At 37.3% G+C, this 72089-nt stretch overlaps 1 protein-coding gene across 1 annotated transcript; it reads left to right on the plus strand.

Annotated features, from left to right (window-relative positions):
* Positions 1-18423: 18423 nt before the first annotated feature.
* Positions 18424-43136, plus strand: LOC107874243 (peptide methionine sulfoxide reductase). Its single transcript, XM_016721077.2, has 2 exons — positions 18424-18927; positions 42578-43136. Exons 1-2 carry the CDS (start codon positions 18541-18543, stop codon positions 42827-42829), a joined length of 639 nt encoding a protein of 212 aa, XP_016576563.2. The 5' UTR covers positions 18424-18540; the 3' UTR covers positions 42830-43136.
* The last annotated feature ends 28953 nt before the right edge of the window (positions 43137-72089 follow it).

Below are 72089 nucleotides of genomic sequence, written 5' to 3' on the forward strand. Positions count from 1 at the left end.
TTTTGATGAAGTATAGAAAGATTTGACCTCTTGGTCACAACAGAGTTAAAATCCACTTTATGAAACGAGTTACGAATTTTATCATTTATTTAACTTAAGAAATATGAGATTACCCTTAAAGTAGATTTTTCTTGAGATTTTTGAGCATAGTATTGGGAGTAGTATTTAGCACCGAGTTGGGTATGCTACTACGGTTTCATACCCCAGAACTATAAGCCACCGTAGGTTGAGACATTGACTTCCACTATATATGGAAAATTGAGATAGTAATCACTGAGATGAGATTGTTCTACACCGATGGCAAGGGTAGGACAGCCCTAACCTTATGGGGGCAAGTCGTGGTACGTCATGGGTGCTCACATGGTGTACATGTCGGTTAGAAGAATCTCCCAAAGAGTTGTCCCTCATTCTTAGATTGATTTTACTTATTTAAAAGACATTTGAAATGCAGATTTATGATGTATTCAATATTCCAGATTTCACTAAGATTGCTTGATGAGAGAATAAGAAAAGAATCTTGATATTTGGATTAAGTTAATGGCTCATGATATCCAGATTGGCATGTTTTACCATTCATTGTGTATGATTTCAGATTTTATATTTCTTTCAAGCTTTATGAGCCATTTACAAATGCCCTGCATGATTTGGAAAGAAAACTTATGACATGATCGTTTAAATATATGTATGTATATATATATATGTATGCATATAAATATGTTTATTTCATGCACCCCCATGTACTTGGTACATATTCTATGGCACTGACCCATATGTTCGCATGTGGGCTACATTTTCCCTATAATGTAGGCTCAGGTGCTCATTCCCAGGTTTGACCGTGATTATCCGAGTACGTTGATCTACATCCTCTGCAGTGGTGAGTCCTCATGGTCCGAGGACTAGTTATGCTGATTTCCTCATTTACTTTAAGTCGTTCATATTATTTCCTGAGTTCGGGTCAGTTGGGGTTTGTCCCAATGGCTCATGGATATATAGTTTAGTAGAGGCTTGTCAGTCTAGATGGATAGATTGATCAGATTTGTCAGAGATGTCATATTTTGTTACTTTCCGTATTTCATTTGTATTGCAGTATGGTATTATGGAGGATGTTTAGATGTTTTGATTACGATGACTTTGATTATAAGTGTTAAATGGTAGAAAAGCAGCTAAAAGGGTTAGCTTGGGGCTACTTGTAGCCTTAAGCACCGTGTGATGCCTCAGGGCCCGTTTTCGGGGTGTTACAAACTTGGTATCAGAGCCTAAGGTTATTGGAGTCCTAAGGAATCTGACAAGCCGCGTTAAGTAGAGTCTTGATCGTTGGTGTGTAGCGCGCCACATCTATGAGTAAGAGGCTACGAAATGTTTTAAAAAAAAAAGGTGGTTTCATTCTTTCAGAAGTCTATCATGCTTACAGTTGTTCCTTTTCAGCTATTAATTCGTTCTCTCTTCTTTCGGAATATGCCTCTTCGCCTAGCTGGAAGAAATAATGTGGGTCAGCAACCTCAACCTGCTGATCCCCCGAATAAGAATGTATCCAACGCTGAGTTCAGGGCAGTCTTTCAGGCGCTTGCCTAAGCTGTTACCGCTAACATTCAGGCCAACCAGACCCCGGCTCCATAACAATAGGGAGGTGACTTAGCTGCTGCAAAAATACATGACTTTATGCGGATGAATCCACCAGAGTTTTATGGGTCCAAGGTAGGTGAGGATCCGCAGTTGTATCTGGAGGAGATAAAAAAGATCACACAGGTAATACACGTGTTTGAGGAGAAGAGAGTTGACTTATCATTCTACAGATTGAAAGACCTTGCGTATGACTGGGTGGTTGCATGGAGAAAGGGTAGAGTAGAGGGTGCTGCTCCTATGACTTGGCAGGAGTTCCAGGATGTATTCCTGGATAAATTTTTTCCGCTAGAGTTGAGAGAGGCGAAAATAGAAGAGTTTATGAACTTACGGCAAGGCTCCATGACTGTTAAGGAGTATTTCTTGAAGTTCAATCAGTTAGCAAAATATGCCCCAAATCTGATAGCCAACAACCGAACCAGTATGGGTAAGTTCTTGACAGGGGTGTCAAGCTATATGGTTAAGGAGTGTAGATCAGCTATACTTAATAGTGAGATGAATCTTTCCAGATTGATGACCCATGCCTAACAGATCGAATCAGATAAGATAAAAGAGAGCGATAGAGTAAGGGAGAATAAGAGAGCCAGATCGGAGCAACCTACTTATGGTCCGAACAGATTGCAAGGAGGGAAACGCCCTTAGTTTCAGAGTCGCTCATCTATTCCAGCACCATCATCAGCTAGTGCTCCAGCACTTAGAGGTAGGCAAGAATAGGGAAATAGGTTTTCTATGTCCGGATCTCAGAATACTGTGAGTAACCGGCCTAACTATCTACCTTGCACCAGGTGTGGTAGGGATCACAGGGGTAAGTGTTTTTGGGGTCAGAAGGGCTACTATGGATGTGGCCAGGAGGGCCACAGTTTTAGAGATTGTCCTCATACTAGACAGGGGAATCGTGATGTTCGCCTCCAAGCTCAGACTACTAGTGCTCCAGCTCCTGTATCTCGTCCAGCTCCTACTTATGGTGCTTCTTCCAGCACTGCTAGCGGTCAGCGCCAGAACAGATTCTATACTTTGCCTTCCTGTTAGGAGCAGGAGGACTCCGCCGATGTTGTTACTATTATGCTTTGTGTGTTTCAGTTTGATGTTTATACGTTGTTGGACCCTGGGTCTATTTTTTCATATGCGACACCTCTGTTTGCTGTAAATTTTAAAGTGAGTCCCGAGATTGTCTCTGAGCCCGTCCTAGTTTCTACCCCTGTGGGTGAGTCCATTGTTGCCTGAAAAGTGTATAAAAAGTGTCCTATTTATATTCTTCATAGAGTTATATTTGCTAATCTGATAGAGTTAGACATGGTAGATTTTGATGTTATTCTGGGTATGGACTGGATTCACTCTTATTATGCATCCATAGACTATCGTACCCGTGTAGTCAAGTTTCAGTTCCCTGGTAAGTCTGTTAACGAATGGTCTGATAATTCCATATCTCCCAAGAGTCATTTTATCTTATATCTCAAGGCTAGGAAGCTTATTTCCAAAGGGTGCATTTATCACCTAGTCAGAGTTAAAGACACTAAGTCTGAGACTCCAACTCTCTAGTCAGTTGACGTTGTTAATGAGTTTCCCGGTGTCTTTCCAGAAGATCTTCCAGGGGTACCTCTCGATAGAGAGATAGAATTCGAGATTGATCTTCTTTTCGATACTCAGCCCATTTTCATTCTTCCATATCGTATGGCACCCGCAGAACTTAAGGAGTTGAAAGAGCAACTTAAAGATCTCTTAAATAAAGGTTTTATAAGACCAAGTGTGTCTCCTTGGGGTGCACCTTTCCTATTCGTTCGGAAGAAAGATGGCTCTTTGTGCATGTACATTGACTATCGCCAGCTTAACAAAGTCACTATCAAAAACAAGTATCCCCTTCCAAGAATAGATGATTTGTTTGATCAATTGCAAGGTGCAAGTTACTTCTCAAAGATAGACCTTCGCTCTGGCTATCATCAACTCAGAGTTAGGGATGTGATATCCCGAAGACAGCCTTCCGAACACGTTATGGTCATTTTGAGTTTCTTGTTATGTCATTTGGGCTAACTAATGCCCCAGCAGCTTTCATGGACCTCATGAATTGAGTGTTCAGGCCATATCTTTATATGTTTGTCATAGTGTTTATAGACGACATTCTGGTATACTCCTGTAGTGAGAATGAACATACATATCATCTCCATATCATCTTGCAAACCCTTAGAGATCATCACTTATTCTCCAAATTTAGCAAGTGTGAATTTTAGCTAAGGTCAATTGATTTTCTAGGTTATATTATTTCTTCCGAAGGTGTTAGAGTTGATCCCCAGAAAACAGAAGCTGTTAGAAACTGGCCTAGACCTGTCTCTCCGCCCGACATTAGAAGTTTCTTGGGTCTAGCTATCTATTACCGCCTTTTTGTTGAAGGTTTCTCCTCTATAGCATCTCTTATGACCCGGTTGACCCAAAAGAAAGTGAAGTTCTTGTGGTCCGACTCACTACAGCCCCTTTTTTGACTCTACCTGATGGCGTTGATGGTTTTGTGGTATATTTTGATGCTTCTATAGTTTGTTTGGGTTGTGTACTGATGCAAAGAGGTAAGGTTATAGCCTATGCCTCTAGACAGCTGAAACCCCATGAAAAGAATTACCCCATCCATGATCTTGAGTTAGCTATTGTTGTGTTTGCTCTGAAAATCTGGAGACACTACTTGTATGGTGTTCATGTTGATGTTTTCACTGATCATAAGAGTCTGTAGTATATTTTTACCCAGAGAGAGTTGAATCTTAGGCAGAGAAGGTGGTTAGAGTTATTGAAAGACTACGATATGAGTGTGTTGTATTACCCGAGAAAGGCCAATGTAGTGGCAGATGCCCTTAGCAGGATGTCTATGGGTAGTGTTTTGCATATTGAAGAGGGTAAGAAGGAGTTGGCTCGTAATGTACATCGGTTGGCTAGGTTGGGAATTAGGTTGCTTGACTCCGCTGAAAGGAGTATGTTAGTACAGAGTAGCTCCGAATCCTCCTTGGTTTCATAAGTAAAGGAGAAGCAAAACTTAGATGCTAGTTTGGTCAGACTGAAAGAATCAGTCAAGGACCAAAAGGTGGAGGTTTTCTTCCAAGGGGTGGATGGTGTGCTGAGATTGTGGGATAGATTATGTATTCCGAATGTCGAAGATCTGAGGCAGAGAATTATGGCTGAAACGCATGGTGCACGATATTTTATTCATCCTGATGCCACCAAGATGTACTGCGACTTGCGAGAAATGTATTGGTGGAGTGGCATGAAGAAGGATATAGCAGCATTTGTGGCTAAGTGTGCAATGTGCCAACAGGTTAAGGTAGAACACCAAAGACCTGGTGGTATGATGTAGGAGTTCGGTATTTCCACTTGGAAGTGGAAAGAGATAAACATGGATTTTGTGACTGGTTTACCTCCTTCTCGATGTCATCATGATTCCATTTGGGTTGTTATGGATAGATTGACTAAGTCTGTGCACTTTTTGCCTGTGCATACTTCTTATACTACTGAGGATTACGCTAGATTGTACATCCGGGAATTAGTCAGATTGCATGGAGTTTCTTTGTCCATCATTTTAGATAGGGGTACTCAATTCACTTCGCAGTTTTGGAAAGCTTCTCAGAAGGGTCTTGGTACCCAAGTACATTTGAGTTCTGCTTTCCATCCACAGACAGATGGTCAGGCTGAGAGGACCATCCAGACCTTAGAGGATATGTTGAGAGCGTGTGCTCTTGACTTTAAGGGGAGTTGGGATGAGCATTTACCGTTGATAGAGTTTGCTTACAATAACAGTTTTCACTCTAGCATTGGCATGGCTCCATTTGAGGCTTTGTATGGGAGGAAATGTAGGTCACCCATAGGTTGGTTTGAAGTGGGTGAAGCGGCCGTGAGTGGTCCTGATTCGGTCTTTGAAGCTATGGAAAAGTCAAAGTAATTAGAGAAAGTTTAAAAACCGCACAGAGTCGCCAGAAATCGTATGCTGATATGAGGAGAAGAGACCTTGAATTTGAAGTTTGTGACTTGGTGTATTTGAAGATTTCACCCATGAAGGGAGTGAAGAGATTCAGAAAGAAGGGGAAACTTAGTCCCTGTTATGTTGGCCCCTACATAGTTCTTAGCCATGTTGGTAAGGTAGCGTATGAGGTTGAGTTGCCTTCAGAGTTATCTTCCGTTCACTCTGTCTTCTATGTATCTATGCTTAGGAAACATATTAGTGATTGTGTTGTTGTAGATCCATCAGAAAACCCTGATGTGCAAGATAGTCTTTCTTTTGAGGAGGTTCCTGTTGAGAATTTAGATAACCAAGTTCGAAGACTAACGAACAAAGAAGTTCCCTTGGTCAAGGAGTTGTGGCGAAACCAATCCGTTGAGGGAGCAAAATGGGAAGCTGAGGCGGACATGCGATCCAAGTACCCGCACCTATTTTCCATAAGCTCCGATCAAGCCGAAGGTACCATTCTGCTTTAAATCATTCCTTTTCTATGTAGAGTTGCAGTAGTTCAGCAGTTATTTTATACTATTCAGCTGTGATTTCATGAGTGATGCACCCCTTGTTGTATGCGAAATGTAGAATGAAATAGAGGCAAGATTAGCAAGTTGCTTCAGTTGTGTACCCTTCATTTTTACTTTACTCTTAGTATACCCAGCATCATTCGAGGATAAATGTCCCCGGGGGGGGAGGGGGGGGAGATATTGTAATGCCCCACACTTTCCTAAGCTAGAAAATGAATTGTTGTTCGTTTATGTGAAAACCCCAATTTTGTAAGCCATATTTGGACACCTAAATTACCAAGAGTACCCTAGTTACAAGAGAGCTTATGATGTGTTAAGTGTGGTTATATGATTCACTAAAGGTAGTACAAGCTAAGAGTTTCGAAATCCATCAAGTTTTAGTGTTTGAATTCACAGGGGTCATCTTTGAATGAGCATAACTTGATAAATATGTAGTATTTCTGCATATTTCTACCCGCAAAATTATAGAGAATCGAATTAGCTTTCCAACGATACCAATTTTACCAAAATCTGACACCTGAGCTAGGAGTTATGACTTTGCGAAGTAGAGTGCGTCATCTAACCATCGCACATGGCCACTGGAAAGCATATGCGATAGCATATGCGGTGCCTATGTAAATATAGGCGATATCATATGCGGCACCTATGTAAATATAGGCGATATCATATGCAGCGCCTATGTGAATATATACGATATCATATGTGGCGTATATCTTATGGTTTCAAGTGACTTAAACACTCCATTTTTGGGTTATTTTGAGGGCAATTAAGTCTTTTGGCACTCCTTACATACCCCTAAACTTAACCTTACGAATTTAATAGATTCTAAACACATCATAACCCTATTATCATTCTAAGTTCATCATCCAAGAGCACTAAAGAAGAAAAAAAACTAGGGTTATACAATCAACATTGAGGGTCCAATCTTTCAACAAATCCGTTACCATAAAGGTATGTGGAGTTATGAACAAGAACACCCTTTCGTTCTTGTGCCCAAAGTTTGCATTATTTTACAAAGATACATGATTTTTACATGTTTTATCACGAATTTGAAGTGATAAATCTTATCCTATATTGTTGTTCGAGATACTATGATTATTTTGAATGTTTACAAAATAAACTCCATGAGTTTGAGATTATTGTTATGATTAAAGGCTGAAATTTTTCAGATTTCCATATAAATTATGCATGCTTGTGATATAAAGCATAAATGTTGAAATGTTTTGATTAAGTATCGCTATATGGGTCATTAACCCAAATTGAGATTGTTGTTTTGAGAATTTATGTGCTACATGCACCCATGTTTAGACTATTTTTGATGAAGTATAGAAAGATTTGACCTTTTGGTCACAACAGAGTTAAAATCCACTTTATGAAATGAGTTACGGATTTTATCATTTATTTAACTTAAGAAATATGAGATTACCCTTAAAGTGAATTTCTCTTGAGATTTTTTAGCATAGTATTGGGAGTAGTATTTAGCACCGAGTTGGGTATGTTACTACGATTTCATATCCTAGAACTACGTGCCACCGTAGGTTGAGACATTGACCTCCACTAAATGTGAAAAATTAAGATAGTGATCACTGAGATGAGATTGTTCTACACCGATGGCAAGGGTAGGACAGCCCTAACCTTACGGGGGCAAGTCGTGGGACATCATGGGTGCTCACATGGTGTACATGTCGGTTAGAAGAACCTCCCAAAGAGTCGTCCCTCATTCTTAGATTGATTTTACTGATTTAAAAGACATTTGAAATGCAGATTTATGATGTATTCAATATTCCAAATTTCACTAAGATTGCTTGATGAGAGAATAAGAATAGAATCTTGATATTTGGATTAAGTGTAATAGCTAATGATATCCAGATTGGCATGTTTTACCATTCATTGTGTATGATTTCAGATTTTAGATTTCTTTCAAGCTTTATGAGCCATTTACAAATGTCCTGCATGATTTGAAAAGAAAACTTATGACATGATCGTTTAAATATATGTATGTATATATATATATATATGTATGCATATAAATATGTTTATTTCATGCACCCCCATGTACTTGATACATAGTCCATGGTACTGACCCACATGTTCGCATTTGGGCTATATTTTCCCTATAATGTAGGTCCAGGTGCTCATTTCCAGGTTTGACCGTGATTATCCGAGCACGTTGTTCTACATCCTCTGCAGTGGTGAGTCCTCATGGTCCAAGGACTAGTTATTCAGATTTCCTCATTTACTTTGAGTTGTTTAGTTTATTTCCTGAGTTCGGGTCATCTGGGGTTTGTCCCAATGGCTCATGGATATACAGTTTAGTAGAGGCTTGTCAGACTAGATGGATAGATTGATCAGATTTGTCAGAGATGTCGTATTTTGTTACTTTTCGTATTTCATTCGTATTGCAGTTTGATATTATAGAGGATGTTTAGATGTTTTGATTATGATGACTTTGATTATAAGTGTTGAATGGTAGAAAAATGGCTAAAAGGGTTAACTTGGGGCTACTTGTAGCCTTAAGCACCGTGTGACGCCTCGGGACCTATTTTTGGGGCGTTACACTACTTGTACTGATGAGGACAGTTAGTCTAATGATATTCCATCCTTAATCATCACTCATCTATAAAATGAAAGAGACATTTCTTCATCAAATGGTTTTGTCAAATTACAAAGAGTAAAGAGAGGCAGAAAAAACCCTATTTCAACACTACTCAAGTTCTTTTCTATTTATGTGAGCTTAAATAGAAATTGTTCTTGAGTGAGTATTGATTTGTAATTGAACTACTCATGCTATAGGCGTAGTGTTTTATTTTGTGTAGAGAGTGCTTAGGTAGAGTTAACTAAGTTTAATAATAATTAGAGTTAATTAGTGAAGAGAGTCCTTGACAGAGTTACCAAGATGAGCTTGTAGTAGAGTTATTACAAGCGAAAGGAACCTAGAGTTAGGTTCATTGAAGGCTGTAATCAAGATTTTAATTATAATGTATTTGGAGTTTCTTATGAGGGCAAGACATGGTTTTTCCCTTCCTTGAGCAAGGGGGTTTTCGCGTTAAAAATATTATGTTCTTTACTCTTCCTGCACTGTGTTTTCATTCCAGGATACTTTACTGTGTTTTGCCTGTGATTTACCTTAAGGAACCCGGCCCCTTATTGTGTGGTGATACCCCCAGGGTTCCTACAATTGGTATCAGAGCTAGGTCACTCTAAAAGGTTCACACCTAGAGAGTCTAGGTTAGCATGGCTGCTCCACCTAATCAAGAAGAAGGGCAATCTACCACTAGACCACCCAGATTTAATAGACAGTATTATGGGTGGTGGAAAACCAAGATGTTTGACTTCATTATGGCTGAAGATGGTGAATTGATGGACGTAATCCTTGATGGACCTCATGTTCCTGTTGAAGAAGTCAAAGAAGGAGAAATGACTAGAATGGTTGTTAAAAGCAGGAGAGATCATGATGATGAAGATAGAAAGAAAATTGAGAAAAATTACAAAGCCAAGAAATTTCTAGTTTGTGGTATAGGGCTTGATAAATATAATAGGATCTCAGCTTATGAAAATGACAAAGAGATCTAGAATTGCCTGAGGACTGCACATGAAGGTACTACTAATGTGAAGGATTCAAAAGTAGACATGTTGACTACTCAGTCTGAAACCTTCACCCTAAAAGAAAAAGAAACTATCTAAGAAATGCATACAAGATCCACTTCAATCACAAATGAGCTTCTTTGCTTAGGAGAGGTGATTTCAGTGTATAAGCAAGTAAGAAAGATTCTTGGTGTTCTTTCTAATTCTTGGGAAAGAAAAATGGATGCTATAACTAAAGCTAGGAACCTGAAGACCCTCTTTATGGATGAACTCATTGGATATCTAAAGACTCATGAGCTCAAGAAGAAGCAAGGGATGGAAAATAAGGAAGCAAAAAGAGTAAATTCCCCGGCATTGAAGGTTTCTAAATATTATCCAGTTGATGATGAAGAAACTGATGTTTCCTATTTTGAAAATAGGATTGTTAGAGCCATGAAAAATAGTGGCCAGTTCCAAACGAGAGGAAGAAATGTTAAAGTGTGTCACAAATGTGGAAGTCTTGAGAATTTCATCAAGGACTATCCTATGCACAGAATGGATCATCATAATTACCTCAAGGTTCCAGGTGATAAAAGAAAAATTAGGGACCAGGTCCCTAATAATTCAAGAAGGAAGGCTGAAGATGATTATGCAGCAAAGCAAGCTCTGGCAGCATGGGGAGATTCCTCCAATGAATCAAATGAGGATAAGTACTCTGAGATATGTCTATGCTAGCAGTGAAAGATAGTCCAGTTATCTATGATTCCTTATTTTCATGGAAAATACAGATGATGAAGAAAAAGATAAGGTAACACTCTATGATAATAAAGAAGATCTAGATAACTATTCAGCTAGAAAGATAAAGAAGTTTACTAGTGTGCTGATTGATTCTGTATGTGAATTAAATGCAGAGAAAATTGCTCTTGAGGAGAAAGTAGAGAATCAAGAATTCAAATTGATTTTCTCAACTCTCCAGATATTAGAACCTGAAGAAATGGTCACTAAATTAAAATATGAAAATCTAAGTTATATGGGAAAACTAGAAAAGGTGGGTGACATATGTGGCAAGGGAAAGAAAGAAGATTCAAATTGATCTTTAAATGAAAGTGAAAGATTCTCAAAAATACCTTATGTCTGCACTTCACAAAAATGAAGAGTTAGTTAGGGACCTGGTCTATCTAAGAGAAGAACTTAACAACTCTCTTAAATGGACTGCTTCTTCATAGATTTTTTCTAATCTGATTAGTCAGGGTGTTATTAAAGGTAAAAGACTAGGATACCAAGGAAAATTCCAACCTTTTAGGTGGTAAGAAAAGACTGCCAATGATGCTAAAAACAAGGCTTTCAATCCCTATGTATACTCATGGTGAAAATGATGGGCACATTGAGGAAAATTGTCAATACTGGATAAGAGCTAGAATAAATGATTTCAGATGTGTTCAGCAAGAAAGTATACTGCATAAGAGGTTTAAATCTCTGAAAAAGGTAAGGAAGAATTATCTACCTAAATGGGACAAAAAATCTTTGATCACACCACTATTGTCTTATTGGGAACTCAAACTCAAGTGGGTTCCCAAATCTAACTTGTGATCATAGTCCAGGTTTTGAGAAAGGGGTAGAAGTTAGGATTTGTTCTATGATAATGTATGAGCAAGGCTCAATTTTTGAAAGTTTGAATGTGTTATATCTCAAGGAACTTCAGGTGAAGGTGTCTTACTATGAGAAATTTCTCTCAGGGACCTGGTACTTGGCTTATCTGAATGAGAAAGCTATAGAATCTTGTAGATTGAAGAAAGAGGGGTAATGTTACTGAAGATAAGAGGCAAAAGGTTGAAGAATTCAGATGGAATAATGATGAATCAAAGGTACAATCATTATTGTTAGCTTAAGTAGAAGATCAATAGGAAGGGTGTGCAGAGGAAAAATGCTAAAGCAGGATAGATCTAATCAACCTGACCTATCTTGTGATTCAGTTCTTTCACTCTAAATTAGCTATATTTAAGAGATAGGTATCCTTGATAAGGTAAGTATAGGTTGGTCTAACTCAGTATCATGCCCTCGCAGGTATCCACCCATGGGGACAGCTTTGGGAGAAATCAGTTGAAACAAACATAAGTTGAGAATTCACTCAAGAAAGAGACAGGCCTGGTCCTATCTATCAGGTTAGTACCATTTCAGGATACTTCAACAATCTTAAAATACTATCTGAAAGGCCATGTATTTTCCCATCTCTATGTATAAGCCATCAAATCCTATGAAAAATTAATAGTCATAATTATTAAATCAGAAATGTCATTTGATTTAAGGTGGATTTATGCACCTCAGTGTTGTTATCCTTGCTTATTTAGCTTTGTTTTAAGGAAAACGTGAGGGATTAGTGTGTTAATGATGATAAAAGTGAGAATCTAAGTGTTTAATTATATGATTACAATATTTATGGTGTCTTTCAAACAAGTTTATACTTAAATTGGTCACTTAGAGTTAAAATGAGAAAACTAGTGTTACTAGCTTGAGCTAGTTGTTGGTCTAGTTGATATTGATGGATTCTAGTGAGTGTAATGAATTCCTAAGGTTATTAATGTGTAATTATGTGTGAAAAAACTTTGTTTGAGTGTTCACTCTTCAATCAAATCAAGCCAAGAGTCAAAACACTAAGCTAAAGATTAATAGGACGAAACTAGTTCTTAGCTTAAGTTTCTAGTTCGCCATTATGGATTGTGTATCATTTTGAGCTCTAATCCGTGGTATTTTATATTATAGGATGCTTAGTGAGTTTATTATTATGATATATGTCTTATGAACTAGCTGGAAATCAAGTGGAAACAACACCACAAGGTTTGGGATAGAAGAAAAAATGCATAAGACGAGTTTAGGAGTCAAGATGGAGTTTCCAGTGTGTCCTCGCAATTGAGGGGAGGCGCGACCCCCATTCAAGTGGACTAACCATTATGGATATACCCCAATTATAGTGGAATAATAATGGTTGTCTGACACCTACTACCATGGACTGACCATTGCGCCGCACACCCTATTCCCAATACGGCCAAAACCGTTGTCCTATGAATTGGACACTTAAACTTGATGTGAGACACCTTGGACGACTTTGAAACTTAGAGAGGGGATGGAAAACACTTAAATTAGGGTTTTTATTATTTTAATTTAGTTTATTTATGGGTTTTATCTTGTATTCATCTATGATGATTATGGTTATGTCCATGAGTGGCTAAAAGCCCCCTTTCCGGGGTTAGGGCCAAAAACATGATTACTATTACTTTGAATTTACTTGGTTTTGATTGTTTATCATATTTGGTTATTTATTTATCCTTGTTATAACTATTTTGAGGTTATATACCCTTAGAATACATCCATTGTCATCTTTATGAGCTCGGGAGGGGGAACAAGGTGATAGAACGTGGGGGTAAATAGAGTAAGGTTCTTATGCTTTTATAAGATTAGGGATTTGAATTGGAGTCTAGGATAAGAATATACCTAGAAGGCTTATTTAGTTCACTTGTAGGATGACATCTTAATGCATCTAAATAGATTATTGCATCCCCACTCAATGATGTAGTTGTATTGTCTAGTTAGGTAGAAGATTAGAGGTCGGGAGACCATGATCGTACTATAAACCCTGCGAGTCAATAACTAAGATAAGTAATCTAACCAATGAAGTTCAATAGCTTAGTATGATTGTTCGTAGTGATTTAATCCCGAATTTTTCTTTATTGATTGTCCAAGCTCTTACTTTTCAGATTGTTTATTTAATTTTAATTTACAACTTAAAAACTTTTTTTGTTCCGTTTGCACCGATTAATCTCAATATTTGAACTAGAATTGGATAAGTTGTCAACACAAGTCCCTATGGGATCGATACTTGGTTTCTAAACGGCCACTTGACTACATGGTTAGACCACGTACACTTGTGTGGGCAATAATTTTGGCGTTGTTGCTGTGGACTTGTAAATTGGAAACTATTTTAGTTTTAGTTTTACTTTTTAGATTTTTTTGGTGTTTTACGCTTGGTATTGGTACTGAATTTGGAGGAAATAGGTTTATAAACTAATAGCTGGCAAAGGATAGAGAATTGGTTGAACTAAGCCTCAAACTCGAGTAATGTTTTCACCAATTAATGAGAGAAGCAGTCCTTCTCTACTGCATCCTGCAAATTCAAGAGGAACAGGACAATCCTGCTTTCATGGCTGAAGATCTACTACCCCGCAGGACAATTCACAAAGTGGAAATCTCACTTCCGACGAATTTGACCTCTCCTATTTCAAAAATTGGCTACTGGAGGTAACTTCAAGCTAAAACAGAACAAGGTATTGCTTTTGATCAGCAGTGGATAATTTATAGGGCTTTCACATAAACCTGGTCTCTATCCCCTTTTTTTTTCTCTTTTCCTCCTTAAGACCTCTTAACTCTTCATCCACACATTCATCCACGACACTCACAATCTCTACACCTCCATTAATAGACTCTACACCTAAATCTACAACAGATTCAACTTTACCAGTCTCTCTCTTAACTTTGTGAAAATTCATTAATAACAGGAGAACTAGTAGGAACAATAGTAGAACTAGTAGGAACAACAGTAGAAGGTACAGTAATGGGAGGACTAGTAGGAGCAGTAGTAGAACTAGTAGGAACAATAGTAGAAGATACAGTAGGAGCAGAATGATAAAGAGAAGGGACAAGGGGAGGAGGAGAACTATGAGCAGTAGGTTGAACAAAAGGAGGGGCATCTAAACTATTTTTAGATGCCCTGTCAACACTCCCAATGTCATTTTCCTTTTCTTTATCAAAAGACACACCACTTTTCCCCTCCACATGCCCTTTTTCATCACTTGCATATTCCAATAATGGTAAAAGTGGGACCACCAGAGGGTCAACAACCATGTGATGTACAAAAGCTTCCAAAATATTTCCATTACACAATTTCTGTGAAATCACAATTGTGCCCTTGTCTGACCTAATTTCTTTTAAAGTAGAACACTTATGCAGTCTAACATATAGTAAGCATTGCCCAGGATCATATCCTAAATACTTTACATAATCCTTAAATTCAAAATAAAATAGCCTATCTACATCAACATCTAAAAATTCAGTAACTTGTCCACCATCATATCTTTTTCCTTTTTTCCCCTTCACTTTACCCCTATTAAGAACTCCACCATGGTAAATTCTCAAAGTAATCAGTTGAAAACTAATTTTAAAAACCTGAAATCACTGACCACGAAAACACAATAAAGTAAGATCCTTGAACAACATTCCTACAATACAAGAACAAAAAATATAGAATTTATGGCACAATTACAAGCGTCACAACCCATTTTATTACATATTGAACCACATACACAAACTACAGAATATTAATTTTGAAGGTAAATTAAAAACGACAAAAAACCTAACTCAGAAACCCTAGTTCAAATCAGAACTACAAATTTATAATATGGAACAATTACAAGCCTTACAACTCATTAATTACATATTGAATCATATACACAGACTACAACACATTAATTTTGAAGATAAATTTAAGACGGCAAAAACCCTTAACTTAAAAACCCTAGTTCAAATCACAAATAAAAATTCATACAAATAAAAAATAAATTAACTTAGACAAATTAAAGACGGTAAAAAACCCTAACTCAAAAACCCTAGATCGAATTTAGGAATGAAAACAGAGGTGGGGCTAACCTTTTAATTGAAAATCAGTAGCTCCTAGATTATCAACAATGAAAAATACAGAAAATTAGGTGTTTATCTCTTCTATCGGGTAGAAATTTGGTTAATAAACTTGAAAAGAAAAGAAAAAAATGGTTTTGAAATTTCCCCTTTCTTCGTCGGTTATTGGTCTTCAAATGCTTTCCTTTTTCCCTTTGCCGATTGATATTCTACCCAATGGATTGAGTAAGATGAAATAATTGGGTTGGGTCGGGTCGAGTTAGGGTAATATAATTGGGTCGGGTTTAGATTTATTTTAAGAGTCCGTTATTTTAATTAATAGGAAAATTAAATTAAACATGTGGTATCACCACAGGGCGAGTGGAGTACACTCCACTCATTAAACTTGGGCATGAGTGTTGCGGGGAGGTATTAAATTTACTTTTATATAGTATATGTGTGTAATAAATCACGTTAACAGTTTAAGTGTACCTTACACTTTTCGTGTATAGTTTGAGTGAAAACGATGACTTTTCAATAAAATTAAAACAAAATAACATTTGTCATAATCGTCACATCACACTCTGATGCTCCTTGGGCGCAATATTTTACCCATGTAACCAACCCGTCTCAGCACGAAAAAGAGAAATGCTCATTCTCAAGACCCCCACCATAAAAAACCCTCGCTGTTGAAGTTTGTTTTGAAGAAAAAAATCCCACATCAGAAATTTACTTTGGTTGGGAGGAGGTTGGGAGTTATAAATAAACTCCACATCCTTCATTGTTTAATACACACAAAAATATTCTTTTCCTTGTTTACTATTAAAGAGGTTTAGAGATAATTCTCTTGGAGATCTCTTAGAGAATAGTATTTTAGGAAGTGAGGGTGTGTGAGAAAAATATTATGTATTTTATGGTGTAATAATTTTCATATAGTGAATATTTTTCTAGGAGGCCCGTGGTTTTTCTCCAATTGGGTAGTTTTCCACGTTAAATCTTTGTGTTGTTATTCTCTTTAATTTCTCTGTTATTTTCTGCTTGAAAGCGGTCCGAAAGGAGCGGGAAAAATAGTTCAATTTTTCCAACAAGTGGTATTAGAGCCTTCGATGTGGAATAATTCTTTTGAAATTTTAGTATGCTCTGTGGTTACAGCTTTGTATGATCTTCCACATCAAAAAAAATTTCTAAATTAGAATTAGTGTTCTCAAGCAGAAGTTTCGTCTCGGTAGAGAAGCAAGTGGAGTCTAATTCCGATGGAGTTTGCTATTTTCTAGTGGAGTTACTTTGGGGTACTTGTATATTTGGTAATAGTGGGAATAAGTACAATCTAAAGAAGTTCTGGCTAAGGAATGACTTGGTACTTAAGTGTATCCCTTGTGATCCACCTCTTTTTCCTGAGAACTAATTTAGTGAGTACTTTACATTACTATTGTCCATTTATTAGTACTGATAAACAAGATGGGGACAAAATTTGAGATTGAGAAATTTGATGGGAGAATTAATTTTGGCTTATGGCAAGTGTTAATCCAATCTGGATTACACAAGGCATTGAAAGAGAGACTAACTAGCGAAAAAGGTGATAAGGATTCAGAAAAATCTGAAAGTAGTAAGGACTTAGAAAAATCCAGAATTAGTGATGAAGAATGGGAAGAGCTAAATATGAAAGCGGTAAGTCAAATTCGCTTGTGTTTAGCTAAAAATGTTCTTGCTAATATGATTGAATTGTCTACAACAAAGAAGTTGTGGGAGAAACTTGAAGAATTGTACCAAACCAAAAGTATTTCAAATAGGTTATATTTGAAGGAGCAATTTCATAAATTGCAAATGGCTGAAGGTACAACTATTTATGATCATCTGAGTGTCTTGAATGAGATTGTTTCTGAATTGGAATCTATTGGAGTTAAAATTGATGATGAAGATAAGGCACTTCGACTCATCTGGTCTCTTCCATCTTCCTAAAAGCACATGCAACCCATTTTAATGTATGGGAAGAAAACTATGATTTTCTCATAAGTGACAAGCAAATTGATTTCTGAGGAAAAAAGATTGAAGAATGGAGATGAAAAATCTCTAGAAGATTCAGCTCTTGTTGTTAAAGGAAAATAGAAGCAAAACTCTATGAAGAAGGTTATCTGCTTGAATTGTAAACAACCGGGACATGTTAAGAATAAATGTCCATATAATGGGGCTAGTTCGGCTGGAAGCTCTAAAAAAAATGCGGTCAATGTTGTCTCCCTAGAACAGGGGATGATATTTCTTTGTAAGAAAGATGAAAATCCTTATGGCATGAATACTACCTTTAGAATTGTTATGGAAGAGGATGTTTAATTGGTAGCTGGTCTATAAGTTTGTACATGGGCATTGATTGATAGGTGATGCAAGGTGTATGGTGGAAAGGATATCGATGGCTAATGAACTCTAAAGAAATCAATAAGAGAGTTGCACCATAAGTTATTAGCAGTTTTTCAACATGTGCCGAAAATCAAATTCTTGAAATTAGGAAGCGATTTCAAGTGAAAATTCTTTGATTGATTTTTCAATCTGAGTGGATGTACTCTTTATGGTGGGGGTATGATAATTCTTGAATTTAGAATTATAATTCTCAGTAGCAGACAATGTGAAAGTTGCAGTTATACATGATTGGCTGAGTTTAGAGTCAGGTGGAGAACTGAATTTGTTATGTGTAGCTGAACAACTATAAAGGACCAACAGATTGTATTTTCTTCTCTTCAAAGGCGGAGATTTGTTGAAGTTTGTTTTGAAAAAAGAAAATCCTATATTGGAAATTTACTTTGGCTGGGAGGAGATTGGGAGTTATAAATAAACTCCACCTCCTTTATTGTTTAATATATACAAAAATATTATTTTCCTTGTTTTACTATAAAGAGGTTTAAAGATAATTCTTTTGGAGATTTATTTGATAATAATATTTTAGAAAGTGAGAGTGTGTGAGAAAAATATTATGTATTATATAATATAATAATTTTCATATATTAAATATTTTTCTGGAAGGCCATGAGGAGTTTTTCATATTAAATCTTTGTGTTTTTATTCTCTTTAATTTTTATAATTTAAAACAGTCCCAAAAAGGCGGAAAGTAGTCCATTTTTCCCAACACTCCTTCTTTCCCTCTCTAAAATTCCCCCACTTCCCTTCATCAAAATCATCCCAATCTCACCATTTCCTTCAGCTTTTCCAAAAATGAATTCCCCAAAGATGAGTAATTGGCTCAACAAACTTGGTTTCGGACATGCTCGAACTGATCAATCTTCCATTGATTCTTCTTCTTCTGCAATTCCTCAAGGACCCGACGATGATCTCCCTTCCCCGGGTCAACAGTTTGCCCAATTCGGGGCGGGTTGTTTCTGGGGCGTTGAATTGGCGTATCAGAGAGTACCGGGGGTTACAAAGAATGAAGTTGGGTACTCACAGGGTTATGTACATAATCCTAGATATGAACATGTCTGTTCTGGTACTAGTTATCATTCTGAGATTGTTAGAGTCCACTATGATCCTAACGAATGTAGTTATGAGTCCTTGCTTTACGTTTTCTGGGCTCGTCATGACCCTACCACCCTCAATCGACAGGTAGGTTTTCAAATTTCAGTCTTTTTTTTGGGGGTGGGGGTGGGTTTCATGTTTACTCTTTGGTCTGTTATTATATGCGTAAGTTTATCTTTAAAATTCTCACTGCTTAACTTTCAGTTTGCCTTTGACCATCAAATGAAATCTGAATAACCGGTCCACCGCTTCCGGTTCAGTTAGTGCTTAAAACAATTTTGTCTTCTCCATATATTTTATATGTCGAACTACTGCTTAAGTTTCAATTTGCCTTTGACGATCAAATGAAATCTAAAATAACCGGTCCTCCGCTTCCGGTTCAGTCAGTACTTGAAACAATTTTGTCTTCTCCATATATTTTATATGCCGAACTGCTTAACTCAAATCACTTGCTACTGTGGTGGTGGAACCAACCAAGATGTTTGTCGTCCGACCCGGCCTCAGACTCTTTCTTCCCAACCTATTTGACTCTGTGGCCATATTTAGTTAGAGCTGAAAACAGAGAAGAAGATAAAGCTGAAAACAGAGATATGAGTATGAACTCAGAGCTAAAGGAAAATATCTCGTATTGATTCGAGCTGAATGAATGATTACACTCCTTCCACTACATTATATAGTATTACACCGACTCCACTCAGCTAATGATTAAAATACCTCTAACAGTACAACTAATTACTGCAACCAACTCCTAAGCTTTCTGTTAGTATTGTTTACATAATGTGTCCACTCTTTTCACACTTAGCCCCTGTTTGCATCATTTAACCATGGTCAATTCTCTCAACACTCTCCCTCAAGCTAGTTGTAGTGAAAATGTTGAACGCTCCTAGCTTGGACATAATCAATCATGTTGTGGCCTTCCTAGTCCCTTGGTCATGATATCTGCTTGTTGGTCTTTAGTGCTCAGAAATTGGGTCTTGATCAATCCATTTTGAATATTCTCTCTGGTAAAATGACAGTCTATTTATATATGTTTTGTCCTCTCATGGTATACTGGATTAGCAGCTATATACAGTGCTGCTTTGCTGTCACAAATGAGATCTACCGGTAAATTAACTTGTTCTTCTAGTTCATTGAACAAACTTGTTATCCACACAATTACTGAAACTGTAGAGGTCATACTTCTATATTCTGCTTCTGCTGAACTTCTTGACGTAGTTGATTGTTTCTTTCATTTCCAAGATATCAAGCCGTCTCCATGTTTTACTGGAAAAACCAGTTCCTGACCTTCTTGTATTTGGACAGGCTTTCCAATATGCATCACAATGAGCTTGCAAGTTATTGGATTGCTTGCTACTCATAAGAATTCCAGCCCTGGTTAGTTCTTGATATAGTTCACAATCCTCAAACCTGCTTCGTATGTGATTTCTTTGGCTGCTGCATGAATTGTCTTAGTGTTTGCACACCATAATATATGTCTGGCATGGTAAGTGTTAGTATGGAAAGTTTCCCTACAAGTTTCTGATAACTTTCTCTGTCTGCCAGCTCTTCATCACCACTTATCCCACTGATTTTATCATGCTCCAATAAGGTCAGTTTTAGGTTCAAATTTAGTGGAGTCCTTGCAGGCTTTGCTCCACTCAACCCTATCTCGCTAATCAACCCCAGGATATGCTCCCTCTGATTTACAAGAATTCCTTTATCTGGCCTGTTGGGCTCCTAGCCTAAAAAGAATTTCAATGTTCCCAGATCCTTGACCTTAAGAGCTTGTTGAAGTTTATTCTTGGTATCCTATATAAGAGGTAAATCATTTTCAGCTATCAACATGTCTGTCATCCACATATATCAAAATTACCACAATGCTTGTGTGTTCTCTTCTGATGAACAAGAAATGGTCAAAACCACTGAACAAAACTAGAATGAAGCAAAGCTTCTGATAACTTCACATTCCACTGTCTGCTTACCTGCTTTAATGCATTCAAGGATTGGAGAAGCCTACACGCTGACCTGTCTCCCCCGGATTGAAAATCCCTCGGGATGAGTCATTTATACCTCATCATTTAGATCACCTTGTAGGAAGGCATTGTATACATCCATCTAATGGATATGTCGACCTGCCTGAGTAGCAACAGACAAAACAAACCTGATAGTCACTATCTTCACCACAGGAGAAAAGGTCTCTTGATAATCTAGGCCTTCTTGTTGATTGTAACTTTTAGCATCAAGCCTAACCTTGAACCTTTCTACATTACATTGGATTTAAACTTTACTTTAAACATCCAGCCTATAGTTGTCTTCCCAGTTCGTAAAGGAACTAACTTCCAAGTTCCATTGTCCTGCAGAGCTTGAATTTCATCTTGCATTATAGCAACCCACCTTAGAAATGTATGGTTTCATGATAAGTAGTAGGTTCTTTGATACCGGAAGAAGTTAGAAGACAAGATTTGTATGATGGAGACCTACGTTGTGCGGACTCTTTACTCGGACTCTTTACTTTTGATGCCGCACCCGAGTCGGATTCTCCAAAAATACACTACTTTGGAGAATCCGACACGCATCCGCTAAAATTTTTGGAGAGTCCGAGCAACATAGATGGAGACAAATTATGATATGAGATGTAGTTATCCATGGGATAAGCACACTGAGTATGTGAGGGGCTGGTGATGAAGTCAGTCATCCAAGAAGGATTGTTTCTTGGTCTGGTTGATCTTCTAGTAGGAACAAATGAGGGAGTTGGCTCCTAGTTACACTAGGATCTGTGTTCACTACATGTGGCTCTGTCAGAAACATTGTCAAGTGCCAAAGTTGGAGTTGGTGCAGAGCTAGTAGAGTCAACCAATTCATGATCAAGATCAAAACTGAAGTCATAGTGTGACACTTTAGCAGGTGTAGCAAGAGAAGAATGATTGAGTGGGAAGATACGTTCCCTAAAAATAACATCTCTAGAAATGAAGAAGGTCTTGTTCTGTAGGTCATAAAGAACGTATCGCTTGGTGACTACAGAAAATCCCACGTGAATGGCCTCAATAGACCTGGGATCAAGTTTGTGAGCAGGAGGCAACCTTTTTGCAAAACCTAAGCATCCCAATGTCCTAATATGAGCAAGTGAACTTGGTTTACCATGAAAGACTTCATAAGGTGTTTTCCCAGCTAATACAGTAGAGGGAAGTTTGTTGATTAAATAAACAGCTCCCCATACATCCTTGAAACCTTATGTCCCTAACTAGTTCAAGTATGTGTCTATATTTTCTCTCAGCCACCCATTCTGCTGGGGTGTATACACACGGGTTCTTTGATGTATAATACCATGAGTCTGGAAAAAATCTAAAACATGCATCATTGACAAACTCATATACCAGCGTTTAAGAATGCACTTCCATCATCGCATTATGCGATGATGCGAAGCGATGCGAGCCTCTCTCGCTGCGCATCGTCGATGCGAGCCAACCTTATAGAAGCTGGCTCATCATAGGGTTATGCAACATGCGAGCCTATGTGAGAAGCGATCCGATGTGAGCGCATCATGTTAATTTTACTTTTAGTGTCAATTTTAAACAAAAAGAATCGCTTCATGTTGTTTTATATTTAGGGTCAATTTTAAATTAAAAAAAGAGTCCACTGCTGCGACTACTACTATAGAATTTTCTAGGATTAACTTTGAATCCCCTTTGGCTACTTTTTCTTCCCTGCTACGACTACCACTGTTGCGACTTCTTCTTTAGAAGAACAAAGATTAGATGTTGAAATATTATTAATTTAGACTCGATTTTTCTTCTTTTTTCTTGTTTGTTTTGCTATTTTGTTGAATTGTTTTGCTATTGTGGTCTGTGTCGTTTTTCTGGTCAGTTATGCAACAGGTGTTTTGGTGATCAAAATGTGATTTTGGCGTTTAATTTAGGACCCATTTGGCCATAAGAATTTTTTATTTTTTTTCGAAAAATTATTTCACTTTAGTGAAAAATTAAGGTATTTTGGCCATGACTACCAAATCCAATTCCAAATTGTTTATGAAAAAGTGAAAACAAGTTTCACTTTTTTCACTTTTTTCACTTTTTTTCAACTTCAATTTCAACTTTATTTATTGTTACAAATGGCCCCATTTTTTTTATTTTTACAAAAACATCCTATTAATTTCATCCAACAACTGGAGTTAAATATCTAACTACCACATTGCCCATTTCTTCCTACTTCCATCGATAAAAGTCCTCAAAATTGAAGACAACTTCAATTTTTTTCTTCTTCCTCAAAATCTCCGGAGTTAAATATCTAACTACCACATTGCCCACTTCTTCCTACTTCCATCGATAAAAGTCCTCAAAATTGAAGACAACTTCAATTTTTTTCTTCTTCCTCAAAATCTCCTCATGATACAACGGAACCTTAATCCGTCCATTCTTGCGACTCTTTATGCAACACCAACAACAAAGGCAACATTATTGTCTTCTCGCACATTTGGTTGTATCTTGTAGGTAAGTTAGTTAAGTTGGGTGATTTTGATAGTTATTAAAAATTGGGGATATAAAATTATATTTAAAAAAGTCTTTCCAAAAGTTTAAAAAAAAAAATTCCAAAAGACATGGCCAAACAAAACTCAATCTCCAACTTCAACTCCAAGTTTTATTCCAACTCCAAAAAAATTGTAGTTTTCATGGCCAAACGCCTACTTAAACTTCTTCTTATATACATTGTCTTTAGTGTTGATTATATAGTTGTTGTGGCCTTTTCAACCCTGTCTTGTTGATTGGAATTTGGATGCTCTATTTAGTCTTTTTTCTTTCACTTTAATGATGCGTAGCTTCACACTTCGCGTAATGCGTGATGCGGAGCCTTGTCGCTTTTTCACGCGTCACGCTTCCCTGAACACTGCATCTAACTGTGTTCACTGTTTTATTGAATAGAGTTTGCACCATTACAAAAAAATGTTGTAAAACAACTACAACATCAGTTTTGATTTTTAACAAAAACACCCAAGTCATCCTATAGAAATAATCAACCACAGTGAGAAAGAATCTATATCCTTCCACAATAGTTACTTTGAAAGGACCCCATACATCTAGGTGCAGTAACTGAAATACATGTGATCTTCTATTATTGCTGGAAGGAAAAGAGGACCTGACTTGTCTGGCCAGTGGACAAACCCTACATTTTTCAGTAACTACGTTGCATTCTTCATTTTAAGATTGAAGCGGTTGTTTCAAGATCCCAATTGCATGTCCCATTCTTCTATGCTACAATTCTGCTTCTTCATTTGTCTTTCCTGCATAACAACCTGCCATGTGTGCTGCTCTCTCTACTGCATTTTCTTTATTTAATCTCTTCATGATTTGGTTAAACTGATCCAGTGTGAATCTAGGAGCAGGAGTGAAAGATGGAATAACACCTGCTCTGAATGCATGAGAATCATCCTTTATTCCACTTTCTCCTTTCTCTCCCTTGTCACAACTCCTTGTATAAGCATTTACATTTCTACTGTCTCCTGAATTCTGTTGCTCAGGGTAGTTGAGCTGATATGAAAATCCTTGAGCAGTGTAATGTTGATATCTGTTGTCTTCTGCAGTGGCATTATGAGCATTATATTCTGTCTTATTTCCAAACTGAAAAGCTGATGGATATCCATTCACTCTATGACAATCCTCTTTAATTTGTCCCTGCAAATGACAATAATCACAAATCTGATCCCACTTCTTCTTTCTCTGATAATTTCCTTGAAAATTTCATCTTCCATGAAAATTTCTTCTTCTTGATAATTGCCTCTTCCTTGAAAATTTCCTCTTCCATGGAAACTGACTCTACCTTGAAAATTTCCCCTTCTTCTATATTGTCCTCGTCTAGCTCCCATCATAGCTGAGAATTCATTTGTTACCATGTTCAGTGGGGAATCAGACACTATCTTCTGGCTCTCCCTATCTATTACTAGTGAATAAGCTTGATTTAGGGCTGGAATTGGATGCATCAACAGAATTTGACCCCTAGTTTGTTCGTATGTTTCATTCAGTCCCATTAGAAATTGCATCATCCTCTAAATGCTCAAGTGTTCAACAAACTCTTTAGTTTTTGCTCAAGTACAACCAGGTGATGGAATTAGGCAATGAAATTCATCCCAATAACTTCTCAAATTCGAGTAATATTCAGATATAGTCTTTGTACCTTGCGACATTGTACCAATTCCTTTATGCAATTGATAAACTCACGATTCATTGACATCTGCTGCTGTTGTTGCATAAACAATTTCACTATAATTTTTTTTTGATACTGATCCCATTATTCAATTCAGAACCACTGCATTGCATCTCTCCCATAAATTTTCATTCGTTGGTTAATCCTCCTTCTTGCATGTGCCGTCAATGAACCCTAGCTTGTTCTTCTCCAGAATTACTAGCTTGACGGATTGACTCCACATTATTGCATAATTCTTCGAGCCAGTGAACTCAATCGAGATAATTGGAACTCCTGATGGGTCCGATGATGAATGAAAAATGGATGAGTTTGATCAATTTTGTTCGTTGCCATTGTTGCTTCCTAGATCTAGCAATATCTCTATCAAGGTCGCTCAGACCTGCTCTAATACGATGTTGAAACTAGCAACAACAAACCCAGTGTATTCCCACCTAGTGGGGTCTGGGGGGTAAGATGTACGCAGTCCATACCTCTATCTCTGAAGAAGTAGAAAGGCTGTTTCCGATAGACCCTCGGCACAAGGCACGAGATACCACACAAACACATAGTAAAGCACATCACAAGATTACATAACATAAATACGGCACCCATAAGTAATATAAAACAGAGGAAAGCACACAGATTCGTAATAAAACATAGAACACGGACTCATAACAGGAATAAAACCCCCCACCAAGTAATTCCCTACACTAGCGACTCAAACTGGCCCTAGTCCTCTGCACTAATTCGCGTCCTCCAGACCTTCCTATCTAGGATCATGTCCTCGGTGAGCTGTAACTGCTCCATGTCCCGCCTAATCACCTCACCCCAGTACTTCTTCGGCCTACCCCTACCCCGCCTAAAACCATCCAACGCTAGCCTCTCACACCTACGGACCGGGGCATCCATGCCCCTCCTCTTCACGTGTCCGAACCATCTCAATCGGGCTTTCCGCATCTTGCACTCCACTGGAGTCACACCAACCTTCTCCCGGATAGTCTCATTCCGAACTCTATCCCCTCTAGTCAGCCCACACATCCAGCACAACATCCGCATTTCTGCCACCCTCATTTTTTGGATGTGGGAGTTCTTAACTGGCCAACACTCCGCTCCATACAACATGGACGATGTGGAAACTAGAGAAGAAGATAAAGCTGAAAATAGAGATATGAGTTTGAACTCTGAGTTAAAGGAAAATATTTGAGATTGATTCTAACTGGATGAATGATTACACACCTTCCACTACATTATATAGTACTACCACTGACTTTATTCAGCTAATTATTAAAATGTTAACTACCTCTAACTGTGTAACTAATTACTGTACCCAACTCCTAAGTTATCTGGTAATATTGTCTGCATAATGTGTCCTCTTTTTTTCACACTTAGCCACTGTTCCTAAGTTACTTGGACTCTTTACTTTTAGTGTCGCACCCGTGTCGACATGACATGGGTGTGGAATCCGTACCCGATCTGGTCAATCGATTTTGGGTACTTTGACCAAAATCGACTGGGAAAGTCCCCACAGATTTAAGAAATTCTGTAATCAAACCAAAAGCTAAGGTGAAATTGAAATGGAATACCTTGTATATAAAAATTTCTATGTTATTGCTTTTCTCTTCATCTCCTTTCAAGATTTTCTTCTTGAACAATATTTTTTCCTCAAGTTTTCCATATAATATCTCAGTTTATGTTTTATAACTCTATTTTTAGATATTTAAAGTATTTTTTTGCCGAATCCCCGCATCTGTATCTATACATATTCCTAGATCCATATCCCTAAATCTTTAAATTGAGACCGCGAAGGACCTCTAGATCCGTACACGTATCGGACACCCGAACCCGAGTCCGAGCAACTTAGACTGTTTGCATTATTTAGCCACGATCAATACTCTCAACAGTATGTGAGATCGAATTCCTCCTAGGAATACATGAAACAAAGATATGAGCTAAATGAAAATGGTAAAGAAATGTTCCTATTTCATGTAATTTATAAGCTTTTTCTACATCCATATGATCTCACACCTTTCTAACTGCGTCCAAGGCAAGGACCCTTTAATTGATGTGTTCCGTCATCAGCAAGTGGTTGGTGGACACGGCCCTTTCTCTAAATACCTTGGGAAGTGAAGAGGATAAGTTGAAACTCATTGAATAATCTTCTCTTGAAGGTAGGTGTCACGGCCCACATTCGGGACCGTGATGACACCTATTTCATCCTCCGTGATAGGTAAGCCAAATACTCAATTCCAAGAACAACATCCAAACTCACATAAGCGGAAGATAATAAGAATATAACCAACCCTGAATAATCTCATAAGTGGATTAATAGACTAGAACAAAAAAACAAATCACAGATAATCCCAGGTCTGGAAGTAACTAATACAAGCCACTAAATACAGAACCAAAAGAAAGTTTTGAGTTTTTCAAAATGTGGAAAATGCATAAGAACAAGGCTGAAGGAGATTTCCAGTAGTCTCTAAAGTCAGCAGCAGCTACCTCGAATCTCCAATGATGCTAGCAAAAAAGAAACCACGGAGTCAATATCCGAAGGTTGTCAGATCGGTACCTGCATGTAGGGTGCAGAAAAGGCAAGGGTGATTACGGAACCACGTGTACTCAGCTAGCATCGTCGACCGACCCTAATTCAAAGTGGTGACGAGTGACACCACGTAAATCATCTAAAAACAAACATATAACCTGCACTCAGGAAAAACCATCCTAATCTAACTGAATAGTCAAGTTTAACAGTCATAAGGATATCATACACAATCCAAGAAATCCTCAATCCAGTGAAATAAATAACACATATACAGTAAGTACCAGATCAGCAAATACACTTTAACCAATCAGAACCAAATGAATCAATGCGATGCGATGCAATGCAAATGCATATATTGTGCAGGCGTGCAATCCGATCCCAATATGTATATTGTGCAGGCATGCACTCCGCTCCCAGTATATTTATACTGTGCAGGCATGCACTCAATCCCAATAAATATACTGTGCAGGCGTGCACTCCGATCCTAATAAATATATATTATATTGTGCAGGCGTGCATTCCGATCCCAATAAATAATGTGCAGGCGTGCTCATCGATCCCAATGAATATACTGTGCAGGCATGAACTCCGATCCCGATAAATATATATAATATTGTGCAGGCGTGCATTCCGATCCCAATAAATATATATATAATATTGTGCAGGCGTGCACTCCGATCCCATATGAAATGCAATGCATGATGTGCAGACGTGCAACTCCGACCCCAAATCATCAATAAAGTCAAGCAAAGCACTCTGTGTCTTAAACCAGATCAGACAGCAATTTCAAAGTCAACTCAACTTATCAAATAAGAATATTCTCAAAACGGTTCAAACATACAATTAACTTATTTTATCCCCTCAAACAACACCGGTACCCGTATAGATGCTCGTCACACTCACTCTATACGGGACCCCCAATTCCCATTACTCCCATTACACATAACTAACAAATATTCAAATAAGCACTTTGAAAAAGAGTCTAGGAAAAGTCTCAACTTGCCTGAACTCGAAGCCAAACGTCAATTTATAAACTTGCCCTTTTGTAAGGTCTCCAAATAATCAAAGTCTGTTCAAATACATAATTCCCATAAGAGTAGGAATTTAATAACGCCCATATTGTTATAATAATCTCATTCTAAGTTGTTGTCCAAAATATAAAAATTAAAATACAGAATGGAACTCGAATTCACGGACAATTCATAGAAATTATACGAACAGTAGTTGCAGGCCAAAAGTTGCGACAACTAAATGTAATGCTCCTTAATGGTAATTACTTTGCCATCATTATAAGGCAATGATTAAGTAATCAATGTACCTTTATATGAAAAGCAACAAAATTAAAAATTATATTACCTAAAATATACTATTTTTCCACTAACTAAATGAATCCAAGGAACATTGGCAATAACCTTACTCTACCTACGGACAATCCTATTGGCAACATTATGGTAGTAACAAAAAAAAAAGACTGACCAATTCCTTTATTATTAATCTGTTTCAATATACGTCGACAGTTTCCCATTTTTAATTAGAAAAACAACATTCTTCTCTCACTGCTCACTCCCTCACGGCCTAAGCCCCTATAAACATAGTAGAGAATTGCTTAAAGTTTCTAACTTGAGATGTCGCGAAACCTTTTTCCACAGCCACAAATGGAAAAATATAGTACTGTTAACTGCTGTGCCCTCTTCTGAAACTTTCTCTGATTTTATTATTGATTATTAATATATATAATAAACCCTTCCACTTAAAATTTATTTTATACATAGGTCTCAAGACTTATGAAAATATTAGTTTGACCCATAATTATAAAATAATGACAAAGTTACGAGATGGGTTAAAATGGGACAAATTTATTAAATAAATTAGTAGGGTCGTTACATCATCCACCACTAAAACAAACGTTCGTCTTCGAACGTAAAGAGAAAGAAGGTATCTGGACTATCAAAGAGATGCGGATATCTACTCTGTATGTCGGACTCAACCTCCCAAGTAGATTCAGCAACAGGATGATGCCTCCATTGCACTTTCAGAGAGGCTATCTCCTTGGATCTCAACTTCCTAACCTGCCTATCCAAGATAGCTATAGGCTCCTCCTCAAATGTCAGATTCTAATCCAGACTCACTGAGTTCCATTGAATCACATGCGAATCAGCTGGATGGTACCTCTTCAACATAGAAACATGAAAAACAGGATGTACGGCTGAAAGACTCGGTGGCAAAGCCAACTCATAAGCAATTGGACCAACACGCTGAAGAATCTCAAAAGGGCCAATAAACCTCGTCTCACTTGGTCCATGGAATCTCTCAACAAATCAGTACCCCAAGGTCTAACCTCAAAAGAATCAAACCATCCAACTGGGGACCTACACTTCCTACCATACAAGGCCTCAAATGGAGCCATCTGAATACTAGAGTGGTAGCTATTATTATAAGAAAACTCCACTAAGGGCAAAAACTGATCCCAATGACCCCCAAAATCCATCACACAAGCTCGCAACATGTCCACCAACACCTGAATAGTCCGCTATGACTGACCATTTATTTGGGGATGAAATGTTGTACTCATATCCAATTGAGTACCCAACTCCCGCTATAAAGTACGCCAAAATTTTGAAGTGAACTTAGTACTTCTATCTGAAATAATGGAAACAAGCACGCCATGCAATCGAACTATCTCACGAATGTAAATCTTAGCCAATTTCTCTACATTATAACTCATTTTCACAGGCACAAAATGGACTGATTTGGTCAATCTGTCCACAATCACCCAAACCGAATCAAACTTCCCCAAGGTCTGAGGCAACCCAACTACAAAATCCATAGTGATACGCTCCCACTTACTTCCACTCGGGAATGGGCATCCTCTGAAGCAAATCACCCGGTTTCCTGTGCTTATATTTCACCTGTTGGCAATTCAAACACTTAGCCACAAACTCTGCAATATCTCTCTTCATCCCACATCACCAGTAATGCCGTTTAAGGTCATGATGCATCTTCACCGCACCTGCATGAATGGAATAGCGCGAACAATGGGCCTCCTCCATAATAGGTTTAGTCAAATCACCCACTCAAGGAACTCACCCACTCAAGGAACACAAATCTGCCCCTTAATCTTCAAAACACCCTCCTGGTCCAAAATCGCCTCCTTAGCCTCACCTCGCATCACTTTATCCCTAATAATACACAACTTTTCATCCTCAAACTGACAAATCTCGAATATGCTCTATAACAAGGACCTCGCCTCCACATATGCCAAAACTGTACCTGACTCAGAAATATCAAGACGCACAAAACTGTTAGCCAACCGTTGAACCTCCCTGTCTAATGGTTGCTCTTTCACACTCAACAATGCGAGACTACCCATACTAACTGCCTTCCTACTCAAGGCATCCGCCACTACATAGGCCTTGCCCGGATGATACAGGATAGTCATCATAATCTTTCAACAACTCCATCCATCTACGTTGCCTCAAATTCAATTCCTTCGGTTTGAAGATATACCTAAGGCTACGACGATCAGTGTACACCTCACAATAAACTTCATACAAATAGTGTCGCCACAATTTCAATACAAACACTACCGCTAGTAACTCTAAATCATAAGTAGGATAATTTCTCTCATGTGGCTTCAACTGCCTTGAAGCATATGCTATCACCTTATTTCTCTACATCAACACACCACCCAAGCCAATACCAGAGGCATCACAAACACAGTAAAACCCTCACCTTCAATAGGTAAGGTCAAGATAGGAGCTGAAGTCAATAAAGCCTTAAGCTTTTGAAAGCTCTCCTCGCACTTATCTGACCGCTGAAAAGCCAAATTCTTCTGAGTCAATTGAGTCATGGAGCTGCAATAGAAGAGAAACCCTGCACAAATCGCCTGTAATAGCCCTCCAACCCAATAAAACTCCGAATATCTGAAGGTGAAGTAGGTCGTGACCAATTCCTAACTGCCTCAACCTTGGCCGGATCGACCATAATTCCATCCTTGGAAACGTGTCCGAAGAATACCACAAAACTGAGCCAAAATTCACACTTTGAAAACTTGGCATATAACTTCTCATCCCTCAACCTCTGGAGTACGATTCTCAAATGTTTTGCATGACATGCCTCGCTCTTAGAATACACCAAAATGTCATCGATGACCACAATCACAAAAGAATCAAGATGAGGCCGAAACACCTTGTTCATCAACTCCATAAACACTGCATGCTGCTGGGGCATTAGTCAACCCAATGGACATAACTAAGAACTCATAGTGGCCATATCTAGTTCGAAAAAGTCTTAGGAATGTCCGAAGCTCGAATCTTCAACTGATGATACCCCGATCTAAGTCAATCTTCGAAAACACAGTAGCACCCTGAAGCTGATCAAACAAGTCATCAAGACACGGTAGAGGATACTTTTTCTTGATTCTCACTTTGTTCAACTGCCGATAATCAATGCACATTCTCATAGACCCATTCGTCTTCTTCACAAATAACACCGGAGCACCCCAAGGTGATACACTTGGTTGAATAAACCCCTTGCTTAACTAGTCCTGAAGCTGATCTTTCAATTCTTTCAGCTCAGGTGGCGCCATCCTATAAGGAGGATCAGAAATGGGCTTAGTGCCCGACTCTAGATCAATACCGAAATCAATATCTCTATCAGGAGGAACACCTGGAAGTTCAGTAGGAAATACATTTATGAACTCTCTAACCACCTCCAAAGGTGCCTCGGTACCAGTATCACGAACATAAGCCAAATATGATAGACAAACACCGCTCCACTTTAATCTAAGGAGATCAAGCATGGCTAAAGTAACTGTCTTGGCATGACAATCCAAGATAGTATGATAAGGAGAAAGCCAATCCATGCCTAAAATTACATCAAAGTCAACCATATCCACTCGGCAAGGCTAATGTAACTGTCTTGGCATGACAATCCAAGATAGCATGATACGGAGAAAGCCAATCCATGCCTAAAATTACATCAAAGTCAACCATATTCAGGATAATCAAATCTACCCAGGTATCATGCCCCAAAATAGAAACAATGCAGGATCGGTATACCCGATCCACCACTAAGGAATCATCTGCTGGAGTAGAAACACGAATAGGCACAGCCATAGACTCACAACTCATATCAAAGCTGGAAGCGAAGTATGCAGACACATAGGAGAAAGTAGAACCAGGATCAAATAATACCGAAGCAGGTCGATGACAAACAAAGACGATACCTGTAATGAGAAGACTGCCGGGCTTCCCTGGAAAGGCATAACACTGAGCTCTGTCATCTATCAGCTGAGTCACTCCTCTACCACCACCCTTACCAGCTAAGATCTGCCTCTGCCTCTACCCCTAACTGGGAGCGCTGCTGCTCTAATAGGAGCCTGATAACTCTACTATGGACACCTCTGCCTATATGCCGGACAATCTCTCTGAAGATGATCCTGACTACCACACTCATAACAAGACTTAGGAGCCACCAACTGTCGAGAAGGACCTAAATATCCGGTATGGCCACTATGGCCTAAAAACTGCTGATATGAACCCTGTGAAGCCTGTCCCGAACCATAAGAACTCCGACCTGAATATCCACCCTTTGCTGTCTGCATCGCTGCCTGAACTGGCCTATCATGCTGTGGGCGAAAATCTCTTTTGAAAGAACCCCTACCTCTAGATGAGGTGCCACTGAATCGGCCTGCAGTGCGGGATCTCTTGTCCCTCAGATCCCCATACGCCTCACTATGCATCAACTCAAACTCCTTTGCCGATTTTACCACCTTCTGAAGAGAAGCTCCAGATTGGGCTACAGCAAACACGACCTCTCTGATCCTAAGTGTCAAACCCCTTATAAACCTCCTGATCATCTCGGCCTCGTATAGTAAGATCACCATAGTATAATGGGCTAAGGCATAAAATTGTCTCTCGCACTCAACCACAGAAATGCCCTCCTGCGTCAAATTCTCAACCTGATGCCTACGCTCCTCCCTCAAGCTACGTGGAACGAACCTATCAAGGAAGGCCTGTGCAAATATAGCCCAAGTCATCGGTAGAGAACTAGCTGGCCTGGTATCAACATAAGAGCGCCACCACTGCTTGGCAGGACCACGCATCTGTAAAGCAGTATAAGTAACCCCGTGAGAGTCGACCAATCCTATACTCTTAAGTCTCTCGTGGCAACTGACCAGAAACTCGTAAGCATCCTCACGCAGATCACCCTGAAACTGTGGTGGGTCTATCTTCCTAAATCTCTCAAACCGCTGCTGCTCCTCATCAGACATAACTACCATACCTCCACCGGTAGCTCCAACCCCTGGTAATGGCTTACCATCATACCTCGGTGCTGGCTGAACCACTGGGCCCTGATAGATCGGAATAGGCTGCTAATCTGGGCTCTGCGCCCCCACCCTAACACGTGAACCCTACGGAGTACCAAGTGATCCGCCTCCCTGAACTATAGTCTCCAAAACACCCAACATCTTATCCAAGGTATTTTGAAGATGCTATGCAGTAACAAACCCTGGTGGTGCCTAACTTGGGCCCACATCATCAGCTGGAACCTGCACACCTTCATCACCTGCCTCGAACTCACCCTCGAGGGACCCTGCCCTACTAGGAACCTGAGCAGCTCCTCGAGCTCCCTCTCTACCACGACCTCAGCCCCTACCACGTCTCCTACCCCATCCAGGTATCCCCCTCGAGCAATTGGCTCCGGGGCTAGTGAGGGCTCCTGATCGCGATTCCGAGGTGCACGAGTCCTCACCATCTGTGAGAGAATAGGAGAAGAATTTCAGTATTTAAAGTTAAACGATCAATATTGCATGATAAGAGAGAATAAAATGAATCCTTCCTAAAGTCCTATACCCTCTCGAAGATAAGTAACGAACGTCTTCGCACCGATCCACACCTATTCCATCCTCCGTGATAGGTAAGCCAAATACCCGATTTCAAGAACATCCAAACTCACATAAGCGGAAGATAATAAGAATATAACCAACCCCGAATAATCTCATAAGTGGATTAATAGACTAGAACAAAAAAACAAATCACAGATAATCCCAGGTCTGGAAGTCACTAATACAAGCCACTAAATGCAGAACCAAAAGAAAGTTTGAGTTTTTCAACATGTGGAAAATGCATAAGAACAAGGTTGAAGGAGATTTTCAGTAGTCTATAAAGTCAGTAGCAGCTACCCCGAATCTCCAATGATACTAGCAAATAAGAAACCATGGTAGTCAATATTCGGAGGTCGTCGAAGCGGTACCTGCACGTAGGGTGCAAAAAAGGCAAGGGTGAGTATGGAACCACGTGTACTCAGCCAGCATCGTTGACCGGCCCTGATTCAAAGTGGTGACGAGTGACACCACGTAAATAATCTAAATACAAACATACTACCTGCACTCAGGAAAAACCATCCTAATCTAACTGAATAGTCAAGTTTAACAGTCATAAGGATGTCATACACAATCTAAGAAATTCTCAATCCAGTGAAATAAATAACACATATACAGTAAGTACCAGATCAACAAATACACTTTAACCAATCAGAACCAAATGAATCAATGCAATGCGATGCAATGCAAATGCATATATTGTGCAGGTGTGCAATCCGATCCCAATATGTATATTGTGCAGGCATGCACTCCGATCCCAATAAATATACTGTGCAGGCGTGCACTCTGATCCCAATAAATATACTGTGCAGGCGTGCACTCCGATCCCAATAAATTTATATAATATTGTGCAGGCGTGCTCTTCGATCCCAATAAATATACTGTGCAGGCGTGCACTCTGATCCCAATGAATATACTGTGCAGGCGTGCACTCCAATCTCAATAAATATATATAATATTGTGCAGGCGTGCACTCCGATCCCATATGAAATGCTATGCATGATGTGCAGGCATGCAACTCCGACCCCAAATCATCAGATCAGACATCAATTTCAAAGTCAACCCAACTTATCAAGTAAGAATATTCTCAAAACGGTTCAAACATACAATTGACTTATTTTATCCCTTCAAACAACACCGGTACCCGCATAGATGCTCGTCAAAATCACTCTATACGGGACCCCCAATTCCCATTACTCCCATTACACATAACTAACAAATATTCAAATAAGCACTTTGAAAAAGAGTCTAGGAAAAGTCTCAACTTGCCTGAACTCGAAGCCAAGCGTCAATTTATAAACTTGCCTTTTGTAAGGTCTCCAAATAATCAAAGTCTGTTCAAATACGTAATTCCCATAAGAGTAGGAATTTAATAACGCCCATATTGTTATAATAATCTCATTCTAAGTTGTAGTCCAAAATATAAAACTTAAAAATACGGAATGGAACTCGAATTCATGGACAATTCATAGAAATTATACGAACAGTAGTTGCAGGCCAAAAGTTACTGACAACTAGATGTAATGCTCCTTAATGGTAATTACTTTGCCATCATTATAAGGCAATGATTAAGTAATCAATGTACCTTTATATGAAAAGCTACAAAATTAAAAATTATATTACCTAAAATATACTATTTTTCCATTAACTAAATGAATCCAAGGAACATTGGCAGCAACCTTACTCCACCTACGGACAATCCTATTGGCAGCATTATGGTAGTAGCAAAAAAAAAAAAAAGACTTTGACCAATTCCTTTATTATTAATCTGTTTCAATATATGTCGCCAGTTTCCCATTTTTAATTAGAAAAACAACATTCTTCTCTCACTGCTCACTCCCTCACGGCCTAAGCCCCTATAAAACATTGTAGAGAATCGCTCAAAGTTTCTAACTTGAGATGTCGCGAAACCCTTTTCCACAGCCACGAATGGAAAAATATGGTACTGTTAACTGTTGTGCCCTCTTCTGAAACTTTCTCTGATTTTATTATTGATTATTAATATGTATAATAAACCCTTCCCACTTAAAATTTATTGTATACATAGGTCTCAAGACTTACGAAAATATCAGTTTGACCCATAATTATAAAATAATGCCTAAAAATTACGAGATGGGTTAAAATGGGACAAATTTATTAAATAAATTAGTAGGGTCGTTACAGTAGGCATGTCCCCAAGGCTCTGATATGACTACTCTCCCAATTACATGTGTTTTAGGGGGTTGAACGTCTTATTCTTATGAGTGACCCATTTAGTAATTAGGAAAATTTTGATGGATGAACTGTCAATTTATTATTAATTTTTTGGATGAATTGATGTTAGAATGATGTGCTTACCTGGGTCTTTTACTTTGATTGATTTATAGAGTTGAAGGTCAATAGTGAAGTTGGATTCTTTATTTAGTCAGTTACTCCTTAGTTTCGTGGCTTTCGTCAGTGAGTTTTTCTTACAGTTACAGTCCGTCTTTAAGTTTTTTTGATACTAATGCATAAATCTAGTTGCCTAACAATTACCTTCTAGGACATCGTGCAAGTTGTATGGAATATTCTGGCGCAAGTTTTTTCTGAGCAAGTGTTTTATAATAAAAATTATGCATAAGAAGTTGTGTTTGACTAGTTGTGAATTTTTTCGGACTTTTGAGTATTTTGTGAGTAGAATAAAAAGTTTTCATTTGAAAGACCTATCGGACCTGTTTCCGAAATATAGAATTTTTATTTGAGAACATCCTCAAACCCCTTCTTAAGAAACAGCCTTTCAAAAAGTTTCCCTAAAGAAGTGGAAAAACAAGTTTTTGCAACAGTTGGAAAAATGTTCCGTAAAAGAAGGCCACCTAATATTTGGAAGGCACTGTTTTGGTGATGCGATAGTGAAGGTCAGGTCTCCATTTAATGGTAACAGCCTCATACCCAATGGCGCATTCATCAGAAACTGTTACCAGGACGATCTGGGCTGCAAAATGTTTAATTAAATTTGATGTATTATATAGATGAGATTGGTCATGTGCCCAATTTGCTTATTACCCATTATCGTAATTTTATGTAAATATCACCAAAAATCTCTGGTTGCTTCTGCCTTATGTTGATCTTTAAATATGAATCTTGCTTGTGATGGTTATACATGAAGTTCATTTGTTCCAATTAGGAGGGGACAGTAGCTGAGTAAGCCAGAGTTGTAATTATGCGGGACCAAATGGCTTGCCAAAATTTTTGCATGTTATTTAAGTGGTTGTGGAGATACTCTCAGGATGTGGAGAAGTATTGTAAATGCTAAATATGAGTGGAACATTGAAGTAAAAGAGGGGTCTACACACATGAATGGGGTTTATGGAAACATATCAGGGATTTGTTGCCAAAATTCTGGAGTTATTATAGTTGGTGATGAGAAAAAAAAAGGTGGATTTATGTACCAACAAAAAAGTGGATGGATTCATGGATTGGACATTCCCTCTAAAAAGATATATCCAGTTTTATAAGATCTCCATATGTTCAGATTGCACCGGTAACAGAGTGTTGAGAAAAGAACAACTGGAACGTTGTGTTAGGTAGATGCTTTCTGGACTTTGAGTTTAAAAGCTAGATGTTACTGTTTTGTAGACTAGCAGAGATGGAATGGATTAATTGGGGAACAGATTCAATGTGGCTTATTTTGATAGAATAGCTCTAAATATAGCACGTATTACATAAGACAACCTAGCGAAAGTGGTTTTCCTATATGTACATATGTTAGTCGTGTGGAGGAGAAGCAGAATCTGTAATTCACCTGTTTCTCCATCGTCCTGTTGCTGGCAGGTATGTTCCTTTTCTTAAACCTTTTTAAAACCAGTCAGGGATTCCCCTGAAAAACTTGGAGCTGGAAAGGGAAGAGAACACAGATGATCGTCAGGAACTTGCCGATTCTGCTTCCTCTATGAACTTGTTGGGTGTTATGGAGGGAATTATCAGAAACAGGACTAGAATATGCTTGTCTATATCATTTGTCTTTTTTTTTTCCAAGTAGGATACACTTTATCACCTTCCTTCATAGCTATATGGAGAAGCTTTTGCTCACTTGTAAATAGATTTTGTAACTCAGCATCCTCATGGTGAGAATCATCTCAATAAAATCACATTAACTTCTTCTTGAGAAAAGGAAAAAGTACTTAATTGACATGTTCAAGGCATAAAATCTAATCGTAAATCCCACTTTATCTTATCTGACCTGTGACCTTTAATACTTCATAGTTAAAATACTTGGTAAGCTCTGATAAATTTTAAGATTTTATTATCATCGACACATGGGTTTTTTGCTGTTTTTACCCTTCGTTGTGCTTTTGTTGAGTAGTGGTTGGGGTGACACATGGTGGAATGGGGTCATGTCCTAGGGTGCTGGGTGTGGGGTCGGGGGCGGGTGTTGGGCTAGGTTTGTCATGTGGAGGGCGAGGTAGTAAGGGAGGGGATAAAAATGTCGATAGATTGAGGGTAGGGTCGTGGAATATAGGGACCCTGCAGGGGAAGTCGATAGAACTGGTTAAGATTTTTAGGAAGAGAAGGATTAATATTGCGTGTGTTCAGGAAACCAAGTGGGTAGGTTCTAAGGCTAGGGATGTAGATGGGTACAAGTTGTGGTACTCAGGTTGTGATAGGCGCAGGAATGGCGTAGGTATCTTAGTGGACGAGGAGCTTAGGGGCAGGTAGTGGAGGTTAATAGGGTTAGTGATAGGGTGATGACTATCAAGTTGGTCTTTGGGGGGTTTAATTTGAACATCTGTAGTGCATATGCGCCACAGGTGGGTCTGGACGAGGAGGAGAAGATTTTTTGGGAGGTTTTGGATGAGCTGGTTAGAGGCGTGCCTAGTTCGGAGAAGATTTTCTTAGGAGGGGATTTTAATGGGCACATCAGTTCTTTGCCGTTAGGGTATGATGATGTGCATGGAGGTTTTGGGTTCGGGGTTAGGAATGATGAGGGAGCTGCTCTTTTGGAGTTTGTGAGGGCCTTTGGGTTGATGGTAGTGAATTTCAGTTTTCCGAAGAAGGAGGAGCATCTTATTACTTTTCGTAGTAGGTTAGCCAAGACTCAGATTGACTTTTTGCTGCTTAGGAAGGGGGATAGAGCTTTGTGTAAGGATTGTAAGGTGATCCCGAGTAAGAATCTTATGACCCAGCATAGACTGTTGGTGATGGACTTGGCTATCAAGAAGGGCAAGAAGAGGCGGGGTGGGAAGGGTCCGCCTAGAATTAGGTGCGGTGGCCCGACTCCGGTTAGTGCGTTAGAGATAGGGGCGAAGTTAGAGAGGATGGGGTGTGGGAATGTAGAGGGGACGTGGATAATATGTGGGATAAGGTTGCTGGGTGCATCAAGGGCCCAACTGGAGAGGTGTTGGGCATTTTGAGGGGCTGGTCTGGCTGGTATCGAGGGGATTGGTTGTGGAATGAAGATGTCAAGAAGAAGGTGGAGACGAAGAAGGTGGCTTATGCTAAGTTGGTGGAGAGCAAGGACGAAGAGGAGAAGCGGGTGAGCAGGGAAGAGTACAAGTTAACAAAGAAGGAGGCTAAGTTAGCAGTTACGACTGCTAAGTCAGCAGCTTTTGAGAGTTTGTATAAGGGGTTAGAGGAGAAAGACGGGGAAAAGAGGTTGTTTAGGCTTGCGAAGGTTAGGGAGCGGAAGGGGCGGGATCTGGATCAGGTGAAGTGTATTAAGGGGAGGATGACAGAGTATTGGTTGACGATGCCCACATTAAGGAAAGATGGTAGTCGTATTTTCATAGGTTTTTGAATGAGGAGGGGGACAGAGGAGTTGTGTTAGGGGAATTGGAGCACCCCAGAGAATCGCGATTTTGGCTATTGTTGGTGTTTTAAGGTAGAGGAGGTCAGTGACGCCATTCGCAAGATGCGAAGAGGCAGGGTGACGGGGCCCGACGAGATCCCGATGGATTTTTGTAAGTTTTCTAGCGGGGCAGGGTTGAGGTGGCTGACCAACTTGTTTAACAACATTTTTAAGTCTGCTAGGATGCCCGAGGAGTGGAGATGGAGCACGATGATTCTTCTGTATAAGAATAAGGGGGACATTCAGAGCTGCAATAACTACTGGGGTATTAAGTTGTTGAGTCACACGATGAAGATTTGGGACAGAGTGGTGGAGCGGAGGTTGAGGAAGATTGTGTCTATTTCGGAGAATCAATTTGGATTTCGCTCCACGACTGAGGCAATTCACCTAGTGCGGAGACTGATAGAGCAGTATAAAGAGAGGAAGAGGGATCTGCACATGGTATTTATTGACTTGGAAAAGGCGTATGACAAGGTTCCTAGGGAGGTTCTATGGAGATGGCTGGAGGCGAGGGGGTCCCTGTGGCGTACAACAAAGTGATTAAGGACATGTATGAGGGGGCAAAGACTCGGGTAAGGACATCGGGAGGGGATTCTGAGCATTTTTCGATCTTGACAGGATTGCACCAGGGATCAACTCTTAGTTCGTTTTTATTCGCCTTGGTGATGGATGTGTTGACGTGGAGTATACAAGGCGAGGTGCCTTGGTGTATGCTTTTTGCGGATGATATAGTTTTGATTGAGGAGTCGCGACAAGGTGTTAACGATAAGCTGGAGGTTTGGAGACAAACCTTGGAGTCCAAAGGTTTTCGGTTGAGTAGGACCAAGACGGAGTACTTGGAGTGCAAGCTTAGTGACTCAGGTAAGAGGAGGAGGTGGTAGTGAAGTTGGAGTCCCAAGCAGTTTGTAAGAAGGATAGTTTTAAGTATCTTGGGTCTATGATCCAGGGGAATGGAGAGATAGATGAGGCTGTTTCTCATTGTATTGAGGCAGGTTGGATAAAATGGAGGCTCGCTTTGGGAATTTTATGCAATAAGAAGGTGCCCCCTAAGCTAAAAGGCAAATTCTATAGAGTCGCAGTCTGACCGGCTATGTTATATGGAGCGGAGTGTTGGCCGGTTAAGAACTCTCATATTCAAAAGTTGAAGGTGGCGGAAATGAGAATGTTGCGTTGGATGTGTGGATTTTCAAAGGCTGATAGGGTTAGAAATGAGATTATTCGGGAGAAGGTGGGTGTGGCGTCGGTGGAGGATAAAATGCGGGAAGTGAGTTGAGATGGTTTGGTCATGTGATGAGGAGGGGCACGGATGCCCCAGTTCGTAGGTGTGAGAGGTTGGCCTTGGATGGCTTCAAGCGGGGTAGAGGTAGACAAAAAATACTGGAGGGAAGTGATTAAACGTGATATGGAGCAGTTACAGCTGTCTGAGGACATGACCCTAGATAAGAAGATATGGAGGAAAAACATTAGGAAAAACATGAGCGAGTAGGCAGTAGTTAGGAGGGCTTTGGTTCTGGTAATGTTCAATATTTTTTGGGATGTCGTGCATATGTTATTTTATTATGTTCCATGCCTTGGATTTTTTTTTTTTTTTTTTGTATATGGTCCTTTTCCTGTGCCGGGGGTCTATCAGAAACAGCCTCTCTACTTCTTTAGAGGTAGTGGTATGGACTGCGTACATTCTACCCTCTCCAGACCCCACGATGTGGGATTATACTGGGTTTGTTGTTGTTATCATTGATAATAAGAAATTCCGCGTCTCAGGTACTTTGTTTGGACTTATCCTCTTAGGTCCTTTAATAGAGATCAATACAGCAACATTGTTGGGAATATTTCTTACTTCATCAAAAAGAAAACAACTTTATTTGAACCTCCCTTCTAATTTCTTTTACCTGATTGGTAACATGCAACATTTCTCTATTTACTGTTCCCCTCATCCGCGCTTTCTTTCTGGTCCTAGTGTATTCCTGCAGTTTGAGGCTTTTGTATATGTATTCGAACCCCATGCATATTTATTCACAGTTGTTAGGGGCAGATATAGATATACTTTCTGCTCTCAGTTGCCAGGTCCAATTAGGGTAGGGAAGTCCTTCTTTGTGGATTGAGAACGTTCGCATAATTTCATCCAAAGATACTGAATTTTTATGCATCCAAACATTATGAATAAGCACCCCTCACCATCTCTCTGGTTCTCTCACTACTATTCAGTTGCTATTGCACCCTATCTTTATGTCAAGTTTTATTATTTGAATTTGTTTATAATGATGAGCTTTGCATTCTTCAGTAGATTTAGTTTCTTGACAGATCAGTGTTTTATCCTCCTTGTTATGCATTAACAGGATGCTTCTGTTATTTGTAGGGGAATGATGTGGGCACCCAGTACAGGTCTGGAATTTACTTCTACACACCTGAGCAAGAGAAGGCAGCACTTGAATCCCGGGACAGACAGCAAAAGATTTTGAACAGGAAGATTGTTACTGAGATTTTGCCTGCCAAGAAATTTTACAGAGCTGAGGAATATCATCAGCAGTACCTTGCAAAGGGTGGTCGGTTTGGCTCACAGCAGTCTGCTGAGAAAGGCTGCAATGATCCCATCCGATGCTATGGTTGAGACCTTTTCATTTGCAGCATAAGAATAATGTTGGTTGTGTCTATTCTTCTAAGGTATGGTTGTTATAGGCTGTAGTGTATTTAGTCTAGCACTTATACCTGCTTCAGGAAAATCCGATGTAGCTTCACCTTAGATTTGTGATGTATATATGGTTGCAGATTCGTGCCGTTTCATGTTCAGATATGTTTATTTGATGCCCGTGCCATATATTTGAGTTATGAAAGCCAATGGCGGGCCTCATTGTTTAGGAGTTAGTATCAACTAAGTGATGTTGCTATTGATAATCTTTAAAGAAATATTCCTGCAATATCATTTCTGCCATATTAGAATACAACCTGTGATGCCCCAACAAAAGGGAAATATAATTACTGTTCTCTATATTTTGAAGTGTATTAGACGCAAGTCGTTAAACTCCAGATCTGTTAGATCTAAGGATTTCTTCGCAGATTGGACTTGAGATTTTGTGGGTTGACCATGTGATCCCTGCAAGATTATTTCTGCATTACTACGTGTGAACAAACGGTCCCTAGAACGAAAGCAAAGCACATCATGTGATAAACAGAAAAGGGGCTAGTCATTTAAACGATGTAAGATGGAATTGTTTTAAGAAATCAACAAGATGCCAACATTCATTTGAAAAGACAGACAATAGTTGCACTTACTATAAGGTGTAAGCACAATCGGAGCATAGTACTAAAAACGTGAGGCCCTTGAATTGTAGTACAAGTTTTCAAATACTTGTTCCAACTGCCGATAAATTGTGTGTGATCCGATTAGTAAAGTTTATGGTCTGGACGAAGTACTTAATCCACCATCATTGGTGATAATAGGAGCTTCCTCGTGCATAGAATATTCATGACTCGTGGTAGGAATCTGTACAATATTTACCAAATCAATTTTGAGTCGTATTGGAAGCCTCTTGAGTAATGCCATTGTAACGTTGGGCTGTGGCTGTAGCAACACACAGGAGGACGAAAAACATAGCTACTGTGAAATTTTTACCCATCTTGGAGACTTTTTGGTTTATTAAATAGATATTTTGTAAATTTGTGTTTGTGACGGAATGTTTCCAGGTGCACATTATATATGAATCTTGAGAGAAAATCCATTGCAGAATTGGTCTTACGTGTCTTTTACAATGCAAAATCCATTCACTTCTCGACAATTTTTGCATCCTTGAGCAACAATAGTTAACCTAAGCAATTTTGAAGGAATGAAGGGTCCAAATGATGCAGAATTGTTTTTATATGCGTTCTCTACAGCAAGATTCCAATCACTACTAGACTATCTTAATTGAATCATTGATCATCATTAGTAAACCTAACAATGTAAAATCATTTAGGCAAATTATCTTCTCATGTGATAAGGGCTCGAATTGAAGGTGTAATATGTGTCTAAAATAAGTTTGGATAAGAGGTACCATTCATTTATATTATGCTTAGATACGGTCAAACTTCTCTATCGGGGCAATATTTGTCCAAAATTTTTGCGGCTTCTAATGCTTTAGAGAGGTGCTGTTATATATATATACTGACATTTGACGTTCAAATCTTATTTAGTTTTTATAAACAAAAGTATGCAAAATTAGAAAGAACATGAATATAAAAAAGTCAACATTAGCAGTCTTTTCCTTGTGAAGTTATGAAATAACTGATGTACATCATTTAAATATAAATTTTCCTTTAAATTAGATTTGGGCACTTGAAATTTACTGTGTGCATAACATTAATCATGATTACCATAAATATTTTATGTATAATATATTTCTTGTAAAGTATTATTACATAATATTTGAGCAGGTTCCTATAAAGATGTAACGTTACAAAGAATGTACCGCTATAATCAATGTCATTGTTGTTAGAGGTAAAATGTCATTATAAAGAAGTAAAATATAATATGAAAAATTGGTTTAGAAAAAAATCATATTGCTATAGTAAAATACCGTTACAACAAGGTGACGTTATAGAGAGGTTTTACTCTATAAGGTAGAAATAGGATAGCCCGACAATTATACATTTAAGACAGAATATAGGACTATTTCCACATGATTGTGACAATTGATCTTCTATACTATATCATGGATGCTCCAAACTATGCTCCCTGCACTGACTAATCAATATATATATATTTATTTCAGACCAAATCAAATATAGGCAAAAAGGATAAAAAATACGCCTGAATAGTTTGGAAAAAGTTGATTTTATCGTTAGTTATGTTTTTTTGTTCAAAAATCCCCTTTTCGTTAGTCAACTAACTCAAAAATGCCTTTATCTTTAGCCAACTTACTCAACAATACCTACTAAAAAACTTTAAAATTCCCTTAGATTGCTCCAAGAAAAAAGAGGCTAATTTTGTCCTAGAATTATGGATAAATTACACAAATTTCATACTTAAAAGACTATATTACCTAATATCCCTTATTTTTTTAAAATTTATATAAAATCCCATTTTTCAACTTTATTCTTGATACATATCAAGAAAACCTCACATCCTATTTTTACTCCAGCTTTAACTCATTCAAGATTTCCTTCCCTAAAACATCTCCCTAATTATCAATAATTAAATCATCTTCCTTCCTAATTTTTTCTCTTCCATTAATGTTTAAATCATCTTCCTTCCTGATTTTTTTTCCTCCATTAATGTATGCAACTTTTTTTTCCTCTCCTAAAATCTCTCCTTTTTTTTTTTTTTTTTTTTTTTAAATCTATTGATACATATATAAATTTATTTAGTTATTTATACATATTTATTTTTTTAATGGTGATTCATATGAATAATAATTATGATATCATTCTATGTGTATTATGGTGATTCATACGATAGTTTCATTTTATATGATCTTAACGAGTGATACATATGATATTAATGGATGATATATATTATATTATGGTGATTCATATGGTAGATACAATTATTTATTTCAATTATTGGGTGATTCATATATATGGTATTATGGTGATTTATATGGTAGATACAATTATTTATTTCAATTATTGTGATTCATATGATATTAATGGATGATATATATGGTATTATGGTGATTCATATGGTAGATACAATTATTTATTTCAATTATTGGGTGATTCATACGTTATTAATGAAAGGTAATGGTGTAGTCAGTGTAGAAAATAAAAGTAATAATATTTTAAAAAAAAAGACTAAAAACAGAATTGAAACATAATTAAAATTAAATCTAAAAAAAGTAGACTAAAATTAAAGACGAAAAAAGAGGAAAAAACCAAAAAAAAATATATCTTTCATAATTAAAGACGAAAAAGAGAAACATAATTAAAATATCTAAATTAAATCTAAAAAAGGAGAAAAATTAGATATCTTTCCTTGAATAAAAGAATACAATAAATAAAAGAGAATCTATTATTTTCTTAAATAAATATCTTGTTAGTTTCAAATGTATCACTTTTTTATATGTATCACCATATAACATATGTATCACCATTTTAAAAAATTGGGATAAAATGTAATTAACAAAATAGTCAAAATTTTATATAATATCACTTAAAGATTCAGGAATTTATGTAAGTTACCTTAATTATTCATAATGAGGCAACTTTTAAGATTATACAGACAAAACAAATCAGAGGAGAAATGATACACATAGCAAATGTGGGGTTTTGTGTTAGGTTTTGCCGTATTTCAGCTAATTAAATCGCGGCTACAAGCTGTTTCATTTTTTTTTTTTTTGTAGTAGTGAATCATATAGTGTTTGATCACTTATTTAAAGATAAAACAAAGTACATCATTTCACTATTACCCATACTTCTACAACACTGCCCTGTGACAGTGGGAGCATTAATTCAATAAATACGTGAGATACATTATATAAGAATCTTACGGGTCGTTTGGTAGAGTATTAGAAAATTAATGCATGTATTAGTTTAATTTGTATTACTAATACCTTGTTTAGTATACTTTTGCACCCTATGTATAACTAATGCTTGCATTAGTTATACACTATTATATATTGAGGTGTGTATTACTAATGCCTCAAAATTCATGGTATTAGCAATACAATTGATCTAATACATGCATTAACATGATTAAAGACACTATTATCGCTCAAAAAAAATTTCACATCCTTTCCAACATATATATGGAGGATATTTTTGTATTTTTTTTATTTAGAAATTATTTAATTCATGTTATTTTTAATACATCAAACCAAACATTGCATAAGAAAAATACAAGCATAACTAATGCAAGCATAGCTAACACAAACATTACTAATACAAGCATTACTAACACATCATATTTTGTAATATTCTTACACACTCTATCAAACGGCCCCTTAGAGTCTGTTTGGATAGGATTAAAAAGAATAACTTTTTATTTTATGTGCTTAAAAATTGATAATAAATGTTTATAAATTGAGCAGATAAATGTTAGAATAGAAGTTATGAAACTGAAAAAAAGTTATTGATGTTTTTGGTAAAAAAGTGTTTTTACTTTAAGTACTTTTTATTTTTACCGAACATCTAAAAAAGCTAAAAAAGAGATTAAAAGCTGATTTGATCAGTTTTTAATTCTATCCAAACGGGCTTGTTAGGCAATAAAGTTTGAGACTGAGAAAATAATTAATCGGGACAAGAAAACTATCGTAACAATCATTTTATTAATTTCAATATGTGAGTGTTACAATCTCTATGAATCCTCTGATTCACTTTTTCAAATATAAATTCAAGGGCTTCAAGCTTGATCTTGAATTTGAACTTGATTTGTGATTTGATGGGTTCAATCTTAACTTATACTTGAATTCAAGGACTTTAGTCTTGATCTTGAATCTTGTGGTCTTGATCTTGAATCTTGTTGAACTTGAATGGATGATTTGTGGCTTGTAGAGAAATCTGGTGTGTTCGATCCACGAGCTCTCTCTTGCTTCTTGTTAGAGTTATTCGTCTTTCTGAATTATAAGACCCTTATTTATAGTTGTGAAAAAGGAAGATTCATGATGAGTACAAACACTTTCAGGCCAATCAGATTGAAGTGACATGACCATATTTGATTGGTTAAAACATGTCATCTTGTACACATGGCATGATCCTATTGACTCATTCACTTGACTTGACATGCCATGTCATTCAACACGTGGCACCAAATTGAACCTCTAGAATAAGATGGCATCTTGGGCTTAGCAAAATGGACTCATCATTTATGGTCAAATTAATGGACTGATCTAATAGAAATTGGACTTTAATAATTCATATTTATTTGAATTTAAATAATTAATTCAATCATATTAATTCATATTTACTTACACTAATATATTTAAAATTTATGTGATCACAAATGCCCCCACTTCAAGACTTGTCGAAGTATTTAAATCTTCGTAGACTAGACTTGAAGTATCAACTTGATGATTTAATTGAGCTCAATAATAATTCATATGTGTAATCGAACTGCGTAAAACTTAGGAACATTAACCAATGCTATTAATATTGAGTTCCATAATAATAATAATAATAATAATTATAATAGTTTTTATTAAAATTATTACGTGAATTCTTAAAAGATTGTATCCATTTGATTGGAGGGAATCCGTACGTCTAAGTGAATCCTACTTCAGTATGGACTTGACAGCAACCTTGAAGGATTTATCAAACTTATTCGGAGTCCAATCATTGTAATTACACCTCGATTAGAACTTTGCAATATTTGTCGCCTTTGGACTTCTTCTAATAGAATTAGGGTCAATCACCTTTTTTCTTCTAGAATTGTAACATAAAAGTAACCTCAACTTGGGAGTGTACCACCCTCATTACCTCTTTATAAATAGGGATATGTTTTCAAATATTTTTTCACCAATTAGAGTGTCGCGATCCACATCAAGGAAGCATAATGCTAGGTAATTATTTTCTTCTTCTTTTATTTTCATCACTTTTTTTAGCCCAACATGTTAGGGTAGAAAATTCATATTAAATTGTAGGAATTTCGAAATCATGAATGGTTTGATATTACAGAAACTAGACTTTGAGATCTACATCATATCCAAATTCAGACTTAAAATCCTTCTATATATTATAGAAACTTCTTTGAAATTAGCCCTAAATTTTATCATGCTGAAAATTTCAGATATGTGCGTCTTTACTAAAACTTTCATATCGTGAAGCAGGAATAACGAAATCACAAGGCGCTTGATTCTTGCGAATCTAGACACAAAGATATATATCATATCCATAATTTATAATTTAATACCTTTTAAATTTTTCAGATGTTATCCCAAAATTAACATTGGGTTTTGATGCACCAATAGTTTCAGATTTGCGCAATGACACCAAGTAAATTATTTCTCAATGTGGCAGTATTGGAATCATGATCCACTTGATTCTATGGATAACAGAAAATACATATATCTGAGATTTGGAATTTAAAACCTCTTGGATTGTTCTAGATAAATATTTGAAGTTAATCCTAAATTTTGTTCGGCAGAAAATTTCAAATTTGCATCGCTTGACCTAATAATTTTTATCTTGGTGTGGGATCATTACCATCAAAGGGTGTTTTGACTACTTTAAACCAAATTTTAAGGGCGTCATTCTCACCCAAATATTTTATCTCAATCCAAGTTGGTCATATATGACTTTCAAGTTCGAAACATTCTGACAGGTAACAACATTTCTTCTATTTGTATTTTCTTTGTATTGTCTTTTCCTTTTTTTTGTAGGATTGAAACAAATGGCCTTCACGATGGGTTAGCTTGATGGGTAAGAGTTTAACTTCGCCTCCGTTGCCTTGAGACCAGACATGTTCGACTTTAAGTATAATCCCTTTTAATTGATGTACTTATGTAATGATCAACTTAATGTGTGAGAGTTTAACTTTACCTCCATCACCTTGAGACTTGACAAGTTCGGCTTCAAGTATGGTCCCTTTTCAATGATCAGCTTAAGATACGAGAGTTTAACTTTGACTTTGTTACCTTGAGACCTGACAAGTTCGGTTTCAAGTATGGTCCCTTTTTATTGGTCAACTTAAGGTACGAGATTTTAACTTTGCTTCTGTCACCTTGATACCTGACAAGTTCGGCTTCAAGTATGGTTACTTTTCAATGGTTAGCTTAAGGTGTGAGATTTTACTTTCGCCTCTGTCACCTTAAGACCTGACAAGTTTGGCTTCAAGTATAGTTTTTTTCACCGATATACTTATGCAACAGTCAGCTTAAGGTTTGAGAGTTTTAGCTTCACCTCTGTCACCTTGAGACCTAACAAGTTCAGCTTTAAGTATGGCCCCTTTTCAATGGTTATCTTAAGGTGCGAGAGTTTAACTTGGCCTCTGTTACCTTGAGACCTGACAAGTTCGACTGCTTTACACAATAAATCCGTCACAATGCTAGTTTAAGGTGCAAAGAGGAAAATACTGTCCACCTTAAGGCATGAAAATTTTGAGATTCTTTTAAGGATAAATTTGCAAAAGAGACCAACTTAAGGCACAAAGGAATAAATCATGTCCACTTTAAGACATTGAAATTTTAAGATCCTTTTAAGGATAAACCAGTGAGAGACCAACTTAAGGTGCAAAGGGACAAATCTTATCCACCTTAAGGCATTGAAATTCTGAGATCTTTTAAAGGATAAACCTGTGAGAGGCCATCTTAAGGTGCAAAGGGACAAATCTTGTCCACCGTAAGTCATGGAAGTTTTGAGATCCACTTAGGGATAAATCCGTGAAGATACAAACTTAAGGTACAAAGTGACAAATCTTGTCCACCTTAAGGCATGGAAATTTCTAGATTCTTTTAAGGATAAACCCGTGAGAGGCTAGCTAAGGTGCAAAGGGGTATATTTTGTCCATCTTAAGGCCTGAAAATATAAAAGCCTTTAACTTGAAGACTTAGGAATTTTAACAACTCCGACTTGCAAATTTAGCTGTTTTAGAGGTTCACCTTTCAAATTTGGTTGATTTAGAGACTTTAATTTGAAGACTTGGAAAATTTGACGACATCAACTTGTAGATTTTGCAAATTTAAAGACTTCAAATTACAAGCAGATTTGGAGACTTTAGCTTGCAGACTTGATATAGTTTTTTGACTTCAAACTACAGGCTTGGTAGATTTGAGTCCTTCGTTGTAGGCTTGGAGAACTTTAGCATTCTTTTTTTTGAAGGGTTGCCCTCATTGAACCATGAATATTTGGTGAAAGTCAAAAATTTGAGAAAAATACTTGTAGTCTTAACTTTTATGTGACGAGTCAAGAGGGAACAAGTTTCTTTTTTGACAGCTATACAACTGAAATCAGAATGAAATTTCAAGCACCTACGTCCCTCAATGAAGAGGATCACGTCACAACATAGTTTAGGTGAGTGATTTTTATTTTTAAATTTTTTTAAAAATATTTTTTTATGTCCTAACTTTTGCCTAGGTTGTCTCTTTTAAGGCTCAACCTAGCAGACTCTTTTTTTGGGAGCCATACACAGTTTATACTTTTGCGGGCTAGGAGTGTACATGCAGTTTATACTCATGTCTTAAGGAGTATCATCTTTTCTTAAGGGTACTATTTTAAGAACTTGGCATTAATAGGACCAATTTTCATGCCATCCGCATCAACAAGTTTATAAGCACCATTTGAATATACTTCTTGTATGACATATGGTCCATCCCACTTTGAGGTGAATTTGACCCCAAACTTATGAGAAGTAATAATGGATTTTTTTATTGCAAGGACTTGGTCTCCAATTTGTAAGCACATCAAGAAAAATCTTTTGTTAAAAGAATGAGATAGACGAGCTTGATAACATTCAAGATTTTGCTGAGCCTTCAACCTCTTCTCATCAAGAGCTTTTAACTCCGTAAGACGCAACTTAACATTTTCTTCCTCGGTGAGCTCTCTTTGAATATCCAATCTTAAAGATGTTATTTGATGCTCAAGTGGTAGGACTACTTCAACTCCAAAAAGTAAGTGAGGATGGGGTTACTTGCATCGGTGTCCGGTAAGTCATCCTATATGCCCATAAAGCTTCTTCCATTTGTTCATGCCAATCTCGTTTGGACTTGGAGATGACTTTCTTCAATAGGTTACATAATGTCCTATTGAATGATTTAACTAGATCGTTGGCGGCAATATGATAAATAAAGATTTGCGCTCCTTGAAATCAAAGAGATCACAAATTTTATTCATCATCTTGTTATCAAATGGATTGCTATTGTCAGTTATTATGTACTGAGGAATTCCAAAGCGATAGATGATATTCACTCAGTTGAAGCTTGCAACGTTCTCCTTTGTCACTTCTTTAAAAGCAACAACTTAAGCTTATTTTGAGAAGTAATCTATCTCGACCAAGATGTACAAGTGTCCACCAAAAAATTTTAATAGTGGTCCAACACATCCAATCGCCAAGCATTGAATGGCCAAGATGCTATAGTTGGGTGTAATACTTTAGGATACTGATGTATGAAATTCGCATGAAATTGAAAAGTTTTGCATCTTCTAGCATAGTCCAAGCAATCATTCATCATTGTTGGATGATAATACCCCATCATTTTAATGTGAAAATAGAGCTTCGGTCCAAACAAATGAAATCCACAAACTCCCAAGTGTATTTTTTCAAAGCTTGAATTTCTTCTTCCTCTCCTAAACATCGCAGGAGTACTCCTTCAAATGACCTTCTGTATAGCGTGTCTTTGTAGTAAGGAAATGAGGTGCATGGCAACATATGTCAGTCTTTCTTCTTGGATCCTCTGGAAGTATCCTATAATACAAGTAGTCAATGATATGCTATCACCAATTTTTCTTTACGACTTCAGATACAACAACGAGGTTCTCAACCTTTGTCACAACCGGAACCAAGGCCTAGCCGTATGGATATCTCAAGTCTGTCGAGGAACGAAGACCACCCCCTTTGCCTATCCAAATAGAGCATAACACACCTAACAACAACTAAATTCTAACCATATAACAAGATAGAAAGTAATAAGTACAAAGATATCTAAGAGTGTCAACATTAATACCTAATCCATATTAATATCGACAAAGCCTCTAAACCAGAAAACAACCTATATCGGGGTGTGCCCCTGATCCTAACAATGACAATGTAAATGTGAAGTCTTCAATTCTTATTTATAAAAGGAAAAATAATGGAATGATCAAGTCTTCTGGAGAATGAAAGCTCACCATTTCATCGCAACGACCGACTCTGAGATTACCTATCACTGTGCAGGAAAAGTAGAAGTGCCTTTGGACCCTACATCACACATGATACACATTCGAAGATGGTTAGTGAAGTGAGCACTAGTATGTAACTCAGGATAAGGGTAAAATAATGTCAGTCAAAAGTTCAATTTCAAACTCACTTACATGTCACATACATGCATGCATATACCTAATAGATGCTGGGGTAGGGAACAAGGTTTATCATGATGGTAAGACATTATGCTGGACTATGTAGCTCAACCGTCATAAACAGGCACCCACGGGCTATATGGGTTTAGCTTCCCCTGCTAAAAAGGCCCCAGTGTATGTTAGCCACACGAATCGGAGGTATCAAGAAATACCAGGGAATAACCCAACCCCATATCAATACTAGATACAAAATATATCAACAATGTGAGCCATGCATGCAGTCATTAAGACCAATCCTCACGTCGACAAACGTGAGTTTCCAGTATAAGTCATTTGAAACCCACACCTTCACGGCCTAGCTGCAGAACCCTCATTAAGATCAATTAAAATAGGTTTCACACAACCCATTCATTTAACCAAGGAATTATACATTAAGTCACACTAAGGTATTGTCATACCATTTAGCTTGCAAGCGCATAATTATGCCATTACAATTCCACTAACTTGGGGGAATGCCTCAACCCCCTTTGTTCATTAAATTAAAACATAGCCAACAAAACTTTTAAAATCCATGTTCATTGTTTACCATTTATTTAATGAAATAAAATAGGTAAGTCAAACCAAGTGACAATTTCATAATTCAGGCCATTTACACAAGTGAGTTAGGGAATACAATTGTTCAAAATCAATTTTCAAGTTCAAAATATCAAATTGGGGGATTACCTCGACCCCCATCCAATTCCCACACCCTTGAACCCTATTAGGTCAAAATCATTCAATTCAAATCATGAACAACTCATGAAAACCATGGAAAAATAATTCAAAGATCAACCATTCAAAAGCTCTCAAACCATATCAAAACCCACATTCAAATCCATATAATTAAACCATTTAAAACACATACTTTTCATAAAATAAGATTTAAGGAAGAGTAACATGCCCGAAAGTATCACAACTGTGGAGAGAAATCACCCTTGAGAACCCTAATTGACCAACTTCTTAGAAACCCTAAGTGTTTTTGTCCTTGGGGATTTGAGAAAGGTTGTGAAGTTATTTTGATTTATTTTAGAGTAATAATGATACCATAAAGGGGTTTTAAGTCGTGGGTCACGATTGGGGAAAAGGGAAAATATCCAAAGAGCCCTTAGTGAAATATTGAAAAATTATCACCCAGTCGCTACGGGCAACCTTACGACTCGTGACCTAGTCATAGTATGGAAAACATCTATGGCCACCCGCACTGGTCTGGATACAAGTCGTACCATACAACTCGTACTCAGACATTATGACTAGTTAGGTCAAATTGTTGACAAGACAGAATATTTGGGCATCACACTAGTTTGGCTACGGATGGGACTATATAATTCGTATAGAGTCTTTACGACTAGTTAGGAGCCAATCGTAATCATTATAGAAACTTGGCCAATCCACACTGGTCAGGCTATGATTGGGATCCTATGACCTGTAATGACACTCTACGACTCATAGGGAGAGTCCTAATCTGGGCAGTAATCTCAAAGGTCAAGAATATTTTTAGGGACCAAAAATCTGTAGTGTTACATTCTCCCTTCGGGATCATTCATCCCGAGCTATAAATCAAGGAATCCCTTAGCATGATTTAACACAAAACACAACCACCCTTACATTTAACGAAGATAGAAAGCAAAGATATTAAGGAATACACATATCTCAAGAAAAGTATCCGAAGCAAAAAAAAGGAACGGATATTTGGACTTAATGTCCTCTTTGGCTTCCTAAGTAGCTTCTTCGACCTTATGATTCCTCCATAGAACTTTCACCGAATCCACATGCTTAGTCCTTAAATGACAGACTTGCTTGTCCAAAATCTTAATCGGGACTTCCTCATAAGACAATGAATCTAAAACTCCATCACTCTCCAAAGTAACAACCAAGGAAGGATCATCCAAGCACTTCTTCAAGATTGAAACATGAAACACCGAATGAATGGAATTCAAACTAGAAGGAAAATCCAATTCATAAGCCACATGGCCCGCTCGCCTAAAAAATAATACAGACCCATATACCGGGGACTAAGATTCCATTTTTTTCCAAACCACACCACTTCCTTCATGGGAACACCTTTAAGAACACCAAATCATCTATATCGAACCCCAACTCCCTACGCTTTACATCTATATAGGGCTTTTAGCGACTTTGGGCAACCTTAAGTCTATCCTGAATCACCTTTACCTTTTCCATGACTTGGTGGACCAAGTCAGGACCAATTAACCTATTATCATCAATCTCAAAAACTCAATATGAGACCCACACCTCCTACCATAAAGGGCCTCAAAAGGAGCCATCCAAATATAAGAGTGGAAACTATTATTGTACGCAAACTCTATGAGAGGAAAATGATCAACCCATCTACCACCAAAACAAGTACACAATACCTTAGCATATTTTTCAATTTTTGAATCATTCTCTCTTCTTGATCATCTATTTGAGGATGAAAAGCGATGATAGGGTTTAACTTAGTCCCCAAACTTCTCTAAAAAGAATGCCAAAAATAAGACAAGAACTGCGTACCATGATTAGATATGATAAAGATAGGCATATCATGCAACTTGATGATTGATAATGCTCAATTTATATGTCAATTTAAGTGCAAGTCCGTCGGCGTTGATATATTTACCCAACTTTGAGTCGGGGTTGAATCCACAAGGAACAATGTGAGTGACGATCAAATTAGCTCAAAATAATGGATATTCATTATAATTCAAACCTAGAGTACAACAATGTAAAAATAGGGGGTTTGAAAGGTGTCACAACTAATATTTCTTTTTGGATTTTTCAAGTACTAATTCGGGGTTACGAATAACTACAGTATAATCAATTAGGAACGGATCTTGGGGTTATGTCTTACTAAGATAAGCTAACATAAGGGTGTTAACAATCAACTTCACTTTTAGTAGATTAAATGTGGGTAGATTCGGTTAGGGGTTTTGGTGCTAGCCTTTCAACAAAGCACCAAACTATCACCTATTGATTCTTTCGAATACCAAATGGGTGTGTTCAAAAATTGGTAACCAAACCTCAATTTATGCATCCCTATTTCTAGGATGATGCCTAAGTCACAACCATTCCACAATTTATCCTTATTTCTAAGATAACAAAAAGGCAACAACTACAATCTAGGTAATTGTTCACAAATACTCATGTCACCTTCAACCCCTTTTCAAAGATGGTTGAAGGATCTAGGTTACCTATATCCCTTTGTCAAGGATGATGCAGGGATTAGAAAATTTGAGGCTTTTACCAACAAATTTCATGTTATCATCAAGCATTTGCAAAACCTATCAACATGAACTACTAATTGAAGCTAACAATAACAACCCACACATACTTTAAACCTATTCATACATAATCCCAAGAGGAAAAAACTAGCTACTTATAAGATAAATAAGTAAAAATATACCCAAAATTTCCATTGATTTGATTTATAGGAGAGTAAGTGAATGTTACTTCAAACTTTGGACTCAAACAAATCTTCAATGGGAGTTTACTAATTCTCCACTTAGAAGCTACTCCAATGTATTCTTCACCCAAAATTAAGACAATATTTTTTTCTCCAAGTATGGAGGCTAAGAACTAGACAAAGATACAATAATTGGGAATAATGGAATTTTTCCAAAAAAGATAGTGTTTGAGTCTCTAAAGAGGAAATTTGGGAATATCTGTCTGCATTTACATCTTTTACCTTTGCTGCTTCTTTTTCTGCTAAGATACGATCACGGGAGCTTGTCCGCAGTTGTGGCTACCGCGATCATATGTAGTGTCACGCGATCACGGTTGCTAACCTTCTTGACTGGCCGCAATCGTGACCCTTAGACCACGATCACGGTAATTGAGGCCTATTTCTACTCCAGGTCTTCCAGCTACACTTCTTTTTTTCTTTTGATCTTTTTCAACTTGCATCCACATATTTTTACCTTATCACCTTTGTGCCTATAAAATGTGGTTATTAGTGTATCTAATCACAAAGCTTGTCTCAATTATTATCTCAAAACATGGTAATCTGTAAGAATGATGAGCGCAGATGAGTGGTAAATTCACCACTCATCAACGATCTCCTGAAGAAAGAGATTGGCATAATCCTCTGCAAAATAAGTAGTCTTCACTGGCAAAAAGTAAGCGGACTTAGTCATCTTCTATCGACGATGATCCAAATTGAATCAAACTGATTCTGAGATTGTGGAAGACTGGTAATGAAATCCTTATTGATCACTTCCCACTTCCACACAGGTAACTCAATCTTTTGAGACAAACCACCAAGCCTCAAGTGTTCCACCTTCACTTGCTGACACACTATACACCTAGCAACAAAATTTGCCACATCCCGCTTTATGTGATGCCACCAATGAATCTCTTACAAATCATGATACATCTTCATCGAACCTGGATAAAAGGTGTACCTCAACTCATGAGCCTCCACCAAGATCCTCCCTTGATTCCCATCAACATCGGGAACACACAATCTACCTTGGTATCTCAAGCTACTATCACCACCAATCTCAAAAGCCATCACCTTCTGGTGACCCATATCATTCTTGATTCTTATTAGAATGGGATTTGAAACTCGCTTTTCGTTCATGTTGAAACCTAGAGAGGACTTCACCAACTCTTGAAAAATCACACCACCATTCTTAGAGTCCAAAACACGAACTCCAAGATTAGCCAAACAGTGAATATACTTCACCAACCCTCATTTATCCTCATTAATATGAGACAAGATCCCCATATATAATCTGCTAAGAGCATCAACAACCATGTTATCTTTACTAGGATAATAATGGAGACTCATATCATAATCCTTAAGCAACTCAAACCATATTCTTTGCCTGAGATTCAAATCCTTCTGGGTGAATACGTACTACAACCTCTTGTGGTCTGAGAATATGTCAGTACGAACTCCATACAACTAATGACACTAAATATTCAAAGCAAAGACTACCGCCGCCAACTCTAAGTCTTGAGTTGAATAGTTCTTCTTATGCAGCTTCAGCTGCCTAGAAACATATGCCACAACCTGGCCCTGCTGCATTAACACACAACCTAGTCCCATATAGGATGCATCACAATAAACAACAAACCCATCAGTACCCTCGAGTAGGCTTAAAATAGGAGCAGAAGTCAACTTATCCTTTAACTTCTCAAAACTACCCTTACAAACGTCAAACCATAGAAACTTTACCTTTTTCTGAGTTAATATAGTCAACGGAGCAGCAATCAAAGAGAAACTCTCCATAAACCTCCTATAATATCTGGCCAAGCCCAAGAAGCTCCGAATGTAGATTAGAGGCGTTGGTCTAGGCCATTTTTTAACCACCGCAACTTTCTATAGATCTACCATAATCCCTTCACTAAAAACAACATGACCCAAAAAAGTAAAAACATTTAACCAGAACTCGTACTTCAAAAACTTAACATACAAACACTGATAATTGAGGGTCTGCAACACTACACGAAGGTTATCAGCAAGATCCCCTCACTCTTAGAATAAACTAGGATGTTATCAATAAACATAGAAACTGACGGAATGCCCAATTCATAAAATCAATTAACACTGTCGGTTATTGGTCAAACCAAAGAACATCACCAAAAACTTGAAATGACCAAACCAAGTTTGGAAATTAGTCTTAGGGATATTCACCTCCCTATTCTTTAACAAATGATAACCTGATCGAAGGTCAATCTTAGAAAAGTACTTTTCACCCTTCAACTGGTCAAACAGGTTATCAATCCTTGAAAGAGGATACTTATTGTTATTGTCACCTTATTCAATTGGCAGTAATCTATAAACATTCAAAGGGACCCATCCTTCTTATGTACAAAGAGTACCGGAGCACCCCACGGGGGTACACTAGGGAAAATAAAACCCTTATCAAAAATATCTTTCAACTTAGTAGGAGAATTCTATAGGGAGGGATAGAGATAGGACGAGTGTCTGAAAGAAGATCGATCCCAATATCTATTTCCCTGTTGGGAGGGACACCAGGAAGATCATCGGGAAACACTTCAGGAATCTCATTAACTATAGGGATAGATGGGAAGAAAGGACTCTTAGAATTAGAATCTTTAATACAAACCAAGTGACAAAGATAACCCTTGGAAATTAACTCCCGAGCTCTAAGATAAGAGATGAACCTTCCCTTAGGCACTAAGGAACTTCCTTCCACCTCAAGCACTAGTTCATCCGAGAATTAAAACTTGACCCTTGGGGTCCTACAGTTAAGAGATGTATAACACGAATGGAATCAATCCATCCCCAAGATAACATCAAAATCTAACATCTTCAACTTTATCAAATCCAACAAAGTCTCCCTGTCATAGATAGATACCACACAACCCCTATAAACTCTTCTATCCATAATAGAGTCATTCACTGGGGTAGACATATAAAAAGGATCAGGAATATATTTAGGACCAAAACCTAAGTGAATAGACACATAAGGGGTCATATAAGAAAGAGTAGACCCCGATCTAGCTGACAATACACATCTTGAGGAAAAAGTTTTAGCGTACCAGTAACAACATCAGGAGATTCCTCAGAGTCCTGATGGTTAGAAAGAGCATAAAGACAGTTTCAACCATTACCAGAGCCAGAAGTAGCACCCTTTGGTGCAGGAGCTGAAAAAGCAATATTCGGGACCTTATAAGCCCAGTAGTAACATCGATGAAGGGAAAATTCCTCTAAATATAGTCTGGCTGGCCGCATCTAAAACACTTATTTCTTTCCTCATCACAAAAACCACAATACAACTAATCACAAAATCTGCAAGGAGGATACGACAGAGTTGACTGGGCCCAATTAGCCTGAGATTAGGCACCTTGGGCCTTAAACCCATGTTGACACCCAATTTTAACCGCCCGATGCTCCTTTTAGGCTGCTATTTTAGAAAAATTATTAATTATAAATATTAGTATTTTTTACATATTTTTTCTTACATCAAACAGATTTTATGACGTGTCACATTCATGATTTAAAAATGTACAAATTATTTTATTAATGTTTGGTACAATTTTTAATTTAAATATAATATTTTGCATGATTTTATTAATATTTATTAAATTATTTTTCATAAGTGTGCACACTCACCTTTTGCAAATACATTGTCTAATTTTTGTAATTTTAGCCTGGTTTTATTTAATTTATTACAATTATAGACAATTTGTGATCAATTTAAAATTTTATTCAAATTTTAATCAATTGCTCAATCTTTAAATCTCAGCCATCGATCAAAACCAATCTAACGGCTGAGATCAAAAGGGCCTTTCTTTCCTTTTAAACTAAACCCTAGATCCTATTTTCCACCCAACAACCACACACCCTCTCTCTCTACTTTCTTTCTTCTCTCCATTCTCTCTCTCTCTATCCTCCTTCTAAACCCAACCACCGACCACCACTGCTCCACTGAATCGCTGATGAAGATCGACACCAGTCTGTCCAGCCGTCCCTGCTGTCAGAAAGCCACTCGCTCCCTTCGATGCCATCAACAACAGCAAAGTCAGCCGACCGGTGAACCATCTCCAGCAACAATAAATGCCATCCACTGCTGTTCAAATCCAGGCACCTCTCCCTTCTCTCTCATTTTCGGCAAAACAACCATCATGTCGCCACCGCCACCCTTTCTTTTCTTTCTCCCCTCTGGCGACTACTGCACCAGCCGCGTCACCCCATCTTATTTTTTAGCTAGCCGCTATCCATCGGCACTGATGAGCCATACCAACCAACACTCGGCGCCGTCAGTCGCCAAACAGCCACAGTCGCCTGCGAATCGCCATTACCGGCCCATAATTTTTTGCCAGAATATATTGCAATCTATGATGGATTCATAGGAATCCATATCAGGTTTGCTCTCTTGTTAAATGCTTGTCCAAAATTAAAGTTACAATATTTTTTACCTTTTTTCTTCTCTTATGACAAAATTTTCTCTTAATTTATGATGTTTGTGATGTAATTTTGATTCAATTATTTCAATTTCATGTTTATCTACATCTGTGAATTAACATATATGAAAAATTCTAACTTTGTATAAGAGTGTTTTAACCTTAGTCTTTGATTTGAATACCATAGCTTTGCAATCCTTGACTGTTGCTATTGTGATTGAGGTTATGACTACCAAATTGGAATTGCATTTTTCCCTATTTTATTTAGTCGACTGATTATGTAAATATGACTGATTATGTAAATGTGAGTCTGATTTTGCATCTTCTAAATAGATTAGAAAATATTCTACCCAATTAGTTGCTTTAATTCTTCGAATTAATTTTGCTATAAAAGTTGACACATATCTTCATTTTTTTTATTCTATTTAACTTATTTATGTCAAACTTGTTTCTATTTGATTTATTCTATTTGATTAAGGAAAGTGATATTATTGATTGATTCTTTCAATTATTTGTTTTCCTTTTATTTCTCTGGCTGATTTTACATAATTGGTTGCATTACTCATTTATGGGAAACAACCCCTTTATTTGATTTATTAAATATTATTTTACCTTTATTATTGGGATTCTTGACAACCCTCCCCACTATATAAACATCCCATTCTTCAATTAACAAGACAACTTCTTAACTTCAATTACTCTAAAAGACAAGAGAAAAGCTAGAAGAAAAATACATATTCCTCTCACCCTTTGGTGTTTCTTTACGGGTTTAAGGAAACATTCTTATTTTCTTATTGTCTTATTTCTTTTTACTTGGGAGTATCCTCATATCTCACTGTGGGGAGTGTCTGTCTCCAACAATCTTCTTATTATCTTATTTTATTTGCTGCTTACTGGTAAGTTTCAAAAAATGATGTAATTTTTATTCTTTGTATGCGTTGACTACGTTATGTTGTGAAAACCATTAAAAATCATTCCTATAGGTATATTTGTTACCATATACTTGCTATTACATCTGTCTCGCGGGTTTAAATAGACGATTTAAAATTAAAATCAACTTTTCGACTGTGACATATTTTATTTTTGGACATAGTAAATAATAATTTTGATACTCTAGGTGTGACTAGTTTTGGTAACATAAAATCAGTCTAGATATTAAAACAATACTTCTTGGCAATCTGTTTCATTTCTTTTTACAAATTTCCAACACACTTGTTAATTTTCTGCACTTTAACACTATTTTTTCAGCAAATAAAAAAAATCAGTTTTTAGCACTTTAAAACAACTTTTCAGCAAATAACAATCAGTTTTTCAGTCTTTAAAATCGGTTGCCAACAAATGGAAAACAATCTCCAGCATTAAAGACCATTTCAACAATTAAACAATTTTTTAACATATTAATTCTTTATCATCTTATACTTGTTTTCAGCAATTAATTAAATCCAGCAATGTGTCTGTTTTAATTACAACATAAAAGATTATATCAAGCATTCAATTTTTTTTGACTTCTTAAATATTTTGCATTCAGAATTATTTTAATACCTTTCGACCATCTAAGGACATTTTTTTTTGACATATTAAAATGATATTTACTCACTAATTATTTAGCATGTTAAATAATTTTTACTTTCACACATGACAAGATGACTTATTTCTTTCCAGTTAGACATCATGTTTAGTTATCTTTTATACAATAAATTAACGTTCTTATCCTTTCACACTTGTTTAACTTTGACATGTCTTCTCATGAATTTTTGCTACATTGTTATAAATGTTTTGACAGTTACTTTTTCAATAAATTATTGTTGAACACTCAGCTATCATGCCTATAGGTTAATGACACAAAAAATAATAATCATTTGTCTTTCCATATTAATCACATTAATCAAGAGGCTAACTTGGGACAATTGTGTGCTATGTGACGTTCTACTTGTTACGCTTGTTGAGTCCTAGGCAACATAGCTTTACCTCGTCTAGATCACAACACCAAAATAGCAAAGTTCAATTCCTCTTGGACTATAGGAATTACTAAAACGCTAGTTTTATCCTTATCTTAGAACGCCTTTAGAGTTAACAACCAGCCTAGGTGGGGTGGGACGGGTAGTCATTCAGAAGTGATGATCTCCAACAGACATTAAAGGTAAGACATATGACTTGTCTAAGAGTTCGGCCAGTGGATCAGATGATGATTAAACATGTTGGGGTTCTAATCCGAATGAGACCAAAAAACCTTTCTTTATTTGATTTGACGAATTCTTTTTATTATTTTATTTACTTTACATGTTCATTTATTTGGGGTAGTTTATTACATAAGCAGTCCTCTTTTATTATAAATTATGTCATTTCTTTCTCCTTGCTTATCTTATTATATATTTTTATCACTTAGATAATTAACAATTCGAAATGATAAAACAACATGTATTTGTTTATTAATCACTTTATCACTTAGTTAACAATTAAGTTAGAAACGAGAGACTTTTATTTGATCACATAGAATCCCCACATAAAAATATGAATTCGACTGGGAACCACCTTTGTGGACCTTAAAAGGTGGCTAACACCTTCCTTTTGAGGTAATTTGATCCCTTACCCAAATCTCTGGTGAACTAAGACAAAATAACAAGATAGGTTTGTAGTAGCCTAGATTGGTGCCCTAACGCACCTTAATTCGTTAGGTGGCAACTCTTCACACTCTCTTCTCAAACAATCCTGAAAAGAGTGGTCATGTTGAATCCCGCTTTTCGCGAGAAAAATAGGGTGCGACAACCCACTATTTCTCTGAAAGTGGCAATCAACAAATGGATTAAGATATGGAGCACTAGCTGTATAATATGAACCAAAATTTCCTCACTTATTATTAGACCATTGCCTTCAATCTCTACCACTATTCTGTTGGCCTCCACCCTGCTCAAAATATCTGGAACTCTTACTTTGCCTTTCCCCTATTCACTTATTTCTTCTTTTCATCTTCCACCTATTGCATATACACCAAGCCTAGTGATATCCATATCACTATTCACCAAGGCAGCCTTGCACTCTAGCACCAAGTCCCAAGATAAACCTGAAGCTAACTTCCTTATCTTAGCCCTCATACTTGACACTAGATTAGGAGCATAACAGGACAACTGATAAAATTTCAGGGCATACTTTTTCATGGACATCCTACCCAATTTCAGATTCACAAATTCCTTAGCTTTAGCCTCCCTCAACTCCTGAGGAAATAAATGATCCAGGAAGGTACCCCAAACTCATCCTATAGTTCTAACTCCACATCATTACCCATAGATTGATCCTACACCTCATACCACTGATATGACACATAATTTAATTGATATGCAGCAAATTCCATGACCTCTAAGTCAGAAATATTCATAACTTGAAAGATCTCCTCTATCTCATCTATGAATCCTTGAGATCCTCTTCAACCCCAGAGCTAGTAAAGGTTGGAGGATTGATCCTCATAAACTAGAAAACTTGGGTAACCTCAGAAGAACTCACAGTAGTACCATCAGAACCCGAATGATGTGACTGCATCACGTGGGGATACAACATCCATGGATGGTTAGTAGGGTGAACACTAGCATGTAACTCAATTTGTTTGAGGGCCCCTTAATTGGTGCGTGGATCTATCCCATTTCTTAGGAGTCTGCTTGGCCCCCTTGTTAATGTCCTTCTTTGGCGCTATTGTACCCATGGTGGATTTTTTAGTAGTTAAACCATATAACATATTGTAGTGGAATTTTAAATTAGACACTACTATGAGTTAGGTATGTTGCCAGAAGGTTATGAGTCATCGTCATGATCGTAGGGTAAGAAAGTTCCCTTCCAATATCTTCTGTTCATGCAATGACTTCACACTGCGAGTCATTGGGATAAGTGATGACTTATAAGGTGAGCTAACATAGGATTACCTGCTAGCAGATATACTCACTATGGGTTTACCCAGTGACTCATTGAGTGCCATTATGATTTGTTAGGTAATTTGTGGAGAAAAAAATAAGAACTTCTTGGACTATTCCATATTTCCAGTTGATCTGTCATGGTTTCATGGCAATTCCAATGCTTAAAATAAAAATATATTTAAGTACTTAGGTCCGTTTTGTAAGATATAATGTGTTTTTGAGTTTGTTTTGCTGGAAATTAGTTTTTTAAAGATGAAGAGAAGAAAGGATGATAAAAAGGTGCAAGGGACCACTTACGGCCCATAAGTGGTACCTACAATGGTGGTAGGTCCCTTCATAGGTATTAAAAGAAAAACATTTGAGAATATAAAGTTTGAAGACCTTTTCTGATAGTTATGAAGAGGCACTCACGTGGCATAAGAAGCACTTACATCGTCGTAATTTCCATCGTGAGTGGATTCTACAGCTCTAAAGATTTTTTGACACTTATGACCCACTTAGGGGCTCGAAGGTACCACTTATGACCCGTAAGTGGATTCGTAAGTAGTCACCAATTGAGTTTTCCTTATTCATTTTTATTAGGAGTTTTAGGGTTTTTATGTATTCTATAACTATCCTTTTGATGTTTTTATATTAATTTATGCACTTTTATGCACTCTTATACACTTTTTACATTCATAATACTATATTGATTCTACGATTTCAATTTCGACCATCGAATAAATTGTTCTTATCTTTTCGATTGATTTTTAATTTGAGATTCTGAGTTTTGTTCTAAATTATAGTAAGATTATTCCTATTCTTTCCTTATTTAATTCAATGGATGTTCTTTTCAACATAAGCAACTAAACTATTTAACTAGTGTTGTGGGAATCTTGATGAACTAACAAAGTAGAGGAAGTGCAAAGTGGTTCTTGATCAATATTCTTATAGGTATTTGTGATTATCTTCAATTTGGTTGTTTTCCTAATGCCGACCAACATTGAGAACCTCCATGTATTTGATACTTTCTTTAAAAGAGAGGTAGAGGTTTGGAAAAGAAGACCATGACAGTAATTTGAGGCTACTAACCCCCATCTAATTAACTTGACAGTCAAAAGGTAATAGTTAATTTGTGATCTAGGATAAGGGTTAGTATGGCTACACTTTGAGACTCAAAAGTAAAGGGTGTAATTCACAAAAGATGTTCACAAGATGGTTGGTGATATATATTTTATTAGATTGTGCATACAAGAAATTAGGATAGTTCGATGGAGTACGATAAATCTATAGAGTTCAAAAATAAGGGGGAACACAGTCCTAGTATTCATCTCGTATTGATTTCTACCAAGGCAACTAAGATTTGTTACTTTTGATACTTTTCTCACAAAATACACCATTTACTTTACTATATTTTTCTTGCTACTTTAGAAAGTTCGTGAGAGATATTCTGCCTATTCCCTACTGGTTTGACCCCTATCTCTGTTGGGTTACTATATTTGATAGCAACTGCGTGGTGCTTTATTTGGTGGTATAACTTAGGCGACATTAAATTTTGGCGCTGTTACTAGGAAATATGATTATAGATTGATTGATTAAAGTTGTTAAAGTTGTTGATTTTTTCTTTTCTATTATTCTTGGAGCATACATTGGGGTATGCCAAGTACTCGAAGTCAAGGAAATCCCTTGATCCTACCTGACCTGAGCTTGAAAGAACCTTACAACAGCATTGTAGGACGTTGAAACATGATCGTGAAGCCCATCATGAGATGATACACTGTATTTGAATCTGTCCGCCACCTGGCGCTCATGAGATATCCGAGCTAACCATAACTCGATTATTAGCTGAGGGATAGAAGGAGCTATTGTCCATTGTATAACTCAAGAAGCTAGAGTTAGATAGGAGGAAAAACATCAAGTAGAACTTGATAGAGCTCAAAGAGATAGAGCTCAAGTACTCCCAGCTTTTAATTACTTGCCAACATATGCTAATTAGAAAGAGGACATAGAGTATGTTAAGCTTATAGAAAATAGAGCTATCATCCCTCCCGATTTACCTCAAGAGGTGAAGTTTGTTATCAAAAGTGCTATAATCTAGCTGCTTAATCAAAAAGGTGTGTTTGTTGGTTTGCTGAATGATGATGCAAATATGCACATCATGAATTTTATGGGAATTTACACTTTATATAATATATAATATACCTGGGGCAAGTCGGGAACATTATGGATAGGGGAATTACCTCGTGGGTCCATTACTAATTGGAATATTTGTGAAAATGGTTTTTGGATTGATTCTTCTCATCTTCTAGGATGCTGTAATTAAAAGATGATATTTATTATTTCAGTCAGTTGCACTCAAAACTATTGTACAAGTCATGGTTGAGGTTCAAGAAGAAGTTGATGATGGTGCCCAATCACAGGATTTCAGGAAGGAATTTGCTTGAAATATTCTATAGACCTGAATATGAACACCAAATCTATTGCAGACACTATTATGGATGGAGATTTCATGAGCCTTCATTGGGAGCTAGCTTTAGAAATCTTAGATCGGGTCCTTAATACCAACCAATGCCGATGTACTCGGGAGAAAGAAAAAGGAGCAGACACTTATGCTATTGGTACTTCCAGTGAGCAGAGAATTATAGATGATATAGTGGCTTAAGAGGTTGCACAAATGAGGAAAAAATTTGGGATACTAATAAAATAATTTGCAATGATGAATTCAGAAAAGGCAAATCAGTGGGTGCCCAAAGTAAGGCTCCGAGGTTATACGTTTCTGATGTTGGTAAAAAGGCTAAGTACTTGGATAAAGAGTTGATGGGGTTCTAATCCAAGATATGAGGGTCTAATCAAGATGCTTGGAACTCAAGGCAAGGGAATTAAGGTCAAAACTACAATGGGGACATATATAGGGATTGGGGTAGAGAGAGATGGTGTCTGTAGGTGAACAGATGATCTCAAGGTGATGAGTGGTGTTTACATTCCACCAGGGAACCATTATTCTAATTTGACAATGGAAGTATTGTTTGCTAAGTTGGTCAAGGGTTTAAAAAATTTAGAGAATTACCTTAAGGAGATTAAGAAAGATATTTTTTGACTGATCCAAAAAGTTGAATCGCATGCTATCGTGATTATGTAGCTTGAGCAGCAGTTTGGTCATATGTTGGCTACTATGAATTAGCATCAACCGGGAACTCTTTCGAGTAACACTATGCAAAATTCGAGAAATAATAATCACTACTAGCCATCACCACTCAGAGTGGGAAGGCTACTATTGATCCCCTTAGGCATGTACTTAATGAGGTTCAAGATGATGTTGTTAATGTAGATGATACACTTGACGTAAATTTGAAAAGTTGGTGACCAGTGGTGAGACATCACAAAAATGAACGTGTGTTGATAATCGAGTTGAGAAGGATAAAGGTAAGAAGAAGGAAGTTAAGCCTTTCTTAAAGCCTATTCCATGAACTATCTTACCATTTCCTCAAAGGTTGAAATAAATGAAAGAAGAAGAGAAGTATAGAAAGTTTATTGCTATGCTAAAGGAGTTGAGTTTAAACATCCCTCTTCTTAAAGCTCTTGAGCAGATTCCTAGTTACATGAAATTTATGAAGGATTTGGTAACAACGAAGAGAACTACTAGTTATGAGGATATTGGTGGTTTGCATCATTGTAGTGCGATTACATCTCAATCACTTGTGTAAAAGAAAAATGACCGCAGTGCGTTCATAATTCTGTATACGATTGGTTCATCTAGATTTTCCAGACCTTTGTGTGACTTGGGTGTAAGCATTTACTTGTTTCCACTGGTAGTGTTCAAATAACTGGGCTTGAGACTTTTCGAGCCAACAATGATGCAGTTATTGATTACAGATCGTATGGTGAAAAAAGTCGTGGGCATATCATTTGATGTTTTAGTCAAAGTGAACAACTTTTATATTTTTGATTGACTTTGTTATCTTGGATTATAAGGTTGATTTTGAGATGCCCATAATTTTAGGGAGACTATTTTTTGCCACGGGTAGAGCATTGGTGGATATGGAAAGAGGTGAGCTTAAGTCTAGGCTGATTAATAAGGAAGTCACATTCAATGTTCGTTGAACCATGAAGTAGCTGACTAACATGAGGGTGGTTTCGGTAAAAACTATGTTGGTGACCTTGGAGGTCAACCTTTTGGCTACCTTGATAAAGTATGAGTAATTAGGGTACGCTTCTTGGGAGGCAACCCAAGATATCTTGTTATTTTTGCATTTATGATAATTCATGGTGTGATTGATGTCAGATCTATGCACCTAAGGTTCCACAAGTATGTCCCTAACCCTCGTACTTTGTAGCTTCCTAATGCATTGGGGACAATGTACGTCCATTTGATATGGGTGGGGCTACTTATGGGTCTAGATATCCTCTTAGGATTTTTATTACCGTGTCTCTTTTCCCTGGAGTCTATTTTTAGTAGATCCTATATGTTTAGGTTGTTTTGTATTTGTGTTGTATGTGTTATGCTTTGTTTTTGTTTAATTACGAGAAAAATAAGGAATCTACGGGCAGTTGATGTATTATACTGTTTTTAACTGTTTTGAAAAAAATTTATACCCCTCCAAAAAGATTTTGTGAACTGTGTGATGCGAATATATCTATGACTATTGTGAATCTTTTTATCTCATTTGGATTAGGGAGAAAATAAACATAGCTTAGCATTTGCATGTACTAGATAGTTAGTAGTTGGTAATATGACCTTGTACCATGTGTGTGTGAGATGTTTACCTAGTTCCCTTTATGTATTTAATCTAGAAATTGCCCGATTAGTCTTGCCTAGGTTGTAGGATAATTAGTTAGTATGTGATCATAGGCCGTTTTTGAATGTAGTCCACTGCTAGCCTAAATGACCATCCAAATGTGAATAAGTATTCCTTGATTTTTGAATATGAGCGTATATTTGGCCTATTCTTGTTTTCACCTTTCACCTTCCTAAATTCGATTACAATGAACCTGTTTTGGCCTTGGTCTCTCCTTGGAAATTGTGTACCTCAACTCATAAAAATTGCCTAAGTTGAGGCTGGCTATGATAGGGGTGCATAATTGTGAAGAAGGATTGAATATGAAAAAAGAAAGTAGGGTTGGGTATGGTAAAAAAATGGAAAAAGAGAAAAGCAAAAACAAAGAAAAGTGAAAAAGAAAAGAAATTGAAATAGAAAAAAAAAAGAAAAAAAGTAAAAAAATAAATCACACCCAACCTGAATAAGCAATAAAAGAGACAAGGGTGAAATAAAAGGAAGTTTGTTGAGAAGTGGACCATAAATGTAATTGTAGTGTCCAGGAGGGTAAGTCACGAGTTCCCAAAGGTACCATACTATCCCCCAAGCCTATGTTACAAGCCGAATAAAGTCCTATAGTGATTCTAGTCCAACTATCCAAAAACCTAAGGTTAAAGAAAATTAGGGCAAGCCTATGGTATTCTATGCACATTGATTGGAACTTCTTTTGTGAGTGTGAGTGCCTTGATATGCATTGACATGCATGATTATATTTTGAGAGTGGGACTTATTTGTTATGAGGGTATATGGGTTGTGTTGCTGGTCGCTTATCTGTTCGGGTAGTATAACTTGTGAACTTGCTTGGTTGTTTATTGCTAACGTAATGTCGTAGCTTAATTCCTTTGTGTCACATTATTGTGCTACATAGATCCACACTATAGTTTTGAAAAGATGGAAATAGGAGGGGGTAATGTTTTAAGTTGAAATTGAGCTGACTGCCCTAGGTACCTTAGGTTTCTCTTGGTTAAGCACTTTTGTATTTTTTCTGCGTTTGTTGCCTGAGGACATGCAAACGTTCTAAGTTGAGGGTGTTGATGTGCCATGGTTTCATTGAACTTTCGATGCTTAAAACCAAAAAATATACAAGTACTTAGGTCCATTTTGTTAGATATAATGTGTTTTTGTGTTTGTTTTGCAGGAAATTAGGTTTTTGGAGATGAAGGTAAGAAAAGATGATGAAAATTCAGGAGGATCACTTATGAGGCCACTTACTGCCCGTAAGTGGTACTTCCAATGGTCGTAGGTCCCTTCGTAGGTATCAGATGAAAAACATTTAAGAATGTGAAGTTTGAAGCCCTTTTTTGATAGTTACGAAGAGGCACTTACGCCGTCACAAGTGGCATCATGGGTGGCTTCTACAGCCTTGAAGATTTTTTGGCACTTACGACCTACCTAGGGGCCCATAAATACCACTTACGACCCGTAAGTAGGTCCGTAGGTGGTCATTGACCCAGTTTTCCTAATTTATTTTGGTTAGAATTTTTAGGGTTTTGATGTATTCTATAAATACCCTTTTGATGTTTTTGTTTTAGTTTAAGCACTTCTATGCACTATTTACATTCACAACACTATTGATTCTAAGATTTGAATTTTGATCTTGGAATCCATTGTTTTTGGTTTTACGGTTAATGATTAATTTGAGATTTCAAGTTTTGTTATTAAATTATTTTAAGATTATTCCTATGCTTTATTTTTTGAATTTAATGGATGTTGTTGCAAAGATGAGCTGCTAAACCACATAACTAGGGTTGTGGGACCCTGATGGAATAACGAAGTAGAAAAAGTGCAAAGTAGTTTTTGATCAATATTTGTGCATGTATTTTGATCATATTCAGTTTGATTGTTTTCTTAACGTCGGCCTACATTGAGAACACCTTCCTGTATTCGATACTTACTTTTAAAAATTGATAGAGATTAGAAAAAGATCACAACAGTAATTTGATGCTACCAAACCTCATCTAATTAACTTGACACTCAAAAGGTAATAGTTAATCAGGGATCTAGGATAACGGTTAGTAAGGCTACACTCTGAGACTCAAAAGGTAAAGGGTAAAGTTCACCAAAGGGATTCACATGATGGTTAGTCATATATATGTTATCAGACTTTGCATTTAAGATTTTGGGATAGTTTGACGTAGCACAATAAATCTACGGAGTTAGGAAGTCAGGGGAATACAGTCCTAGTATTCATCTCGTATTGATTTCTACCAAGGAAACGAAGATTTGTTACTCTTGATATTGTCCTCACAAAACCCCTCCATTTATTTTCTCATATTTTTTTAGCTACTTCAGCAAGTTCGTGAGAGATATTTAGCCTATTCCTTGTGGGTTCGACCTCAATCACTGTAGGGTTACTATATTTGAC

This window comes from Capsicum annuum, chromosome 6, assembly GCF_002878395.1.
Source record: "Capsicum annuum cultivar UCD-10X-F1 chromosome 6, UCD10Xv1.1, whole genome shotgun sequence".
Classification (NCBI taxonomy): Eukaryota; Viridiplantae; Streptophyta; class Magnoliopsida; order Solanales; family Solanaceae; genus Capsicum; species Capsicum annuum.

What these genes read in the sequence shown, in the direction of transcription:
- LOC107874243 (XM_016721077.2), top strand. Translation starts at nt 18,541, where the DNA reads ATGAATTCCCCAAAGATGAGTAATTGGCTCAACAAACTTGGTTTCGGA. An exon ending in CTACCACCCTCAATCGACAG is followed by an intron (nt 18,928 to 42,577) that starts GTAGGTTTTCAA and finishes TGTTATTTGTAG; the next exon opens with GGGAATGATGTGGGCACCCA.